Source organism: Lolium perenne, chromosome 3 (assembly GCF_019359855.2).
Source record: "Lolium perenne isolate Kyuss_39 chromosome 3, Kyuss_2.0, whole genome shotgun sequence".
Taxonomy (NCBI): domain Eukaryota; kingdom Viridiplantae; phylum Streptophyta; class Magnoliopsida; order Poales; family Poaceae; genus Lolium; species Lolium perenne.
This window is the reverse complement of record NC_067246.2, coordinates 175,003,335-175,075,423: the sequence shown is the minus strand read 5'-3', so window position 1 is coordinate 175,075,423 and position 72,089 is coordinate 175,003,335. Positions and strand designations below refer to the sequence as shown.

The window sequence follows — 72,089 nt, the reverse complement described above, 5'->3', positions numbered from 1 at the left end:
GGGGGAGTCGAGGGACAAAGAGAGGATCGATTCATTGTTTCACGCAACCCTAGTTTTCACATCGTCGAGCACTTTTCGGCTGAAACCTTCGAGATCTACTTGCCCTCTACTTCTGACTAAAACCCTAGTCTACAATCTGTAGGCATTGATAAGTTAAACCCTTGTCAACTGGGCAGGAGCCAATGAAGATTGGATCGCCATGGTTGGCCCCGAATGCAAGTGGAACCTTTTCAATGTCTATACTCATCGCAATATTGACCTTCCATCTTTGAGGAAGGATTTTGAAACCATGGCCAATCCACTTATATTCGTGTATAACGGTTATCTTATTCAATTGCAGAAGACATCTATTTGCCAAGTTCCTACATCTGCTGGGGGCATGAAGATTTCTCCCTTGTCGCAATCTTTGACTTTGCAATTGCCGACCTCCATCGTGAAAATCCTCGTACATGGATAGTTCTTGAAAACCAGTTTGAATACAATGCTAGATACTGCGATGCAATTATACATAACTGACATGTGTTCACTGTTACTGAGCTTTGAAATGTTTATGCATGGGATCCTCATCAATTTGGTAACATTTCATCCCTATTTTTTATATACGTAGCTTATATAGCATGGCAGCTTTATTCTATTCCTGGATGACCCCTAATTATTTGTTGAACTGTTCGCAGCTATACTTCGAGGTATATCTGCATTGTATTCTCGAAGGACACTAGTCAGTTACATCCAGCTTACCCGTGGGAAAGGATTTTCATGCCAGTGGGTGGTGCAACATTTCCCCCAGGATATTTGACAAGAAGAAATTGCATCTACACCACGCCTCGGGCCATTGGCCTTCATTTTAACACATCACATCATGAAATTTTCCGCTTCAGTCTGAATGGCGAACACCAGCAAAACATCTCTTTCTCAAGCAACGTTCCAGCGACCAATTAGCAAACGGGGCTTTAGTTCATCCCAAACTATACCAACGCGCTGGAATGGAACGAAGACAAGCAGAGTTAGGGATATTTATGTAATAGTAGGATCATACTAGCTAGCATAGTTGGTCTTGACTCCTATTTAACTATTTAATGCGAATGTACTTACGTGATAAATTAATGTTATTTGCATGCACCCAGGTGATTCTTGTAGTTTGATCAAATACGTTCTATACACATTGATTTGTGCTTGCAACTTTTTTATTATATTATTTAGCAATCTTTATTATAGTACAAAATTCTTCACCTCATGGTTCACACAAAGTATAAACATAGATCAGCCATCTAAACATCGAAGACATTCTAGTGTATGATACTTACATATACACATCAATATGCTATCAAAAAATCTTAATCTGAATTGTACTGACTATACAAACTTGTGCATCATTCTCTAACCGGTTGCACCCAAAAACTAAATCGTGGTACATCATAGTTGACTGTATGTAGGACCACATATGGATCCAATGCGAAGCCATGGGTATCACCTGCATGAAAGAACCAGATTTCACATGGTTGGAGGTACTCCATATGGCCTTTAAAATCATTCCTTGTCCTTCATATGGCCCTTAAAATCGTACAGTTTGATTTGTGGTTTTTAATTTTTTATTAACACAGCTCAATCAATTTCCCAACAATTGATTAATAATATTATTAGGGAGTGTGATGTTGAAAGCCATAAGAACAATTTGCCAAACAATCTTTGCTAGCGGACAATAAATGTGTATCCATCAGAAATATTAGTACTAGTACTATCAAAACTAATCAGCATGCGTGACTGTTTCTTTGGTCAAAATAACTACTGCACCATCTTAAAAGTAAATGGCATGACCATTTATTTGATTTGATAGCGTGCAGCTAGATGGCGCACATTACTATCTCTACTTCCTTGGGTCGCCCAAATCTGGAGTACTAAAAGTAAATCCTGGTCATTCATTTGACAAGACAACACAGATGCGTCTAAATTTCTCCGCCCATATTATTATAGTAATTTACGAAATCTGGAGTAGTATATTGTAGTCTAATCCACTTGTTTGCGCACATGTGTACAGTGCGTCGCCTCGTTGCCTTCCAAGAGATGTTGCATTCCTTGCCAAAAAAGAGGGAGATGTTGCATTTATAACTACCTCACCGGTCGCCACTAGTACAAACCATCACTCCCTCGATCTCCACCTCTACCTCTTCCCTAGTAGCTCCACCTCCATATCGGCGACCAAAATAGTGTGGCTTCGACTTCCTCTTCGATGGCGGAGGTGACAGCAGCGTGAGGCACCTTCTCCTCAGTGCATCCCTCATCCTCATCACACTGCAGCAATGGTTGTATGTGAAATCACCATACCCTTATGTATGGTAGAGATGATGATGCGGACAAAATTTTATTGGCGGTTTCTCATCCTTGTTTGAATGATTGGTGTAGATTCACATCTAGGGAAGGGTGTCAAGCGGGGTGGGTAGCGGGCTAGCTAGTTTTAGTGCGAGTGCTTTAAATCTGCTCTAATCTCAACCACTATTTGCTCTAATTTTCTGCTTTGTGGGATGATTCGCGGACGCCGCTTGCAACCCTAATCTAGGGTATTGATCCTAGTTTAGTAGACTACTAGGATTTACATGCCAATTTGTTTTTAGAATAGATCTGGATATTTGTCAATATTACTACGTACTTCCTCCATTCGTATTTAATTGACTCTAGTTGAAAGCATCGATAGTTCATTTTATTCTCTCCCTCGCGTCTACTAATTAAAATCGGACGGAGTGAGTATTAGGAATCCATGTGCATCCGTACTACCAGTAAGGTATTGCGTTGTTGCAGAGGCTCAGTGTAATCGATATCTTTTGATATTAATATATTCCCTTTATCGGAAAATAAATTAGGAGTCCATGTTCAAACTTGCTAGTTTGATCGATGTTTGATGACGATTTGTGAGGCCATGTAGGGGCCTAGTTTGTTTTGCTTGGTGGTCAGTAGGCTGATGATTGTTTTTTGCTTGGTCGATCTGTGGCTGTTCCATGGCCACCGCTGATTATGCATTACTAGAATAAAAAAAATTGCTTGTCTGGTGATTGGAAGTGCATGCGCTCTTCTGAAGAGCACCATCGCACGATAATTAGTCTTAATGGAGATGCTGGTCTCGATCAAGAGGGAGAAACATATCTTGATCGTGCATTTCTCACGAGATTACTTGGTGATTGGAAGTACAATCCACAATTTGTTCTGCAAACTTCTCAACATATGCATATATTTAATGAATTGGCTTTATGTGATCAATAGTACTTCTTATTGCAGATGGATGGAGGGGAAAGAGCAAAAACACCGATACTTAGTGAAATGACTTCCCATTCTGTGACTTCTGATATCCTAGATGACAAGGTAAATATATAGAACGACGATTCGTAGGTGATGAAAGCAGAATCCACAATTTGCCGTGCAAACTTCTCAACATATGCAGATATTTGATTGATTAGTTTTATGTGATCAATAGTATTACTTATTCTAGAGGGACATAGGGGAAGAAACAAAAAAACGGATGATATGTGAAATGACTTCTAAATCTGTGTGTTCTGATATCCCAGATGACAAGGTAAACATATGGAACGACACTTCTTTTGCCGCTGCCCCCATTAGATGGCTAGATGCTCTAGTCTAATTTCTGTTCATGTACTTATTATTGCAGAAACATAGAGTTGAAGAAAACTCTATATTTTCTGATGACAAAGGTGAAACGGCATGCCAGTCTTTTAAACCTCCAAAGCCACCTTGTTTAGTGTCTATGGAGACTGATGTAGCTGGACCTGGTTCTGATGAGCCTATACCTGGCATCATCGTGCCACATGAAGGAGATTGTGGATTGGGTTTACCCCCTACTGTAGAAACTGGTGGTGTAGCTGGAGCTGCTACTGTAGAGCCTCTAGCTAACGGTGTCGTGCCACGGGAATCCTCTGAACTGGAGCAAGACGGTATACCTATTGTCAAGACCGATGTAACTGGTGCTGATGCTGGAGTTGCTACTGCTGATCCTGCACCCCACATTGTCATGCGACACGAAGAAGTTTGTGAATTGGGTCTACCCACAGTACTGACTGGTGGTGGACCTAGAGATGGTAGGGTAGAGCCTATAGCGAATGGTGTCGTCCACAAGAATCCTCTGAAGTGGATATTGGTGTTTACCTCTGTAGAGACTAGTGGTCTACCTGTAGCTGATATTATAGAGATTTCAGCAAACAGTGTTGTCCCACCAGACTCCCATGAACTGGAGCATGTACCTGATGTGCCTTCTGTAGAACCTGATGCACCTGTAAGTGGTGGTGATGATTCCGCTGAATCTGATCAAGAAGGATCTGCATCTCTAGGACAAGATGTCAGCTGTCATTCACCTGAACCTGAGCTGAAGTCAGCAACGATAGATTATATGGCACGGACTATCCTTCAAGCTCTAAAGATCCGGTTGGGTGGTTCACAGGACCAGCTACTCCAAGCCATTGTCACTACAAAAGACTAGCCAGCATGCTTCGTCATCTCCTGCATACTGTTTAACAAGCTAAAGCACTGCAACTAGCGCATTGTTCAATCCCATCAGAATGGAGAGAGGAGTTATGTTTATGTCAAGATGATTCATGCTTATTTGGTAAGGTTCCATGATAAGATGTATGGGTGGGGTGAGGCAAGAGCCACATTTTGTAGCATTAACACAATCTTCATTCTTGAGCCAGACCCCATATATGCTTACCCAGTGGTGCAGCTGTCCTGACTTGATATATGTTTTATGATTTGTATGCTGCTGTCGTGGAACTGTGATGTGGAGCTACCTTTCTTATAGTTTCTAGGCTTTTGGTTTCAACATGTATTATGGAGCTTACTTTATGACTTTCGCATGCATTTGGTTGTTGCCCTGTAATGTTTGTGGTTGGTTGTCTAATCTACTTGGCACAATCATATTGCAAAGACAACTGTTCTTTTTCTTTTTAATTGTTATTATGACTTATGTGTTATAACCAGGCAAGAATATGCAAGTTTGGTTCTCTGACTGATATATATGTATATAAAACTTGTGTTCACATAATAACAATTACACGGGAACAAAGTAGCTTTCTCTGTTGGACAAACACCAAACCACAAAAGGGTAACAACACAATATCCAAACTAGGTACGACACCTATTGAGCATACATGACTTTTGGCGTAAAATCACCTTAACCAACACTAGCAGCATCTTGTTCTTTGGAAGGTGATATGCTTATCAGTCTAATCCCAATACACCACCTACTTCAGGTGGCACGATGATGTCAGGTGCTTGCTCACCAGTACCAACTCCAGCTACATCAGTCTCCATTGAAGGTATGTCAGTGCTGCAGTAGACACTATTAGCAATGCAAGCTGAAGGTGTTCTTATCCTCATATCAGGACCACATGATACGGGTGTCAAGCTTCATGCACTAGCCAACGTAATCAAAAGTCTAAACTGATGGAAAGGGCTAGGCAATCCACTTATACATCTCAACAACGGGCAGCAGTACATCACTAGCATGACCATGTTCCTTTTGGAGCAGCTGCGAGATCTTGCCATTACAAAATAGATAAGATGCAACTGAACATTTTACATCATGATCCTTAAACACAAATCCACCCCTCACACATTATTGGTCCTAGTACTTTTGTTTCTTCGAAGAACCTGCAAAACATAGTCAAGTCTGATTATGTGAATATATCTAGTTCAGTTTATATATGTGTGGATACGATGCATATCACTCACTTAAAAAACATTCCACGCAATATCTTAACATCAACCTTGGACGTGCCAAGTCAATGTTCTATAGGGTACATCCATCTATACTGCACCGGACCTCTATGTACTGCCTCATCAGGTAGTATTAGAACATCCAAATGCTCCATCATACTATCAAAGAAGCATGGAGGACATATAAGCTCAATCTTGCACACGATTTCTGATGTCTCATTCATAAGACATTCTACCATTCTTCTGTCAAAAAGTAAACTTTACAATAGATTTCCCAAAATATCCTTCGCAACTCTACAAACACACCTTGAAAATAGATGGTCAGAAGCTTTAAGCTATTTCAACGAACAAGTTGAGAACAAATCCATGCCTAGATCTCTGAGCAAACAGATTTTATATAAAACTATAAATGACACATTGTATCAGCAAACATATGGAATACACGAACGAAGGCAACATATTTTTTGCTTCAAACAGATTGACTGCGCGGTTACATATTTGACAGAACAAATGGATGGAACGCAACACATGTCCAACCAATTAGAATAAATAGATCTAGTGGAAAACAATGACTAGTATAAGAAATATGTGGTGACCCTGCATACCACTGCATGTTGTAGTATGCCAGTCGTTGATATAACATTCACGAAGTACCATTCCGCAAATATTACATCCCTCAGAGTAGTACAACAGAACATAGCAGGTCCATAACTCATTCCATTAATATTACAAACATGATACACATATTGTCTCGGAGCTCCTCTTGGGTCCGAAGAGGGATACTCCTGGGTTCGGGGCGAACCCAACTTAGCTTACAATATAAAAGTCTCACTAAATTATACATTTATTCTTCCGAGCAGTTAAATACTAAGAGTTCGGACTGCTCGGCTACTACTACTACTCGAGATGTTTAGGCTTGATCTCCTCCGGAAGCCTCCCTGGATCCGTAGACGATGAGGTAGTCTACGCCTTCGATACCTCCCGAGAGGTCTGGTTCTTCATAGCCGATGATCTCGGCTCCTTCATTATTGTCGTAGTCCTCCTCCAGACGATTCAGACAATCTAAGCAAGGGATTTAAGAGTGGTATGAGTACGAGCGTACTCAACAAGTTCATTATAGATAAGAGGTGTTTAATGCTCTAGCTACGATATTAGACCAGAAAGTCTAATACCAATGCAAGTTTTGATAAACATTTCTTCAAGAGATTGCTTTTATTCCAAAGAGCTATGTCCGTCAGCCTTCACCGGTTTACTAGAACTTCATGGAGCTCCTTTCCGGCCGCGTTCGCAATTCCTTATCCCGGAACAGGGAGTGACAGGTCACAGTTCTTTACACTCTGCAGAGGTGTGTTGCTTTACCCATAAGAGATCTTAACCTTGGTGCCAACCAGGCAGCTTTCCCGTCCACACTTCCTTCGGTGTGAGGCCCGGTATAAGGTCTAGCCAATCATGTTCCTCCGCTACCTCGAACACCCACCCTTTGTTGCATGCCCCGACCCTGGGTCCTCGCCGGTCCCATTATTCCCACTCACGGGTGGACCCCGACCACGACAACAGTTTGGGACTCGTTAACCAAACTCCTTCGCCGGTAGCTGCAACCCATCATAGACCCCAATACCGTGGGGACTTAAGGCTTCCCCAGCCAACCGCTTGCTCTTCGAGCGACAAGTGTCTACGGACTATGCCGTGGGGACTTAAGGCTTCCCCAGCCAACCGCTTGCCCTGACAGAAACAAGTGTCTACGGTAAAGCGCATCTGTTGATGAACGAGAGGTGGAAACACTTTTGACTACTCCGTCCCACTCCGGATCTTATGGTTAACACGGGTATTACGGCACAAGAATCACTGGCGACATTTGTTGTTTAATCCTAGATGGATATAATCCTTGCAATGGAACCTCCACCATATCAACACAATCCATGGTTCCATTGCCCACCAGATAGTCATATTCATAGTTATGAAAGTAGTGGTTTTGGTTTTTATGCAATAGTGATAACCATAATACTTTGCAAGTAATTTGATAGAAATACTCAAATGATATGAGCAAGTGATGAACTTGCCTGAACACTGCAAAGTTTTGCAGTTGGATGGTGTGGACTGACCCTTGTCCTCTGTCTCTGAAAAATAGCATCATTGTCCGATAAGGGCAATGGTTAAAGAAGCAATTATGCATGATTCCAGTTTTAGGGTTTGTTCCTCCCTTCAGATGTCGTTGTTATTTTATGTAAGAGGTTAATACTAAGAACAACTTGGAGATACTTGATTTAGGGTAAATACAACCTTGAAATATTGTCAAGGTGTTTTTAAAGTCCAATTGCATTAATGGACTTATTTTCATTATTGAAAATAATATGTGTGATTTAAATTATTATTTAAATCATCAAAATAAGATTTATTCTTAATTGTCTTCAAAAATTCTGTTTGGTATTTTATTTAAATAGAGAATTTTATGCTGATCAATTTTCATATTTTTAATTATTTTTTAGAGCTTCTAAGCATTTCTTATTTAATTTCAAAGTTTCTGCAGTTTTATGAATTGTGAAATGCCTAAAATACCCTTGGGCCCCACCTGTCAGGTGGCCCAACGGGTTGAGTCAAACCCGAGCCGCCCCAACCGGCTCGGTCGGACTCAGACACGCTCCTCCTCTCCCCTCTCGCGAAACCCTAACCTCTCTCGCGACGCGGTGGTCGCCTGCGCCGTCGCCGCTTTGTTCCGGCCACCTCCGGCCATCTCCGACGGTGAGATGGGGCGCATCTGCACCGCCTCGTGACGGCGCACCAGATCATCGGCGTCGATCTGGTCCTTTCCGCCCCCTTCGCCGATCCCCATCGTGTTCGTCTGCTCGATGGTGCGGTGCTCATCGGCGCCTCTGGAGTGATGGCGCCGCCGTGGCCTTCGCCGCCGTGGTACGGGGTGCTGTGGCGCTAGACGGAGCCTGGCCTGGCCTGGCCAGGTGCCGCCGTGCTTTTGGCGCGCGCCGCCGTGGCCGCCATGGTTGCGCCAGTCGTCTGCTCGCTCCAGGTACACGCGCCACCTCTCTCTTACCCCCTGTGCTTGTTCTTCTCCCTCTTCTACGAGCTCTGGCCATGGCTTCCCTCCTCGTGGAGGGGCCTGCCGTGCTGTTGCTGCTGCTCTGCTGGCCATGGATGCTGTGCTTTGCTTGCTATGTGCATATTGCTGGCTCTCTGCTCTCTGGCCTTGGCCATGGTCGCCATGGCCATGCCAGAGCTTGCGTTACTGCTGTGTGCAGCTCTTGCTATGCTATCGATTACTTGCTTAATTTCCCCTCTGTAGCTCTGTTCTTGTTACTTAGCTCGCCATATGCTCAAGTGTGTTCATATCTGCTTGCTCATGAGCATCTTGTAATGCTCATGGCTTGCTAAATTACTACTGGTCATGTTACAGTTAAATCAATTTGCTTGCTTAGTGGCTCTGGTTGTTGTGATGGCTTAATTATATGTGTGTGCCATCCCTGCCTAGTTTGATCCAGTGATACATCATGTATTTGATGTGCTTCTGGATACAATTACAATTCATCCATGTGTTTATCTGTGAAGCAATTGTTGGTTAACTGTGGCCATTTAATTATCTGTCCATGCTCTGTTGCTCAGTGATGCCCTAACATACACTGGCATGCTATAGCAAGCTTTGATGATCATGTGATCATCAACAGCTGGTCATTGGATTGCTTACCTGTTGCATGTTCCTTGCTGTTACTTATCTCTGTGTATGTGTGTGGCACAGATCAGTGCTGGTGCTTGCTCAAGCATCAGATGATGCTTGCAGTGATCCTCTGGGTCATGTGCATGGTTCTGGTGACTTGGTTACTTGTATAATTCATTTATCTGTATTACCTTGCTTTGTTTGATGGATAAATGATGTGAACTGTGATACAGTGATGATCATATCAATTGATTGGCTTGGGCTAGAGGGATGCCAACAGTGGTTGGGAACCCTAGCTCCACTTTGAACCCAATCTGGGTGATGATATTTGTGCTTGGCTTGGTGGTTTGGCTATTTTAGGGGTTGAGGTGACCCTGGCAGTAGTCATATGCTGCCCTAGGGTAGCTCCCCTCTTGTTGGCTTGTTGTGGCTCACCAAATGCTTTCTGGGTAATCCATTTATTGGATTGCCAGTAGCCCTTGATGTTGAAATCAAAATAGACAAGGATTTGTCTATGTCTGATGGCCTGACTAGCTGTAGGTGCTAAGTGTGTGTAACTAGGCTAACTTGTGCTTTCATCTCTTGCTGGATTTCTTCAGTTATGCATTGTTTTTCATAGCTGTTGTTCCCATTAGATGATTTACTAGTGGCCTTTCTACCCTTGCTTGCACCATATGGCTTAGTAGCCAGATGATGACACAATTTGGGTATCACACCCTTTTGCTTGTGTGTGATTGGTGCATATGCTTATATATGAACAAAACCATCTTGTTTGTTCATGATGATTTGTATACCTCACTCCAGCTCCTAGAATTTGATGTTGGTGTAGAGGTTTTGCTTCTGGTGGTTTGTTTGGCTTGCCCTGCTCCTCCCTGTGGCTTGATGCTTCCTGGTTATTTGTTGTGGTGGTGAAGATGTGTTGAACAGCAGTAGCTGTTCAAGCTGTTCTTGTGTTCTTGGCTGTTCTTGGTGACTTACCAGAGCAATTCTGTCGATGCAATGGTTAGGGTTTACTGTGGAGACTTTATATGACCTCCACCTCCATCTTTGGTCGACAACAAGGCCTGGCAGCCTGTGGTGACTCACCAGCTGTGTGTGTGTGGTGTGCTGCATGCACACTGCTGTGTGAGCAGCCTAGCTGTGTGTGTGTGTTGATGGTGTGCACTTGGACTGGTTCTTGGTGGTGAGATGATCAGCTCGGCAGAGCTGATCCATATCTGCTCAATTCCAGTTTTCTTCTAACCTGCCAAGTAGCCACTTGGCTTAATTCCTTGTTTGGTTTTTGATGTGTATGTGCAGGGATCAAGAAGATGCTCAAGATGAACTCAAGATCATCTTGATCAAAGAATTCATGAAGTTCACAATGTAGTTTAGGTCATTTAAATAACTTGTAATTTTCCTTTTTCTTTTTCTATTTATTCAATTCTTGTAATGTGTTGTAATTCCATAATTCAATTCTGAATATTGTAAAGACAATGTATTATGTGTGTGATTATCAATAAAGCTCAAGTTTTCCTTATTGAGCTTAATGTAATTGTTGTATTTCTTATATTCTTGCTTAATGATAATTGTTTGTTAAATTATCTCAAATTTGAATTATGTGATGATCATTTGATGTTTGAATTTGAAATTCAAATTCAAATTTGGTTTGAATTCAATCATACAACTTAACTTGTAATTCAATCATGCAACTTAAGATTTCAATGCAATATCACTTCTCTCTTCTCAAAACCCTAATTGAGATAAGTAGGAACAAGTTCATCGCACTCTCGAAACCCTAACCCTGTAAGGTGTCGAGAGAGAAACCTGTCCCCCTCAGATGCAGTTTTGTTTTAAAAGCGCGAAATTTCCCCGTAATTTACAATGCAATGCACATCCCTTTCTAAAATCTACCCCTTGGTGCTTCAAGAGAAGAATGGCGCAGCCAGCGGTGCACGGCTAGCTCGGCTGAAAGAGGTCTGGAGAAGCTTTGTTGCGCGGCCTAGTTGAATCCCAGTGCATCTAGAGAAGAGCACAACGACGAAGGAGACAAGAGCGACTTTTCACATGAATTTATGCAATTTTGGGGAGCTTATTCTGTTTTTTTAGTTCCTCCCCCAGGTCTTTTGTTTCAATTCTGAAAGAGCTACACCCATATTAGTTTTTGTTGTTGTTGACGGGAACACACCCAGATCAGGTGGGCCGGGCAACCCCAGCAAACTGAATTTTTCTAATGAGCCCATTAAAAATAGACATGTAGTGATCATCTTGGCCCACCCTACTTGATGCCAGCTGAAACCTTCCGGATTTAATTTTAGAGCCCATCGTATCAAAGCTTCGTCCACCGTATATGTACATCGAGGCTGAAATATGGACCTATCAAAGGCGACAGGGGATCGAAAGAAATATCCAAGTAGGTAGAAATCAGGTGCCAAAATAATCCAAGAAAGTAAAGGTTTATTATACATAGAGGCTGACATGTAGGACCCATCTGCCAGCAGCATCCTCAACGTTAATAAGGCGGAAGGGGATCGAAAGAAAAAAAACAAATTAGCCAGAAATCAGGGGTAAAAAATAAATCCGAGAAAAGAAACATTTATTGAACATAGATACTGACACGTGGGACCCATCTTGCACAATCAAACACAACTCATCTTCCTATATGATTCAACTAGCCATGACATCTCAATCCTATGTTTTGCATATTTCTATGGTTTTCCCATTCTATGAATCAAAGGAGCCTTAGGGCTTATATTTAGTTTTAGAAAGTCAAACTATGTTAGGTTTGACCAAGTTTTACCAAAAACCTTTAACATGCAAAATACAAAGTTGAGTCAATTCATTTGAATCGGAGGGAGTACATTTGACGTTATGGTACTGTTTGACAGTTGTTTGGCACTATCTTTTTTTTGAACCAAACTTCCCTCTTCACGAAGCTTTTATTTTGGGATAGAGCTTCAGTGACTTGATACATCCATATATCTAGACAAAGTTGAGTCAATTCATTTTAATTGGAGGGAGTACATTTGACGTTATGGTACTGTTTGACAGATGCTTGGCACTGTCTTTTTTCTTGAACCAAACTGCCCCCTTCACGAAACTTTTATTTTGGGATAGAGCTTCAGTGACTTGATGCTTCCAAGTCTCACCGTGACTTGGTGCCACCATCCACCATCCATCTAAGATCCAACGTATGCGATCGACTCAGAATTTAAACTAGATAATTATAATGGTTCAGAAAAATTTGAAAAACTTCCAAAAATCATGCATATTTCGATTTATATTTTGGTGAAGTTTCATTCGATTTGAATCAAAAGTTTGTGAGCAAATATATATTTAGTTTAAACTAGTGCTCGAATACATAAAAAGCTATTTAATCACAAGTTAGTCATCTGAATAAGATGAAATATTCACATATTTAGAACAAGGCATCTACATTTTACTGGAAATTTTTCAAAATTTTCAAAATTGTTTTTTTAGGTTTGAAATAAGAGATAGTTTGAAACGTTGGATCGGAAATAAATGGTAGATGGTGGCACCAAGTCATAATGAGACTTGGAAGCATCAAGTCACTAAAGCTCTGTCCTTTATTTTGACAAACTGCAGAGTCGCTGCCGCCGCCGATGTTGCCGATTTTTTACCCTAAAAATGGGTTGTGCATCTATGGTTGCGTACATCCCACACCGATTCTAGCAAGCAAGCTATTTCTATAAGTAGTATCCATAATCCAAGGCATATAAAAAAAGAACCCATCCCGTTCTCGTGTTCCCGATCACTCTTATCTGAAGATGGAGGAGGTCCCGTTCTTGTGCCCCCTCTACCTGCTGCCCTTCAAACCCCCCATATCCAAGGTTGCTCCCTTCCGATTTCATTCTTAGGTTCACCTGTGAAAAATTTCAATGAAAACTGATGCCACGTACGTTGTTCCGTGCAGTGCAAGGGCGGTCATATGGGTTGGCGGCGCTGCGTCGGCGAGCTTGCACCAAACCTGTGCAAGAAGTGCGAGCAGCCGGCGAAATTTCCGCCGTCGAATCGATCTGGGGCAATGGTCAAGTGCATCCACGTAGGCTGCCAGAGCTTGGTCGCCTCCAGGGAGTCCTACAACCACTATATCGCGTGCCCGCATGGTCCGTGCGGCTGCACAGAGGCCATCAAAACCGGCTGCAGCTTCACCGGCCTACCGCGGGAGCTCCTAGTACACCTCCAAGCATCCCACTCCATCCCAGTGTTTACGTTCCAGTATGTCCTACCCGCCTGGTGTATAGTTCGTGTTCTGGTACAACCGCACGGACACCTGTTCATCGGTAGTGGGGAAGAAGACGGTACTGTGTTCGCCATCACCGTTGGCGCGCTCGACCCGACCACCATTGTGGCATGTGTGTGCATCAGGTCGGTCGCGTGCTTGTTGACAATGTACAAGGCGCAGCTGCTGGTGATTGGTCTGCCGGCGCCGGCTAGGACCAGTGACCTCTCGACGGACACCTTGATGGCGGTAATCGAGTCGACGACCTACCCGACGCCTAGCTCGACCGCGTTGCAGAAGCTCACTTCTTTCCTGGCGGTGCCGCCCTATTACGCGAAGCAGAATGAAGGGCACCGTGTGTTGCCTATCTGCGTTTGCATCAACGAGAAGGTTATACCATTTTTTTAGTCATACTGCAATGTAGTTACTCATGGATTGGAGGGAGTAGTTGATGAGGACATCCCTACTACACAACTACCTCCGTCATTGCAAGATGAAGATGAAGCTGTTGTGAAGCTCAAGTCCAATGAAGTTAGGATTGTACTATTACAAGGGCTCGTGCGAAGCTACTTAAACAACAGGTGAACTTGTTCCTAAACGATACTTTGATTCATGAGAACTTTATACTGCCTAAGTCATGTTACTTATGTATAATCGGGTATGAAGAGGAGACAAGCATCACACGAGGAGGAGAGGAGTAGCTGGACATGAAGATGGTCGTGAAGCTGGACATGGACCTGGACATTGAGCTGGACATGAAGACATCCCATGGACGCGCGAGGGAGGAGCAGGAGGCATGCGCGAGGAGGGAAGAAGAAGTCCAGGCCGGCCCAGCACCCGGTCAGACCGACCGCCACGCCAACGCGCCCGGTCTCTGGCCAGGTCCGACCGGGCGGCACGCCGGATCCGGCCCAGCGCCAACCGGGCAGGGTACTCACTACAACAGAACCCCTCCTACAACAACGCATTTATCTGTATCTAAATGTCTATTTAGGCGTTGCTAGCGCCTCTACCAACGAATAAAGATGCGTTGCGTTTTTGGGTGTTGCAAGGGTACAATGCAACGCATATAGGTCCGTTGGTAACATGGGCGTTGGTAGGTAGCAACAAATAGAAATAGAGCTTAGCAACAGTTTTATACGTTGTTGCCTACCCTACTGGAATTGCCATGCAGCTATATAGTTTATAGATATAATTTGATAACCACAAATCAGTTTTGACACTCTTCCCGTTCTTCTAAATGACACTTGAACTTTAGATTTTACAAGCATACTATTTTGTTACAATTTAAGAAACACATCAATCTTATCTCAAGGATAATTATAAATAAATCATAAAGCTTTATTCAATGAAATTCGAAAACACAATCTGAGTTACATACATCAACCTGATAGAAAATGAACATTGAACACTAATTTATCTAGCTATCCGGACACATTTTTTTAATCAAACAAAACCTAGAAATAAAGTGAAATCATTTGTTTGCCTTCTCCATGCCTCCTCCTCGTTGGATTCTTGATTATGGAAGTTGACCATACAGTAGTCTTTTTAAGTTTACCTCCTGCAGCGGAAAATTAAGTAGGTTAAGTCCTACTTATATAAAATGTGTGTAGGACCTCGTAGAGGATGGGAGTAGATAGATATAAGGTAGAAATTCCCTCGGTCATGGGCCCAGCTGCATATATAAGAGGAATTTGCATGTAGGCAGAGCCAAAAACTTATTTTTTTTGTGTAGGCGCCAATAACTCCCGCTGCGGGATCTAAAAATTTTAACACGCGCGCTTTTCCACCTTTTCCAACTAATGGCGTGTTATGGAACAGATGCAGGGGCAGCGGATATATATGTATCTAAGCTAAAATTTTGCAACGCATATTCAAAGGGTTGTAAATCAAATGTTGTTGTAGAGTAGTTTTTCTTGTAGTGACTGAGCCGAAGTCCCCGCACCCGGTCACCACCCGGTCCCTGGCCCGGTCCAAACTGGACCGGCCGGTCCCAGACCCAGTTGACCGGCCCCCAGACCGGCCGAGTCCGAGTCTGTCTCGACCAGATCTATTCTGGGTCGGTTATTTTCGTACTTTTTCGACCTGGGGTCGTCCTGGACGCCTATATAAGTGCCCAGGATGCCCCCAAAGTTGCTTTAGACCATGTTTAAGATAAACCCTAGTTCTTAGTTGTTTGCTATGCAAAACTATTGAATCCCAACTCTCCAATTCGTTACGATCTGGAGTTTTATGCTACTAAAAGTTTGTGTGATCTGCTGTTCCATTGGGGATTAGAAGATTGCAATCTACCACTTTGTGGTCGGCGGCTACGTGCGCAAGTGTGTGGAGTTGCGAATATCTTGCAGGGTTGAGAGCTGTTGCATTGGCGACAGGAATCAATCGAGAGACTTCGTCGGCGTCATACAAGTTATCCTCCTCGTATCATCGATTTCATCCGCTGCTACCATCCCGTGTTCATCACCACCCATCGCTTACTGAGAAGATCGGGCAACCCCTTATCATCTTGGTATCAGATTTTAGCGTTTCCTCGGTAAGCCATCCACAATCCACCCATAGTTGAGTTGTGAGTGTTTCCTATCTAGAAAAAGCCATAAAAAGTTAGGGTTAGGGTTTGCCATAGCCTTAGATTGCACTAATTTCCAGTTTTAGTTGCTTTTCGTAGTTGTTTTTGCGTATCTTTTTCTTCCATCTAGTTGTTAGGGTTTGTGTTTCCGTTATCAGTGGTGTCAGTTTTTATTACTCCGAGTCCACATATCATACAGTGTGCTTGTTCCCAACCATAGACACTACCTTTCGATATACGTGACTAGGAACTTTCCCAAAAGAGACTAGTTTTACCGCTCGACAGGCTGCTCATTAGGTTCTCGGTGCTTTGCAATTTCTGTTGGCCGTATTATCAAGGAGTTGAGTCATAAAATAAAAAAATAGAAGATAGAAAAGAAGCAAAAAAGAGCTACATAGCTGCGTGTTATACAAAAAGAAAATCCCAAAAGAAAAATGAAGTGCTAGTAGAATCAAGTGAAGGCCTAAGTTTACTTTACTGCACCTGTAGTTGAGCAATCTTGTGCCTGTTTCGTTGAGCTTTGCTAGAGTCTCTCTAGTGCATTGCAGCCTTTCCTACATATAGTTGCTTTGCCACATTTATCTCCTCATGTGAGTATCATTGGTTATCTACGGTCAACGCTAGAGCTTGTTATTGGTGCAAATAGGTAGCCCACCTATAGCCCCACATATATCCTGCTTTGTCGTGTGATTGTTCTTATACCCTTGATATTCGCTTCGCTACATCCGTGCACTAGTCTGTCAATCCAAATTGGTAAGCAATACTAATTCACTTTGGAGCGGTAAGATTTACCTTTCTTATCAGTTTTGAGTGAGTTGTGAGAGTACCACCAAAGATTTTTGTTTAGTGCACTAACCTACTAATCATGTCTTCTTCTGAGAATGTTGATGTGATGCAGAAAAAGGATCCAACTGTACAGTTACTTGGTTGGAGTATGAGGCACTACGTGATCACCTACAACGTGAAATCCGTGTGTCTACTGAAGCATTGGACAAGGACATTCAGGGTGTCCACTTGAAGGTCGATGAGGCTACTACAGCTGTTACCAACATTCAAACATCGATGACGACTCTTCAAGCATCTATACAAACGTTGACTAACGTCGTTGGTGAGATACGTACTATGGTACAACCACAACAACCACCACCTGATGAAGATGGCAGTGTGCAAGGTGACAATACAGAAGCTGCTAATGCTCAAGGACGTGGTATGTGATGTCCCACAAGTATAGGGGATCGTGTGTAGCCTTTTCGATAAGTAAGAGTGTCGAACCCAACGAGGAGCTAAAGGTAGGATAAACATTCTCTCAAGTTCTATCAACCACTGATACAACTCTACGCACACTAAGCGTTTGCAATATCTAGAAAATAAAACTAGAGCGATAACGGGTATGAGAGGTGACTTTGCAGAACAATAAAATACACGGAATAAATGTTAGTGTTGCAGCAATAAAACAAACTAAACTAACAGTACCATGAGTGTGGAAAGGCGGTGGTAATAGTGGTGGCTTTGTCCAAGATCAATTAGTGAAGATCTTGGGTTCAATGTCTTCGATGCAGCTTTCTATGTAGGAGAGGCTAAATATACACATGCTCTCCCTCCGGGATTACAAGTACTATATGATTGGCTTGCTAGCAAACATCCGTAAATACTAACAAGCATTAAGGTTTCCCCAACCATAGCCTTAAGTAAATGGTCCTCTTACTCTCATACATGCAACTATCCGGTTCGCGTCCTTAGGTTTCTGTCAATGGTAACATATCAACATACAACTCTAATGAACAAAAGATAAACAACCAATCAATCAAAGAACAAATAAACTATGGCAACATGACATAGATCATAGGATTATAACTTATAGCATCAAACACCATGTTTACATAGGGCGGTACAGAGGTTTGTGAGAGGATGGACCACTGAATACAATGAGGCGTTGGTGATGGAGATGGCGGTGAAGACGTTGGAGGGCTCAGCGAGGAGCGCCGGGAGGCGGAGGCGTGGGCGGCGGCGGCGGCGCGGGGCACTCCTTCCCCGCCGCCGGCATCATGGGGGAGCGCCGCCCCTTAGCCTTCTTCTTCCTTGAGTTGGTGATGGTGTAGATGAGTGTTTCCCCCTCCTTGGTTGCTGCCAAGGAGGAGGATTTTCGTGACAATGGTTGGGAGCCTCCAAAAATAGGGTTTCCCATCAATATATAGTGTTGGAGATGCAATCTAGGCCATGGGATGGATGCCCCTTTGATCCAAGGGCTCTTGGGCACCTCTAGAACCTTCCTAGGACTCCCCTCTGTCCTTCATGAGCCTCACAACTCGTGGCTGGTCCGAAATATCCAGGTATGGAAAGAGTTTGTGTCAAATACGTCACCAACTTTCGGAATCCCGAGACTGCACGAACCTCCGTAGTAATTCTGCTCTGCCGGATGCATCCGTTGTCCGTTCTGGACGAATAAGATGTCCAAATTGTTCGGTTTAAAATTCTCTACAACTTTGTAGTTTACGACTTTTCCATTGGACGTCGTTTTGATGGAGTTTAGAAGCGATCTTTCAAAAGTGTTCAGCAAGGACAGATTTCGGGAAATTCCAGATTTCACCATCATGAGCTATTTCCTTCCATATTTGCCTATTTCCTGCACAACAAAGTTGAAACCAAGAACTTGTGCACTTTTGCAACTATTAATAGGTTAGTCCTTTAAAACATATAGTAATTGGTGTAAAACAATCATGGAACATCAAAAATTATAGATACGTTTGCGACGTATCAACATCCCCAAGCTTAACTCCTGCTCGTCCTCGAGTAGGTAAGTGATAAAAAGAATAATTTTTGAGGTGACATGCACCTTCAAAGTTCAAAGGATGACTAGATACAAATAATTTAAGACAATTAATAACACATTCATGATTCAATCAATAATAATTTTGGGACCATGCACATAGAACTAAGAATAACAACTATGCTCTCATAAGACGGTGCATATAACTTAGAAGATGAAGACTCAACATAAAAGTAAAAGAATGACCCTTCGCAGAGGGAAGCAGAGATTAAACATGTGCTAGAGATTTTTATTTTGGAAACATAGAGATATAAAATTTTAAGAGAGACAATTGTGTCAACGGTAGCAATAAGTAATATAGGTTATGTATAAAACTTTCTATAAGTTGCAATCCTAATGCATCGAATACTAATAGTGCCCGCACCTTGTCCTAATTAGCTCGGATTTCCATGGATTATCATCGCATTACATATGTTTCAACCAAGTTTCACAAAGGGGTACCTCCATGCCACCTGTACAAAGGTCTAAGGAGAAAGTTCGCATTGGATTTCTTGCTTTTGATTATTCTCAACTTAGACATCCATACCGGGACAACATGGACAACAGACAAATGGACTCCTCTTTAAGCTTAAAGCTTTTGGCAACATAAATTTCTCATAAGAGATTTTTGAGGTTTTAATGTCCATGCTGAAACTTCCACCATGTAAACATGGCTTTGGTTAGCGGCCCAATGTTCTTCTCTAACAATATGCATACTCTAACCTTTTATCATGGTTATCTCCTTTACTTCAGACAAGACGGACATGCATAGTAACTCACATGATATTTATCAAAAATATGATGATGGTGTCCCCATGTCAGCATGGTTGCCACACAACAAGCAGCTTATAAGAACTAAGATACATAAGTGACATATTCCTCACCACAATATTTTTTTAGGCTACTTTCCCATGAGCTATGTATTGCAAAAACAAGGAATTATTTTGAAGGTTTTAAAGGTAGCACATGTAAATTTACTTGGAGTGGCGGTGAAATACCACATATAGGTAGGTATGGTGGACACTTTTGGCATATTTTGGTTTTTGGTGGTTGGATGCACGAGTAGAGATCATTCTCAGTACAGAATGAAGGCTAGCAAAAAGAAACATAGCGACCAACTAAGAGAGCAATAATGATCATAATCATGCATAGCGACAAAACTTATTAATTAAAGCATATGGTGATATTAAAAGTCTAAACTAAATGATCAATTCAACCCAATTGAAACATCAGAGGAGATCTTCCATTTGCATCACTATTAATATGAAAACATTTTTACTCGTATCCAGCACCAATCAACTTATTTGAAACAACTCTCATTTATAATATTCATTAAAGATCAGAGAGCTAATTATATATAACTGAAGCATACTAATAAACTCTGAACAAAATAGGAGTGAAAACCCAGAGCTAAACGCAGTACTAGCAAAAATAAAACGCTCGTTGAACAATAAGAGTGAAAACTAGAGCGTTCATACAATTAAAATGGAGCGTGTCTCTCTCCCAAACAAACATGGTATGATGGTGCCCACTTTATTGAAAATAAAATACACAACAGAAAATAAAGACGCTCCAAGAATAACACATAGTATATGAAGCAATAAAAATATAGTGAACAAAAACAAGACCTGATATTTTTATTGATGAAGAAGGGGATGCCTTGGGCATCCCCAAGCTTTGACGCTTGTACTTCTTGAATATATCTTGGGGTGACATGGGCATCCCCAATCTTGAGCTTTTGTCCATTCTTCATCTCATCTCATCATTCTTCTTTCCTACACTTGAAAACTTCCTTCATACAAAACTCATCACAAATCTCATTAGCAGCGTTAGTGCAATGATAATATTAATCAAATCTACAAAGTTCAGTATGACATATGAAAATCATTTTAATAAGCATTAGCTACTGTAGCACAACTTCAATAAGGTTCTTTGATCAAGAGAACTCAAAAAGATGGGCAAAAAGATGCAAATGCAAAACAGTGCAAGAATCTGTCAAAATAGAACAGTTCGTAAAAATTGATTTTTGAAAAATAGTTACGCTCGGTAACTCAAAAAACTCTGAACTAATAAAAGTTAGATAAATACCTGGGGAAGATGCTCGTAAATTGGCAGCTCAAACTTACGTTCTGGTGATTTTTGGAGATTTTTCTCGTGACGAACCAGAAACAGTAAACAAGATTGCAAATCTCCCAAATACCACTTTCTTACCATTAGAGGCAATTCTTGGCACAAAAACAAAAACAAACATGATAAGGAGAGGTTATTACAGTAATAATGACTTCCAAGACTCAACAAAGCAGTAAATAACAGAAATATAAACATATTGGTTTGTCACCCATAAAGCTCTTTCTTTATAGCCATTTAAGATGGGCATGATTATTTGATGGAGCTCTCAAACCCCCTTTTTTTGTTGTTGTTTTCCAATTATAAGTGAAACTGACAAAGAAACAAGAACCAAATAAAGAACCTAATAAAACTAAATAGGATAAAACCAAAGATAATAAAAGCAACCATATACCGTGGTTACATGTGGATGGGTAATATTGAGTTTGAAGGAGACAACATCATGTTGGTTGATGGATAGGGGGATGCCTTGGGCATCCCCAAGCTTAGATATTTGCATCTTCTTGAATATTCTCTTGGGATCCATCTATACATCCCTAAGCTTGAGCTCTTGCATCCTCTTGCTCATCTCATATCACCATATTGATTGGAACTTAAAAACTACATCCACATAAAGCTTCACAAAACTCATTAGTAGGTTAGTACTCATTAAATAAAATCCACAAGTGTTCAAGTATCCCTAATTTCTATAAAATATATCAAATATTTAGCCACTGTAATACTGAGGTTTCTTATTATTTCAATCGTACGTCGAAAACGAAGGAAACTTTTGAATCCTAAGTACAATATTTAAACAAAGAGAATAGAAATCTGTCAAAACTGAACACTCTGTAAAGATGTTACTCAATGAGATAGTTACGTAGCTCAAATAGAAAAACTCATGATTAATGAAAGACAGATCATAACATCAGGTCTATGCACAAAAAAATTTCAAATCAAAATGCCATACTGAGATTTTTCACGAATTTTTGCAGCACAGCACAGGAAATCTGTCTCAACAGAATCAGTCTGTAAAGATTGAATTATTAGATCTGTCTACGTACCTCAAATCAGAAAAGTCAGAACTAACGAAAATTAGATAGCAAGCACTACTATGCACTCAAGAAATTTCAGATCAAGACCAGGTTCTGGTGATTTTTAAAATTTTCTACAGTGGAGCACAGGAAATCTGTTTTCTAGGCAGCATAGTGACAAACTTGCATAACAAACTAGGGGTTATCTATACATTCTATTTACAGCGGGATATATACACTATATACAAGTTTTTAATGAAAAGCTTCCATGGAAAGAATTGTTTTGGTTGTGCAGGCATGAACACAAGTGTTCAAGGTCGACCCCCACTTCACCATTACTCATCTTTCCAATCACTTTTCTTTTCTGAAAACATTTTTTTATTTTTTATATAAGAAGTACAACTAATTTTTTTGTAATTCGCATTCCCTATCCATACAAGAGATAGAGAACAACTAGGTACAGGAAGTAAAACTACTTAGAGATAAAGCAAACAAGTGCACACGAAAATATTCACCTACGCTATGGCTCCCCGGCAACGGCGCTAGAAAAGGTCTTGATGTCCCACAAGTATAGGGGATCGTGTGTAGCCTTTTTGATAAGTAAGAGTGTCAAACCCAACGAGGAGCTAAAGGTAGGATAAACATTCTCTCAAGTTCTACCAACCACTGATACAACTCTACGCACACTAAGTGTTTGCAATATCTAGAAAATAAAACTAGAGCGATAACGGGTATGAGAGGTGACTTTGCAGAACAATAAAATACACGGAATAAATGTTAGTACTGCAGCAATAAAACAAACTAAACTAACAGTACCATGAGTGTGGAAAGGCGATGGTAATAGTGGTGGCTTTGTCCAAGATCAATTAGTGAAGATCTTGGGTTCAATGTCTTCGATGCAGCTTTCTATGTAGGAGAGACTAAATATACATGCTCTCCCTCCGGGATTACAAGTACTATATGATTGGCTTGCTAGCAAATATCCGTAAATACTAACAAGCATTAAGGTTTCCCCAACCATAGCCTTAAGTAAATGGTCCTCTTACTCCCATACATGCAACTATCCGGTTCGCGTCCTTAGGTTTCTGTCACTCCGGCAGAACTTCCCCCTTCTAGTATACAAGTACTACCAACCCTATGGTGCTTGATCCATGCGCGCACAAATATAATGGGCACCAAGGATGGTAACATATCAACATACAACTCTAATGAACCAAAGAGAAACAACCAATCGATCAAAGAACAAATAAACTATGGCAACATGACATAGATCATAGGACTATAACTTATAGCATCAAACACCATGTTTACATAGGGCGGTACAGAGGTTTGTGAGAGGATGGACCACTGAATACAATGATACGTTGGTGATGGAGATGGCGATGAAGATGTTGGAGGGCTCAGCGAGGAGCGCCGGGAGGCGGAGGCGTGGGCGGCGCCGGCGGCGGCGCGGGGGACTCCTTCCCCGCCGCCGGCATCATGGGGGAGCGCCGCCCCTTAGCCTTCTTCTTCCTTGAGTTGGTGCTAGTGTAGATGAGTGTTTCCCCCTCCTTGGCTGCTGCCAAGGAGGAGGATTTTCGTGACAATGCTTGGGGGCCTCCAAAAATAGGGTTTCCCATCAATATATAGTGTTGGAGATGCAATCTAGACCATGGGATGGATGCCCCTTTGATCCAAGGGCTCTTGGCACCTCTAGAACCTTCCTAGGACTCCCCTCTGTCCTTCATGAGCCTCACAACTCGTGGCTGGGCCGAAATATCCAGGTATGGAAAGAGTTTGTGTCAAATACGTCACCAACTTTCAGAGTCCCGAGACTGCACGAACCTCCGCAGAAATTCTGCTCTGCCGGATGCATCCGTTGTCCGTTCTGGACGAATAAGATGTCCAAATTGTTCGGTTTGAAATTCTCTACAACTTTGTAGTTTACGACTTTTCCATTGGACGTCGTTTTGATGGAGGTTCGAAGCGATCTTTGAAAAGTGTTTAGTAGGGACAGATTCCGGGAAATTCCAGATTTCACCATAATGAGCTATTTCCTTCCATATTTGCCTATTTCCTGCACAACAAAGTTGAAACCAAGAACTTTTGCACTTTTGCAAGTATTAATAGGTTAGTCCCTTAAAACATATAGTAATTGGTGTAAAACAACCATGGAACATCAAAAATTATAGATACGTTTGCGACGTATCAGTATGGGTCGTGGTATAGGCTGTGGCGTTGGTTATCCTCTCCGTGGTCGTGGTTATGTCCCCGTAGGAGCCCAACGTATTCTTCCACAACAACAAGAAGATGGTTTGGGTAAGCCCAAATTCTCAATTCCCAGATTTGAAGGAGGTACTGATGTTGAAGAATATCTCACATGGGAGCTGAAGATTGAGAGATTATGACGTTTACATGACTATAATGAAGATAGGAAGATCAAGCTTGCTTCCTCTGAATTTGATGGCTATGCATTGCGTTGGTGGGATGGATTTGTTTGTGCTCGAGAAGAAGATGGTGAGCAGCCTATTATCACATGGTGTGCTATGAAGGCGGCAATGAGAGCTCGTTTTGTTCCTACCAATTATTTGCGTTCAGTATTTGACAAGTTGACCCAATTGAAGCAAGGTGTTATGACGGTTGAGATGGAGATGCTTATGCAGCGTGCTGATGCGTGTAGTTGACACGTCCGTTGGGAACCCCAAGAGGAAGGTGTGATGCGCACAGCGGCAAGTTTCCCTCAGTAAGAAACCAAGGTTTAATCGAACCAGTAGGAGTCAAGAAGCACATTGAAGGTTGATGGCGGCGGGATGTAGTGCGGCGCAACACCAGAGATTCCGGCGCCAACGTGGAACCTGCACAACACAACCAAAGTACTTTGCCCCAACGAAACAGTGAGGTTGTCAATCTCACCGGCTTGCTGTAACAAAGGATTAGATGTATAGTGTGGAAGATGATTGTTTGCAGAAAACAGTAAAACAGTATTGCAATAGATTGTATTTCAGTAAAGAATAGGACCGGGGTCCACAGTTCACTAGAGGTGTCTCTCCCATAAGATAAACATCATGTTGGGTGAACAAATTACAGTTGGGCAATTGACAAATAAAGAGGGCATGACCATGCACATACATATTATGATGAGTATAGTGAGATTTAATTGGGCATTACGACAAAGTACATAGACCGCTATCCAGCATGCATCTATGCCTAAAAAGTCCACCTTCAGGTTATCATCCGAACCCTCTCCAGTATTAAGTTGCTAACAACAGACAATTGCATTAAGTATTGCGCGTAATGTAATCAGTAACTACATCCTTGAACATAGCACCAATGTTTTATCCCTAGTGGCAACAGCACATCCATAATCTTAGAGATTTCTGTCACTTCCCCAGATTCACGGAGACATGAACCCACTATCGAGCATAAATACTCCATCTTGGAGTTACAAGCATCTACTTGGCCAGAGCATCTACTAGTAACGGAGAGCATGCAAGATCATAAACAACACATAGATATAAATTGATAATCAACATAACAAGTATTCTCTATTCATCGGATCCCAACAAACACAACATATAGAATTACAGATAGATGATCTGGATCATGTTCGGCAGCTCACAAGACCCGACAATTAAGCACAATGGGGAGAAGACAACCATCTAGCTACTGCTATGGACCCATAGTCCAGGGGTAGACTACTCACTCATCACTCCGGAGGCGACCATGGCGGCGTAGAGTCCTCCGGGAGATGATTCCCCTCTCCGGCAGGGTGCCGGAGGCGATCTCCTGAATCCCCCGAGATGGGATGGGCGACGGCGGCGTCTCTGGAAGGTTTTCCGTATCGTGGCTCTCGGTACTGGGGGTTTCGCGACGGAGGCTTTAAGTAGGCGGAAGGGCAGGTCAGGGGGCCACACGAGGGCCCCACACTACAGGTCGGCGCGGCCAAGGGCCAGGCCGCGCCGCCCTAGGGTGTGGCCACCTCGTGGCCCCACTTCGTCTCCTCTTCGGTCTTCTGGAAGCTTCGTGGCAAAATAGGACCCCGGCGTTGATTTCGTCCAATTCCGAGAATATTTCTTTACTAGGATTTCTGAAACCAAAAACAGCAGAAAACAAGAATCGGCACTTCGGCATCTTGTTAATAGGTTAGTTCCAGAAAATGCACGAATATGACATAAAGTGTGCATAAAACATGTAGATATCATCAATAATGTGGCATGGAACACAAGAAATTATCGATACGTCGGAGACGTATCAGCATCCCCAAGCTTAGTTCTGCTCGTCCCGAGCAGGTAAAACGATAACAAAGATAATTTCTGGAGTGACATGCCATCATAACCTTGATCATACTATTTGTAAAGCATATGTAGTGAATGCAGCGATCAAAACAATGTATATGACATGAGTAAACAAGTGAATCATATAGCAAAGACTTTTCATGAATAGCACTTTAAGACAAGCATCAATAAGTCTTGCATAAGAGTTAACTCATAAAGCAATAAATCAAAGTAAAGGTATTGAAGCAACACAAAGGAAGATTAAGTTTCAGCGGTTGCTTTCAACTTGTAACATGTATATCTCATGGATATTGTCAACATAGAGTAATATAATAAGTGCAATATGCAAGTATGTAGGAATCAATGCACAGTTCACACAAGTGTTTGCTTCTTGAGGTGGAGAGAAATAGGTGAACTGACTCAACATAAAAGTAAAAGAATGGTCCTCCATAGAGGAAAAGCATCGATTGCTATATTTGTGCTAGAGCTTTGATTTTGAAAACAAGAAACAATTTTGTCAACGGTAGTAATAAAGCATATGTATCATGTAAATTATATCTTACAAGTTGCAAGCCTCATGCATAGTATACTAATAGTGCCCGCACCTTGTCCTAATTAGCTTGGACTACCGGATCATCGCAATGCACATGTTTTAACCAAGTGTCACAAAGGGGTACCTCTATGCCGCCTGTACAAAGGTCTAAGGAGAAAGCTCGCATTGGATTTCTCGCTATTGATTATTCTCAACTTAGACATCCATACCGGGACAACATAGACAACAGATAATGGACTTCTCTTTTATGCATAAGCATGTAACAACAATTAATAATTTTCTCATATGAGATTGAGGATATATGTCCAAAACTGAAACTTCCACCATGGATCATGGCTTTAGTTAGCGGCCCAATGTTCTTCTCTAACAATATGCATGCTTAACCATAAGGTGGTAGATATCTCTTACTTCAGACAAGACAGACATGCATAGCAACTCACATGATATTCAACAAAGAATAGTTGATGGCGTCCCCAGAAACATGGTTATCGCACAACAAGCAACTTAATAAGAGATAAAGTGCATAAGTACATATTCTATACCACAATAGTTTTTAAGCTATTTGTCCCATGAGCTATATATTGCAAAGGTGAATGATGGAATTTTAAAGGTAGCACTCAAGCAATTTACTTTGGAATGGCGGAGAAATACCATGTAGTAGGTAGGTATGGTGGACACAAATGGCATAGTGGTTGGCTCAAGTATTTTGGATGCATGAGAAGTATTCCCTCTCGATACAAGGTTTAGGCTAGCAAGGTTATTTGAAACAAACACAAGGATGAACGGTGCAGCAAAACTCACATAAAAGACATATTGTAAACATTATAAGACTCTACACCGTCTTCCTTGTTGTTCAAACTCAATACTAGAAATTATCTAGACCTTAGAGAGACCAAATATGCAAACCAAATTTTAGCATGCTCTATGTATTTCTTCATTAATAGGTGCAAAGTATATGATGCAAGAGCTTAAACATGAGCACAACAATTGCCAAGTATCACATTATCCAAGACATTTTAGCAATTACTACATGTATCATTTTCCAATTCCAACCATATAACAATTTAACGAAGAAGAAACTTCGCCATGAATACTATGAGTAAAGCCTAAGGACATACTTGTCCATATGCTACAGCGGAGCGTGTCTCTCTTCCATACAGTGAATGCTAGGATCCATTTTATTCAAACAAAACAAAAAACAAAAACAAACCGACGCTCCAAGAAAAGCACATAAGATGTGATGGAATAAAAATATAGTTTCAGGGGAGGAACCTGATAATGTTGTCGATGAAGAAGGGGATGCCTTGGGCATCCCCAAGCTTAGACGCTTGAGTCTTCTTAGAATATGCAGGGGTGAACCACCGGGGCATCCCCAAGCTTAGAGCTTTCACTCTCCTTGATCATGTTGTATCATCTCCCTCTCTTGATCCTTGAAAACTTCCTCCACACCAAACTTAGAACAACTCATTAGAGGGTTAGTGGACAATAAAAATTAACATGTTCAGAGGTGACACAATCATTCTTAACACTTCTGGACATTGCATAAAGCTACTGGACATTAATGGATCAAAGAAATTCATCCAACATAGCAAAAGAGGCAATGCGAAATAAAAGGCAGAATCTGTCAAAACAGAACAGTTTGTATTGACGAATTTTATCGAGGCACCAGACTTGCTCAAATGAAAATGCTTAAATTGAATGAAAGTTGCGTACATATCTGAGGATCACTCACGTAAATTGGCATAATTTTCTGAGTTACCTACAGAGAATTTTTCCCAGATTCGTGACAGCAAAGAAATCTGTTTCTGCGCAGTAATCCAAATCTAGTATGAACTTTACTATCAACGACTTTACTTGGCACAACAAAACACTAAACTAAGATAAGGAGAGGTTGCTACAGTAGTAAACAACTTCCAAGACACAAAATAAAAACAAAATACTGTAGTAAAAATCATGGGTTGTCTCCCATAAGCGCTTTTCTTTAACGCCTTTCAGCTAGGCGCAGAAAGTGTGTATCAAGTATTATCGGAGGGTGGTGCATCAACCTTACCTTGGGCTTTACCCTTACCTTTCTTGTTGTTTTTCTTTCTCTTTGATTTAGGAAATGTATGATTCCCCCCCGGTATAGAGGTGAATTCCAGGATGCCTTCTCCCACATCTATGACTGCTCCCAATAGTTTTAGCAGGGATCTTCCGAGTGTGATTTTTCCTGTCCCTACACATTCAATAACAAGATAATCAATGGATATTGTTCTTCCAAGAATGGTTGTATGCACACCTGCGGCTATTCCCTTAGGAATTATAACAGAGTTATCAATGAGAGTTATTTCTTCTCCTCCTTCATCAACTCCCCAAAGTTTCAAAGATTTATAAATGCTCTCAGGTATAAGGCAAAATTCAGACATAATATCACAGTTGGCACGAAGAGTTTGATCACCGATAACAATTTTAACAGTAGGATCCCATAATGAAGGTTTAGAGTTCACTAAAACTTGTTCAAGACGATTACGAACATGGTGATAGTTGTCATCCAAGCGAGATGTACTTATCTCGAGATTGTTTAATCTATTATAAATGCTAATAAGGGCTGAATCAAAGTTATTAGCTGAATCATGTGATGCAACCAACTTCTTTATGGCATTAAAAGCTTGATCCCCATTGCAATGAAGGAAATCTCCTCCCACTAAAGCATCCAAAGCATATCTATAACGAATCATAAGACCAAAATAAAAATTACTAAGGAGCAAACTTAGAGTCATTTGAGGTTCAGTTTTACGATAAGAAGTAAAAATTCTAGACCAAGCATCCTTAAAACTCTCCTCATCCCCTTGTTTAAAAGTGAAGACTAATTCTTCAGGCGAAGAAGTAACAGGTTCAGAGCTAGACATGGTAACAAAAGTAACTAATTTTTTTTTGTATTTTTAATATAGAGTGCAAGACAGTAAATAAAGCAAACTAGATAAAGTAAATGCAAGTAACTAATTTTTTTGTGTTTTTGATATAGCAAACAAGATAGCAAAATAAAGTAAAACTAGCAACTAATTTTTTTTGTATTTTGATTTAGTGCAGCAAACAAAGTAGTAAATAAAACTAAGCAAGACAAAAACAAAGTAAAGAGATTGGGAAGTGGAGACTCCCCTTGCAGCGTGTCTTGATCTCCCCGGCAACGGCGCCAGAAATTTGCTTGATGCGTGTAGTTGACACCTCCGTTGGGAACCCCAAGAGGAAGGTGTGATGCGCACAGCGGCAAGTTTCCCTCAGTAAGAAACCAAGGTTTAATCGAACCAGTAGGAGTCAAGAAGCACGTTGAAGGTTGATGGCGGCGGGATGTAGTGCGGCGCAACACCAGAGATTCCGGCGCCAACGTGGAACCTGCACAACACAACCAAAGTACTTTGCCCCAACGAAACAGTGAGGTTGTCAATCTCACCGGCTTGCTGTAACAAAGGATTAGATGTATAGTGTGGAAGATGATTGTTTGCAGAAAACAGTAAAACAGTATTGCAGTAGATTGTATTTCAGTAAAGAATAGGACCGGGGTCCACAGTTCACTAGAGGTGTCTCTCCCATAAGATAAACAGCATGTTGGGTGAACAAATTACAGTTGGGCAATTGACAAATAAAGAGGGCATGACCATGCACATACATATTATGATGAGTATAGTGAGATTTAATTGGGCATTACGACAAAGTACATAGACCGCTATCCAGCATGCATCTATGCCTAAAAAGTCCACCTTCAGGTTATCATCCGAACCCCTCCGTATTAAGTTGCTAACCACAGACATTTGCATTAAGTTTTGCGCGTAAGGTAATCAGTAACTACATCCTTGAACATAGCACCAATGTTTTATCCCTAGTGGCAACAGCACATCCATAATCTTAGAGATTTATGTCACTTCCCCAGATTCACGGAGACATGAACCCACTATCGAGCATAAATACTCCCTCTTGGAGTTACAAGCATCTACTTGGCCAGAGCATCTACTAGTAACGGAGAGCATGCAAGATCATAAACAACACATAGATATAAATTGATAATCAACATAACAAGTATTCTCTATTCATCGGATCCCAACAAACACAACATATAGAATTACAGATAGATGTTCTTGATCATGTTCGGTAGCTCACAAGACCCGACAATTAAGCACAATGGGGAGAAGACAACCATCTAGCTACTGCTATGGACCCATAGTCCAGGGGTAGACTACTCACTCATCACTCCGGAGGCGACCATGGCGGCGTAGAGTCCTCCGGGAGATGATTCCCCTCTCCGGCAGGGTGCCGGAGGCGATCTCCTGAATCCCCCGAGATGGGATTGGCGGCGGCGGCGTCTCTGGAAGGTTTTCCGTATCGTGGCTCTCGGTACTGGGGGTTTCGCGACGGAGGCTTTAAGTAGGCGGAAGGGCAGGTCAGGGGGCCACACGAGGGCCCCACACTACAGGTCGGCGCGGCCAAGGGCCAGGCCGCGCCGCCCTAGGGTGTGGCCACCTCGTGGCCCCACTTCGTCTCCTCTTCGGTCTTCTGGAAGCTTCGTGGAAAAATAGGACCCTGGGCGTTGATTTCGTCCAATTCCGAGAATATTTCTGTACTAGGATTTCTGAAACCAAAAACAGCAGAAAACAGCAACTGGCACTTCGGCATCTTGTTAATAGGTTAGTTCCAGAAAATGCACGAATATGACATAAAGTGTGCATAAAACATGTAGATATCATCAATAATGTGGCATGGAACACAAGAAATTATCGATACGTCGGAGACGTATCACGTGCTCGTGTCCGTGAGTCTCTTGAGATGACACTACAGCGTTTTCTGAGTGGTCTCAAGTTTAACATCAAAGGCATTGTGCGTCATCACAACTACACTACTATGAATGAGCTACTACATCATGCAAGAGAAGCTGAGTCACAGTTGGCTGAAGAACTGCAAATGAAGGGTCGTGCTACGGGAGCTGGGCGCTACACGCCTAGAACGCCACCCTCCACGGCGCCATCAACGCGCCCTGCGGATGTTTCTACTTCGCCTAGCAAGCCGTTCTCCAATGTGTCCAACACAAAGAAGCCCGTTCCTACATCAAGTGGAACTAGTTCTAATATGTCAGCAACGCGCAACCGCGATATGGCTTGTCATACATGTGGTGGCAAGGGTGACTTCAAGCGAGATTGTCCTAACCACAAAGTTATGATTATTAATGAGGACAATGAGTATGAAACTGGAGATGATGTTGATCCAAATGCTCTAAAAGATGATGATTATGACAGTGATGGTTTTGATGCTTATCCTTCTGAAGCTCAAACTATTGTTGTGTCACATCGTGTTCTTAATGTGCAGTCAAGTGCATCTACACGGCGCTGCAATTTGTTCCAAACAAAGGCACTTGTTGGTCTTGATAAAGCTTGGAAGGTTATTATTGATGGCGTGAGTTGTCGCAATTTAGCAAGCAAAGAGTTATGTGCCAAGCTGAAACTGAAGTATCTACTGCACCCGCATCCATATTATATTCAGTGGTTGAGCAATAATGGTGAGATGAAGGTGAGACACATGGTGCGTGTTGATTTTGAGATTGGACCGTATAAGGATTCCATTGATTTTGATGTGGTTCCTATGACGGTATGTCACCTGCTGTTGGGCCGGCCATGGCTCTATGACCGTTCTGTGCAACACAATGGCCGCGCCAATACATATCACTTGGAGTTCAAGGGCAAGAAAATTAACTTACAGCCTATGTCACCACGGCAAATTGTCAATGAGTCTCGTCAGAAAATTGAAGTAAACTTGGAGGATGCATCTCTAGATAGGCGATAGAATTGTAATGCCGTGAGTGATATAACGAAAAGTGAGAGAGTGAATTCCTTAGTCTCATTAGCCACCAAATAAGACATGAGAGAATTTAGTGAGGATCCTACAACCATGCCTCTTGTGCTCATGTACAGGGGTACGGTTTTGGTTTCCAACAGGGTGCCATATAGAACGAACCCCGAAGAGACGAAGGAGATACAGAAGCAAGTACAAGCGCTACTCGACAAAGGTTATATCCGCATAAGCCTTAGTCCTTGTGCTGTTCCTCTTATTCTAGTTCCTAAGAAACATGGTACTTGGCGCATGTGCGTAGATTGTAGAGCGATAAACAACATTACTATTCGATATCGTCATCCTATTCCCCGTTTAGAGGATATGCTAGATGAATTGAGTGGTGTTGCTGTTTTCTCTAAAATTGATTTGCGTAGTGGTTATCATCAAATTAGGATGAAAGAAGGGGATGAGTGGAAAACAACTTTTAAAACAAAATTTGGTTTATATGAGTGGTTAGTAATGACTTTTGGTTTTACTAATGCACCTAGCACTTTCATGAGACTGATGAACCATGTTTTGCGTGATTTTATTGGCAAATTTGTGGTTGTGTACTATGCTTAATATCGTGGAAGAGGGAGTTTGTACTTTTTTATTCTTCCAATTCTTCCGCTTCAAAGTCAGAATCTACATCTATTAATTCGGATTGATTGCATGTTGATGCTTGCACTTTATATATGTTTTTGTACTCTGTCATTGCACTCTGTGGATAAAGTATGAAATCTTAGCTAAAAGAAAACCATAATAAAGAACTTAAGAAAACGGGAAGAAAACAATGAAAAAGAAGAACAAAATCCATAAAAAGGACAAAGCAGCAAATAATAATAAAAGTAAAACTATACAAATAAAATGTAGAAAAAAATCTTGCGAAGGATTACCTGGTTCCATGTGCAGGAAAAAGGCTAACTTACTAGGCGTGCGTGGTATTTTGGTAGGCATCGCTCGAACACTCCGAGCACATAACGAAGAGAAAATATTGATGCAAAAATGCAAATTAAATACACATGGCCTCCACTGAAAGGAAAAAAAGTCCAACTGGTCTCCTCTATCTCTACTACTTAAAAAGACTCAATTGGTTCCTTATTCTGCCAATAGCCCAATACGTTTGGTCGTTTTCGTCGTCCCTCCGTCCCCAGACGTACAAGGAAAAAAATCAGCGCAATCCAGCATGCATCAGCGCAGACAATCAGCTATCAGCCGAGACATACAAGGAAAAAAATCAGCCTAGACATACAAGGAAACCAATCAGCGCAGACGTACAAGGAAACCAATCAGCCCAGCCGTATCCCTATGAATCAGCTGGGCGGAATAGGAAATCATCTCTCCCCTCACGCTGCCGTCTCTTCTCACTCTTACGCTGCCATCTCTTCTCCGATGCCTTCCGTACGGCAACCACCTCGCCGCCCAGTGGTCTGCCGTCTCTTCTCCGATGTCTGCCTTCTTGGCAAACACTGGTTGCCAACACCGACGCCCCGAGGTCTGCCGCCTCGCCGATGCCCCGTGATAACACTGGTTTCCAACACCGACGCCCCGAGGTCTGCCGGCTCGCCGACGCCCCTTGATCTGCCTCATTGGTCTGCCGCCTCTTCTTTGACGCACAGGTTGGCTCTCCAACCAGTCGAAGACATCGCCTCTTCTTATCCTTCATCTTCATGCTGCATGCAAAAATCAGTTCTGTAAGAGCTGTGGCACTGTCTACATTCATGAGAGCAAACTTGAACATGTAGATTTTAAAAATTAGAAATCAATTGCTACATGCTATTAGTCTGAAAAATAAACATACATTCAAATTCAGTATACAAGGAATCCACTTGTGGCCCAGCAAACATCGCAGACACATCCACTTGTGCCACTACTTGATTGGTGATAACCACAACAACTCCAAACTGCAACTCAACACTTTTAAAAGCACTTGAGCCAACTATCTAGCATGAACTTAGTGTACTTTGAACGAGTAACGAATTAACAATGCCTTGATTTTTTAGAAAATAAAAAGTGTTTCTTGTCTTTGCAAAAAATATGGTTGTAACTAAAATTACTGCTTTTGTGTGTGCAGTCTGAGAATTTATAAATACATCAAGGTTTCGATTCTACTGTTAAGTGTCATCACCTTATAGTATCATGCCGAAATGAAAAGTAAATGCTTGGATGTGAAAAATGTTATAATAATTACTCACGGCTAATGGTGTGTTTTTCTTAGAGCAGTGATAGTCGAGGCTAAGCTGCAATAAATATCTGCCTCTATGCTTTTCACACTGAAAAAATGGGAATGGAATAATACTCATGTTTCAGAGGGGCAACATCAAACATGTATGACGGGCAGAAAACATATTCTTCTTCTATGCAGGGAGGCAGAAAATAGACTGTTGCTCGCTGAACTTGTGCATTGGCATGTAGTATTTGAGAAGGCAGGAAAGCATGTTCAATGTCTGGCGTTGATCCAGTGATTACTTCAGATAAAGTTTCAATTGTCATACCTGGTGTTTGGTTATCATTGAGTGAGTGGTTATCATTTAGCATTTGCCTGGGGGTGCAAATTTCATAAGCCATCATTAGATCTTGACATTCAATAACAAGTGAAAGCAACAATTTCTTAGTGGTTAAAGCACATTATTTTACCTGCTCAGTCATTTCATATGAGCCATCATGAAATTGTTTACGAGACAATGCTCCCAGTGATGTAAAAAATGACTGAACCTGCCAAACAAATAGTTAAGTGTTAGAAGGCAACAACTGAATATCACTTTTCAACAATTTTGCACAGATGCACAAATATTTTGGTGGTGCAAATTTTATAGACTCTCACATCAGAGCTCAATAACTTTTCCCATGTCTGATATCTCATGTTTTTAAAAGGCACATGCATGTTTTTAAAATTCAGAGTACTCTAAAATACTTAGAGAAAGTTTGGTCGTAATTGGTCGTCGTCGTCCTTCGTTGCCCACCCGCCTGGGCCAAGCGTTAACATGGGCCAAATGTAATCTCGCCAGGAAATATAAATCACGCTAGGTATGCAATCTCGTCAGGTATGTAATCTCGGCAGGAAAATCTCGCCAGGAAATCTCGCCAGGAAATATAAATCACGCATGAATGGAATCTAAATAGGAAATAAATCAAGAACGACCGATGAATTAGGAAATCTCGCATGGAAATAAACCAAGAACGACCCATGAATCAGGAAACACCCATGACGCATGGTATGAATCAGGAAACACCCATGACGCATGGTATGTAATCCTTCCCAGTAATCACGCATGAATCCTTCCCAGTAATCGTGCGCCTGTAATCACCATTAAAGGACGCAGGTTAAAATTAGGATTCACGCCAGGAAATAAATCACGCCAGGTTAAAGGAATGAACCATCTTACCATAGCTCCAGGCTAAGGTCATCTTCATCTCAGTCGAGTTCATCCATCTTCAGTCGCCATGCTCAGTCAATACCTGCTCAGTCGCCACGCCTCCAAGAGGGTAATGGCACCAAGGTAAGTTCCAGCATCATGTTTTACTCATGTTCTTAGCATCACGTTTTACTCATGTTTCTCCGTTTATAATGCAGTCATGTTACATTCTGCAATGTGGAACAATTGCATATCTACAACAGATCCTGGGAGGCAACTGCGAAACTTATTTCTGGTCGAATAAAAAACAATAGAGGAGGTGATCTAATCTACCATGCTATCCTCGTCGACGAAAATGTAAGTATTCCAACAATTATGATATGTGTAAGAGGTGAATAATGAGTTGGCACCAAATTTAGGGAACTACCCGTCAACTCCAAATACCTAGCCCTTTATTTCCATTGAATTACTTCAAACATGATTTGTTGGTGTATGAACATAGGGCACTCAGTTCACCTATAACTCCATGGATACCTTAATGTCTCATGTCTCCAGTAGCTTTAGGTGAACTTGAGCATCACAGTGAATTAATTAATCTAGAGCAGCTCAAGTCTCTCTCTGATTCAGGGGCAGCCTAGCTTAGCATGTGATATATAATTCAGTTAAAGTGTTATAGTGCAAAACAAAATCATGTGTTATATAATTCAGTTAAGCTTCTGTGTTATGACTACTTCCAAGTGTTATGACTACAAATAGCTAATCCTTGCCACGACAAAACTTTTCTAGGCAAGCACACATCAGATGTGAGAAACATCAGAAAGTGCAAGCATGCCAAATGCAACCTGCTCAACATACTTAAACTGAAATTTCTATACAGCACCATGCTATTTGTTTTTGAGAACCCTTGAGCTGGTTATTAGTGCATATTCAGGAATTTTATAAAATCTGCAAGCATGCCAAATAGCACGAATAAAAAACAATAGAGAATTACTCACCTTGTCAATCCTTGATGGCAGACTCGATTTCTGCGGGTGCTAGATTTGCGCCAGGCCGTAGTGGCGAGTTGCTGGAGGCAAGCACACCGGAATAGGTAGGCGCGAGATGGCCGTGGTCAGCACACCAACTCTCACCGCTGACCAAATGCAATTAGCGTAATGCAAACAATAAAGCTCACAGCTAGGAAACAAAATGAAGACAAACAATAAACTGAGCCAAACTAAATCAGGGTTTCTTACCAGAGAACAAAGAAATCAATGCACTTCCTTGTCATGAACCAACCAGCTAATATGGACCAACCAGCTAACATGGAGTATGTATCATGCATTCCTGCAAGCATGCAAGCATGCAAGCAATGATATTAAATGTAAGATTACTATTTGGCGTAGTACCATGCAACAGAGTAGTCTTCATTAACTATACTGAACTCTCGTCCAGTGATCCTAAATTCGAGTCTATCAAACATATAGAGAAAAGGCACATCTTAGAAAATTAAATTACCAATTAATTCACAAAATTTTAATGCTTAATTGCTTATGAGTTGAACAACAAATTTTTTGAGGATCGTCAATACCCACTAATCCAACACAAAATTCGAGTTTCTTGGCCTATTTGTGGAAACCAACAATGCATATACGGCAGGATATCATCAACTAAAATAAACACAAGTTGAAACCCTCAAGTTTCCTGAACACCCCAACCCAATCAAGTAAAACAAACGCATAAGAACTAATAATACAATATCTAAAAAAAATTTGCCAAACGAGCACATCAACAGATATTCAGAGCACTTAGCATGACCGCTTGTGAAAAAACTAACCAAACAATGTTCAGAAGATATAATTGTCTTAAGTGTACTGAGAAGGCAGCAATGAATAATCAGAGCACTAGAAGCATGTCAAAATATGAAAAGACACAATCCAAAATTCCAAACTGTACTAACAAGCGATTGTGCTTTACCAATGAAGAGGCTGCAGAGCTATGAAGCAAAACTGTTAATGGATTCAATAACTAAACCTTCAGACACTTCCCAATCCATAAAACCTGCAAAATAAGAAGTCATCCAAAATTTATAGTGCTTTGAAAGTGAAATTTAGCTTTACAAAATATCTTAGGATAGTGGACATATTACAACACTTGATGGTAAAAGGAAATACTGTCTTATAATAGTGAACAGATTTCAACAAAATCCCATATATTACTGGACAGTTAAATTATGTAAAGCAATAATATTGCTCGTGCAATTGCAGACATATAGCTACTCCGTGCAATTTAGCTACTGTTCACTATTATAAGCACCACCATTTTTTATCGTCTCTCATCCGAAAATATGCCTCTGTTCACTATTATAAGATGCTTTGAAAGTGAAATTTAGCTTTACAATATCTTCGGATAGTGGACGTATTACAACACTTGATGGTAAAAGGAAATATCAGACTGCTTAGTTGGTTACATGAATAAGCAAGCATGCAACTGCTGACGACCAGTGACAGGTAAGACATGAAATTGAAGTTCATCATCACATACCATAATACTATAATTAACCACGCAGGAACAAAATCTGATACTAAGTTGCACAGATCAATAGGAAAGCAAGCAATCACATGATTAACAGGAAAGCAATCTTCTACTAGATCTTTGAAGCCATGGAATCAATCATACTCAGACCCACGGACCTGAACACAATGCACGCGCATACACCATGGCTGGATGGGAAATTTCGCCGGAGGGAACTGTTCGTACTTGCTCACGCCCGCGGCCGCCCCTGGCTAGAGCTTGCCCAGCCGCGCCATGGCCGAGCTCGCCTTCGCCGCCCCTCGAGGAGCTCGCCCGCGCCGCCCCATCGCGGAGCTCGTCGGCGCCAGCATCTCGCCGTGGTCGCCCGCGCCGGCTATGGCGTACCTCGCCCGTGCCGCCCCTGGAGGATCTCTCCCGCGCCGCCCCTAGCTGGCTCGCCCGCTCCGTGCCATGGCCGAGCTCGCCCTCGCAGCCCCTCGAGGAGCTTGCCCGCGATGCCCCGTCGCGGAGCTCGTCTGGCACCTGGCCGTGGTCACCCACTCCAGAGCTTGCCCTCGCCGTCCCTGGTGGTTGGAGGAAACGCGGTGGGGGAATGGGGAATTGAGTGGGAGAGGGAGAGACCGGAGTGGGAGAGAGAGAGAGTGGTTTTTTTTTACAAAGCATTTCATGTTACAAAGCGGAGGAGGCACCACTTCCGTGCGAGAGATTTTTTTAGGGTTGTTTTTATTTTACAAAGCGGAGGAGGCACCACTTACTTGCGAATTTACAAAGTATTTTCTATTATATTATACCCCTACACTACCGTGATTCCCTTTATTTATTCGGAACGCGAACTACTTTTTTTTAGATGAACGTGAACTACTTCTCGCATGAGAAAACAAAATGAAGACTTAAATTAATCCTTACTCCCCTAAACTTTAATGACAGCGAGGAGCGTATCCGCCTCGGAACGTTTGACACCACGCACGAGGCGGCGCGGGCCTACGACGCCGTCGCCTGGCGCCTCGGCCGCCCGCGCCAGCAAATGAACTTCAATGACATTTGGACGCGCGAGCAGGAGGAGATGCTCGCGCCGCCATCGCCGGCCGTCACGACCGAGCAGCAGCGGCGCGCTCGCGAGCTCGAGCAGCGCCTGCACGTCGCGGAGCAGGCCGAGCGCCTCCGCCTCGAGTAGGCGCGCGCGTTCCCGGAGGACGTCACCGCCATGGAAGCTTTCTACGCTCAGAAGAAAGAGGAGAAGGCGAAAGCGGCGACAAAGAAGAAGGCCGACCGCGAGAAGCGCCGCGCTGAGTCGGCGGCGAGGAAGGCCGAGAGGGCGGAGAAGGCGGCGCGGATGGCGAGGAGGGCGGAGGAGAAGAAGAGAGGCACCGGACCGTCCACGAACATGCCCACCTCCTCCTCCTCCTTCGAGTGGACGACCACTCCGGTCTCCGGCACGACTCCAACTAGCGGATCGTCGGACCACGACTGGGAGGACTCGGAGTAGATTAGTTTAGTTTAATTTAAATAAAATGTGGGTGTTTGTCGAACTTCTAATATATTTCGTAATTTTCAGTTAAAATTTCGTACTTTATTTGATTCATTTTGAACGATATACAATCAAACTAGCCGGTCGCGTGGCCGCGCGCGCTGTATTTTGCCGCATCCGCCGGAGGGCCAATTTTACCGCCCGTGCACGCGCTGCATTTTGGTGCGTCCGGCGGAGCAAAGTTCGGCCAAACGCGCGCCAACCATTTACAGCGCGGCGGAAGAGAGGTTTAGCACGCCGATTTTTTGAGCGTTTGCTCTTACCCCAAGCAGAAATTTCAAACCCACTTCAACAGTAAAACAAAATGTCAAATGGTTATCCATGCATAGGAAAACCAAACCTCCATAGCAAATGAGGTATTTGACGTATGCCAAATCAAAAAACCCGCAATGCTTCACCATGCTCATCCTTAGATAAAAACAACATATTTTTCTGAAGCTCAAACTGCATTAAATTGAGACCAACACACTGAATAAATTTGCAAGTGACTAAATTTAGTTTTAAGATAACAATTTGTTTACACAAAATATCAAATGAACAACAAGCAACAGGCAACACAGTGCCTCCCTTATTTATGCAGCTTGCAACAATACGCAGTATATCCCCTTCGTTGTACTCTAACAGTGATATTCTGCAATACAAAAATATAATTAAACAAACTCAACACCAAAAACATGAAAATTGTAAGTACGGGCATTGTTGTGACTATGTATTAAGTTCTTCTATGATACATTTCAACCAACATTCGGTCCTTTTTTTTTATTGTCTACACTTTGCTACTCTATGTACCCACCTATAAATCTATTTTCAAAATTTCATATATGATATTTAGATTATATATGTATATTGAGAAATATAATTTGAGGACCCGTAGCAACGCACGGGCATTTGTACTAGTATAAAAAAACGTTCGGTCTACCATAAACCATAATATATGTTACTCCCTCAAGTTGTCGTAGCATTTTTCAAGAATAAGCGAGTCTATGCATTGAAACGAGTCTAGATAAATGTGTATCTGAACCAAATCTGACCAAAGCTGCTGCAACGAGGGAGTAGTTGTTTCCACAAACCTTGATCCACATCCAAGCATTCAGTTAGTGGAGCGAGAATTAACTAATATGAGAATTACCAATTCCACAACTTATTATAAACTAGCACAAAACCCATGCGTTGCAACGGTGTCGCATAAAATTAAATTATCTCATTTCATAAGTTTTCATGCGTCGATCAAATCGAAATACCATGTAGCTTTTGATTGTCCATTTTTATATCATGTAATAGTGAAAATCACGTAATATCAATTTGAAACATATAATAGTGTGCTCCCTGAGTCGACCAAATTCAAATAGTGGGTATCCCTTAATTTTGTACGTCATTTTTTAGTTCTATGGCAAACTGACAACACACAAACATTCTGTAATTTTCACTATAATTTTGAAAAGGGGAAGTCCTAGGCTTTGCATCAATCGATACGGGCTATTAAAGCATTATTAAAAGCCTTACAAAATAAAAATAAAAGTGCTAAGTCATCAAAACATTACAGCTCATGGATCTGCAATAGCACCTGAATCGATCAAGTCCCTGTGAGCAATGAGAAAGAAAAAAACCAAAGAAACCACGCTTGATCAACTTCACTTATTTTTTGCTCTGCTGCGGTCGCGCTCAAGCCCGCAGGGAATCATCCATCTTGGGTCCTCTTAGTTTTTTCCATGGGCGACCGCTGGCTCTCTCCTCTCTCTTATTGATTCCGCCCCTGTTTCTTCTACAGATCTCTTCCTCTCCTCTCCTCCCCTCCAGGAATCAGTTCGGCGTCCGGCAACGCAAGGCACCTTCGCACAATTTCGATCTTTCTGCACCTCCTTCGTGGTGTCTTTTATTTTCCATGTCTCACCGTCCTCACCCCATGGGGATAATTTCTTTCTAATCAAATCTGAGACGGCTTGTTGATTTCTGAGAAGTCGAAGTATATAAACTGGCCGAACTCGTCTTAATGAAACGAGGTGGGACTATCAAGTACTGGAAAATATGCAGGCGTGTGTAACTACTATAGCGAGGGGCTTGCAGCTCATTGATACACACCAGGCCCACCAACACAGCTACCTGGCCTAGCGCTAGCGCAACCTGGGGCGGACGACAAAGCCCAGTGCGAGCGATCAGTTCATTGTAAAAGCCCAGCGCGTGGCGAGCAGGAAGGAGCGGGAGAACAACGAACAGGAGGAAGCCAACGACGAAGGCCCATCAACATAGAATGACAAAGGCGTCGGCTTGACGGAACACACAAGCGACGGGCAAAGGAAGCCAAAGCGGCCGACCTTGGTTTCTTTTTTTTCGTACGTCTGAACCGTTTTATTACTGTGCGGTGGCAATCTTTCAAATTAAGTTTGAAAAACAGGGGTAAGTAAAAAACGGACGAAAATTTTGGGGAGAAACCTTACTTCCTTTATTAGTAGGTATAGATTACCCGTTTGTACCATATTCTGAATGAAATTTGATATTCAACTACACCTTTTGGAAGAATAAAATAGAAACAATTAATACCATATACTACGAATGGAAGGTGCTAGAAGCGAGCACGCAATCCAGGGGCATTTCCATCCATTTGTTTTCTCCAAACAGCTTTGCCTTTGCGGTTGCGTCCCGGAACTGATACGGTGGAAGAATATATTCCCCTCCCATTCCCTTGTCCTCCCCAGCCACCGACGCAAGGCCCAAAACCCCAACCCTAGCGAGGATTCCAAGGGGCAGCGGCGGCGACCGGAGGGGAGATGGTGTTCTACGCGCTGCTCGTGGGGGCGGAGCTCGACGGCCTCACCAACCTGCAGCCCGCCGGCGGCTGCGACGACCCCACCTACCCTTACTACTTCAAGGTTCGGTCGCTGATTCCGCGCCCTCTTTGATCTCCCCCTCTCCTCTCCTCTCCTCCCCGTCTCTCTGATTCGGATGATTCTGATGAGGGTTGTTTATCTGTGTCGGGCCGATCGTAGCTGCTTTGCGAGGGCTGCAAGGAAACCAGCACCAAGGCCACCTGCGTATCCCTCGACGAGGTCGTCGAACTGCCCAACGGCAAGGGCACCGCCAATCTCGTCCAGAAGGTACCACCGTGCGCCATCGCATGCCTCCCGTCGACTCATATTTGGCCTTAGCTTTATGTTTGTGGCACGTACTGTGTGGTTGATGAGACTGGAAGTGCGTGTTTGTTCGTTGGTAGGATCGATCGTCTTATTCATGTGTTGTGTGTACCCTTCGCAGAACTAATAGGGTTGAGATTTCCCTGTGGGATTTGGTATTGCGTTTCCCCAGACTCGATTTGGCACAGTGTTGTCTGCCTACACCGGTTAACGTCAGGTGTCCTGGTTTGTTTGTTTGTTTATTTATTATTGCTAAAAATGGAGGAGTTTAGATTGTGTAGTGGAGGGTCATATTTGTGTTCAAAGTTAAGAATAGAGGCGTGTTCTTATCTTCTGTGATTTGTTTGCTTGCTATGGAATCTTGTGTAGTGGAGGGTCATGGATGACTTTTGGGAGCACTTTATTCATCGATATTTCAGTTTTTATACAAATATTCTGTTTGCATGTTCATGTGAAAATAGTTTGAATTTTCTTATGAGCTCTTCAATGCCGCATCTAGCATGTAGATATCGCGATTGTGTTTTATCAAAAGGATGCCTGTCTTTTGGATGATACAATTCCAAGGTGAATTGATGTCATGAAGCCATCATATCGGCGTAATTTTAGGAGAACCTTTTACATAGTTTAAGTTTGCAGGAGCTTTAACTCTTTCTTGTAAATCTTGTTTGTAGTCCATAATAGTGCACGTGTTGTCTGGGATTTTGTTATTGCTGGAACTAGTTCTGCTACTCCCTGTGTTCCAGTTATGTGTACTGAACATTGTTGATCTCTTTTTTTTTTTCTTAATGGAAGGTGAGTTTTTAAGCTGGAAGATATTATTTAAGCAGCACAGACACAATATATTTGCTTATTTGACAGTATGAACATCCATATAACTCTCTCTTGCTATTTTTCTAAATGAGTATGGGTTAGACATATTTACTTGATTTCTGGGTGTCAACATATGTTTTTCTTTTTGCTTGTTTAGTGTGAACCTTCATTGAACCTGTTATTTAGAGGACAGACATAGGTATATTCTGTTTGCCTAGAATATTTTGAGGTATAAATCGGTAATTATTGGAAGACTGATGATTCATGTACTTCATTGTATGGGAACTGAGGTCCTTATGCACTTTAAAATGTTTTTTTAGCTTTCCTTTATATATCATGTATGCCCATAGAGTGCAAGGTAATTTTGCCGCTGCCTGCTGCTCATGACGAGATGGGTGCCTCATTTAATGTTTGTTGCCACTATGGTTTCTTTTTTTACATCTGAGCTGTTACCTTACACATTACGTGCTGTTAGTTTGTGATTACTTAATATCCACTCGAAATATTATCAAAATGTGTCATAATAAATGCATAACTAATTTGTGTTTCTGTTTATGCCCCTGATATTTCGTTTATTTGTTTTCTTATGTACATGTTATTTTGTGCATTTGTGTTCAAGACAGAAAGATCATGTTTGTACTGACTAGGAGGCAGCTCTCATGTTTGGCCACAAAAAGAATAACTACAAGCATAGTACCTTCATTAATCTTCTTTGAATGATAGCTGTTCCCATGTGAAAGTAGATCAATAATATTGTCCGCATTCCCCTTCAATGGTTAATTATTTCCTGTGTGCATTCAGTTTTTCTGAATGTGAGTTATTTTTATAATGCTTCTGCAGCTGCATGCAATATGCTTGCTTTAAATGTACTATTTTTGTATGTCCATGGCTGCACCTTGCTAGAGCAGTACTTATCTTGCACTTATCACTATAGCTATTGCAAATCTTATTAGTCTGTTGTTGTTTCCTTGGAAACTTAAGCATTTCTTATTGTGGACTTTGAGGGGCTTCATACAATCCATAATGCTCCTTTTTGAAACGATACTTCTGTTGCAAACCATTTTATGTTTGTGTAATTGAAAACTAATTATTTTATTACCTGATGGAAAAATATATTGCTGGATGACTTTTCAAAGGCTCATTGCCGGTCTTTTCCCTTGATCTTTCTATGGAAGGTGTACACGAGCAAATAACTTGTTACAGTGGATACTTTGTGATATGGCTAGATGTCTTACCTATACAATGTTTTGGTTTTGTTTCAGTGCAAGTTTTGTCCAAGAGAGGGATCAATTGTGATGATTCCTGGGCAGGGAACCCCACTGACTTCCGAGCTGAGCCAGAAAGGAGAGATGGCTTGTCTGATGGTCTTTGAATGCAGAGGCTATGAACCTGTTGAGTTTGCTTTTGGTAATGGCTGGAAGGCTGAATCTGTAAGTATTTATTGATCTTTCACAACATCCACATGTATTAATAGCCTGTATAGTTATACTGTTGTTTTCAGTGTTTTTTGGCGCTGGACTTCTGTTTGCAGACAGCAAGTATACTGAACTAATGTAGTAGGTTTATCGTAACTATTAATTTATCTTGTCCAGACAATTCATATGATAGAATTGCTCTGTATGTTGCATTTTGTGTGCTACAAGCTTGACTAGTTGGTTTCATTGTTATGTAATTGTTGCTGAATTTAAGTTGCTTCTACATTTTTTGTTTGTTTTTGCATCTGTTCCTTAGGAATTAGTATCATATGTTTCCTTGAATACAAAAAAGAATTGATATCACGTACTTCCTCCGTCTATAAAAGGATTTCTTAGATTTGTCTAAATTTAGATGTATCTATACAGTGAAGTGTCTACAATTCTACATACATCCAACTTTAGCTAAATCTAAGACATTTTTTGATGGACAGAGAAAGTATTACATTAGAATGATATTGATATCTCTGCTTGTATTGCATCTCAAAGCACAATTATTCCTTGTATAGTTACTCATTACCACTCTTTTTCCACAAACGCAAAACAACAACCCTTGTTTTTTTTCCTTTGCGTATGTTCTTCTGGGCCCAATATATTTGTTTCTTAATGCCACGTACTCCAGTATATAAGAAATAGTAATTAAGTTCTTCAGTGCTCTAACCGATGTGAAAGGCGCAACTTCTGTTCAAACTCAGAGCTTGCTTGACAGCTACTCAGTACCACTACCTTGTGTATGGCGGATATGTGAATTATAGTTTAGAAGGAGCACAAAAGCATTGGTTGTTAGCTATATTTGACTATATATGTGTCTCGCCCTTGCAGCGGGTTTGTTATGGTGTGTTGGTATTTTAACAGTTTCCATCTTTTGTAAGGTACATGGGACAAAATTCGACATTGATCTTTCTGAAGGAGAGTTTGATGAGTACGACGAGAGCGGAGGGTGCCCTGTCTCTCTATCCAAGCTGCAGTCAACATTCAAAGTGGTAAATAAACACTCACTTCCTAAATTAGCAGACATGGTGCATTTGTCAGTTAAGACCATACTGGAAAGTGTTATCAGTAGATTATTGACATATTTGTACATGATGAATTCACAGGTGAAGAAGCAGGGATTTCATGGGAAGACCAGATATGTCTAGATCCAGCATCTCTTGGGCTCCTCATAATTTGGAGCTCGAGATGTATAAAGCGTATCTACAAAAACGAAACTCGGTCTTGATCTCGTAGTTGAACTAAGTTTGTGCCCGTACCTGACATATTTTTCTGTTGATTCAGTGGGTTTCCCGTGAACTTGGTTAAGCTTGCACCTATTAGGAACCATCGAATATTCTGCCTGTCAGTGGTATTAAAACATGGATCTTCTGCGGCTCTATGATGGTCATAAAATTTGTGGCTGAAGTTTCTGGTCTTACTGTTTTGTTTATTTATTTGAAGCTCTTGTTCTCATGGATCTGAAGTTCAGATTCTGAACTCTGGGAGCATGAGAACATTTGCACTCTTCGAATCTTCGCACTCACTCTAAATCACGCATGCACTTGCATTGTATTTGTAATATTCCAAATTCAGGGCGCTCTTATCTTTCACTAAATAAGCATGTGCATATTTAAACTCTTGCGTACTCATAAATGCAATTCTACTGCCTGTGCGTGAGTGATTGGAATATAAGAAAATAATTTGGCTGAGGCATGGGAGCAGGAGTTGTGGAGAACGGCAGTTGAAAGAGCACACTACATCGGACCAACCATACCGATCGACATGTAACTTCGTTCACTTATTTGCGTCCGCTTGTCAAAGGAACTCGGTGACTCAAGAAATCAGATTGGTCCTTATAAGCTATAATAATACTATAATATCAAGACACGAAACGAAGTTCAACTACTTGATGGAGTAGTCCAATGCGGCAATACGCAATAGTTAAGCAAACGGTTACTGAACGCCAACGGGTGAAGGCAACACAACCAGGCACCATCGTCGTTTCTGGCAGAAAAATAAGGCTGATAAGCCTCGAATGACAACAGCACAGGAAGAGTTCAGACAGCATATAATCTATCTATGCATCAAACCAACATGTAAAGGCCTCTTTGTTTCGGCTGGCTGTGGCTGAGACTGTGCACTCAGTTTTACTCTCCGGCAGTTAACTATCTAGATGTAAACTGGAAAAATGTTTGAAATGTGAGAACATGTAATTTGTTACTGATTTATGTGTGTGATACATTACTGCAATAGAAAACATGTGGATCACTATAAATACAATGAAATACACACATAATACATACAAACAATTCATAAAAAAAACAGTTCATCAAAAAACAATTCATCAAAAAAAAATTCAAAGAAACCATGAACTTTATATTAACGTGGCATTTTAATCACTTGGCAAAAAAGTAAAGAAAAGAGCCCATGTCACAGTTAACATTATTACAAGATAACATCGACTCATGCTTTAACTTTAACTTACAATAAGACAGAGTAATGAAACAGAGTAAACAGAGCAACTAATGCTCTTCCACGGTAACATTACAAATTTCAACGATCCGCCTCAATCCCATCCAAACCGAAGAGGCCCTTACTGGGACTCTTAACTTTGAGTATATAACCCCAAAGTTCAAATCCAAAATACAAACTGCTCATGCATTGCATGTCAATTGCAAACAAGATATGTTTTATCTACAAAGGTGTTAAATCATCTCAACATTTCTTTCATAAACAACACATTTACCATAACAAACATGGTCTTCCTGAAAACCAAACAAAAGTTTACATGAAAATGTGGAACACACTGGAAAATGTGGATGTCTTCCTCAGCTCTGATTGGCACAGAGAACTGCCGTCAGGCGGGTAAGGAATCGCTCAATGCACAAACTTGAAATACAGGACTACTAGGATCGCCAAGACAAGGAGAGTTATGATAAGTCCAATAATCCATTTGTTCCTGTCCATCCTCCTCACCATGGCCCCCATGATCTTTCTGCTCTTGCCAATGTTATCATCCACACTGTGCAACTGCAATGCCAATCAAGAAACAGAATACATGAGCAGCACGAAGAAATGACATATGCTATAAACTGTATAAGAATATGATATAGTCTAGTTAAAATTATTATTTAAGGCTGGATAGGTTAATATAGTGTGCTACGCCGCCATTTTATTGATTTGTTCATTGGACCATCAATTTTGTCCGTGACAGTTGATAATGCTGAAGAGTTAAACTATGACATAGAGTTGAAAAACTATAATATCACTTCAGTTTTTTATCACGACAGTTAAGAGCATCTCCATCAGCCTCCTTATCCCCCTCCAACTCTCCATGTCCTATTTGTTAGCAGAAGGAAAAAAAAGAGCAGCTCCAGCAACCCCGCTTTCCCATCTGGAGAAATCGCTCACCATTTGTTCATTGGACCATCAATTTTGTCCGTGACAGTTGATAATGCTGAAGAGTTAAACTATGACATAGAGTTGAAAAACTATAATATCACTTCAGTTTTTTATCACGACAGTTAAGAGCATCTCCATCAGCCTCTTTATCCCCCTCCAACTCTCCATGTCCTATTTGTTAGCAGAAGGAAAAAAAGAGCAGCTCCAGCAACCACGCTTTCCCATCGGGAGAAATCGCACACCATTTGTGGCCCTTTCCATCCTCCAACAACCGACCAGCAACAACCAGGGGCAGGCCCTCCCTCCTGCCACCGCGGTCGACATTGTGGAGTCCATTCACGAGCAGCTGGAGCATAGGGGTGCCAGGAGAAGATTCTCACAGCGGCGGCACCCTCGGTGCAGGCCCAGCAGAGGTGGCAGGCAGGAGCTCATCACGGCATAGGGACAGGAAACCTGGGAGGGACAAGAAGCAGATCTGGCGCAGAACAGGGCCCGGAGCCAGCGTGGGACAGAGACGATAGAGAGGCACATGGTGGAGGTGGTGGCACAAAGCCTGGGGTAGAAAAAAAGGGAGAAATGCGGAGGACACCGCCACTGTGTTGCGTCCTGAACTGGCAACATCCACCTGCGAGCTGGACAGGCAACCGTTACCTTTGAGCTGGACCAACCGCCACAAGATTTTCTCTTGCAGGTTTATTTCTTCCAGATGGAACGCATGTACTGGAAGGGCAACGTCTTGCTTGATTGATTGCTAGTCACCTTCCGTTCCATGCTGATCTTGAACATTTTTGCTTTGTCTTTTCCTGAGCTATCACGAATAATTATGCATACTCTTCTAAGTAGTTTATGGTTCATCTAATTATGCATACTTATTCATGTGAAGTCAGTGAAACTAAATTAGCTCTGTAACTAGATTCTTTCCGGGTATAGCTCACTGTGTGCTTTTATCCATTGTAATTGGAATCTTTGGACTGCAAAAGAAATGTAAACTTGAACTGAAGTGATCATTCTTCTAAGTTTTGTTAAATTTATATTTTTTACCTACTTGAACTGAAGTGGTTCAATTCATGTGTAAGAATCAAAAAATGAAATATGCCAACCTCTTTCTCAATGGTTTAACTATCAATTTGTGTCTTCAATGGGCATGCGGCCCAGGTGACCAAGATTTAGAAGAACATAGGAGAGTGTAATATGCAGTCTGTTGGAGAGCGACAAGACATGGACATGGAATATTTTGGAGAGGATCTCATATGAAGAAATGGGAGTGGGATTGAGGGATGCTGCTGGAGATGCTGTTAGGTCCACTAAGGATGAAAACATAGGGCTTCTAGAAATACAACGCAAAAAAATCTACGTTTCTTGAGATAAAAGGGACTTATGGATTTTGCTGCAAAGAGATAGCACTCTACATCTAGTAGACTAGCATCAAACAATAACATCAGGACATATTGCAAAAAAAAGAAAGGCACAATTCAAAGCGACTTTGATAAACCACTAAGTCAAAGTGTTCAGGTTAGCTACACATAAAAACGTTCTGCTGAACCATGTCCATTTGAACAAGCCCTTCGGGGCGTATATCAGAACTGAGGAAAATTATGGGTAGGCAAATGCAACAGTTTAACTTCTTTATGCATGAGAATCATCAAGCTCTTGGCTTCCGGATATTTTCTGGAAATTTCTAAAAAAACAAATTTGAATTTTGACTTCACTGAATCACAATTGCCAAAGTGTGCATGATTCTTTGTTTTGGTGCCAAATCACTCACGAATAAGGCAACTTATAAGAATGAAATGAAGGATCATGGGTTCATAAATGACAAGAAATACAAAAAATGAATCAGTAAAACCCAAGCAACATATATACATCAAAGAACTTGTAGTGGTGGTTAACTAGTAAGTAAGGCAGGTTTCGGTTCTACAACTAGTAAATAAAAAGTTCACAGATATGAAGACATACAAATATACACACACACATAAGGCTATAATGGAAAACTGTACTCTGTGTAATATACAACATATTTAAGGTAGATCGGCAACACATAGTTAAGGATTTCAACATGATTTCCTTTTAGCAACCTGCATACATGTTAGATTACATGGAGTGTACATATATTTTGTGACAGACAAAACAAATTATACACAGAAACAAACTAATTGGCTTAAATAGAGAGAATTAACTGCATTGTTACTTACTGTATCATTAGCATGTAAGAGAGATTGGCGCTGCTGATGGAGGTCATGCATGATGGAGACTCCGAGCTCTTCGGTCTCCAACATAGTTCTATGGCTATCTTTAATCCTGTCAGTTGTCTTATTTTGCCTTTCCGTTGTCCTAAGCAATCTTGACCGTTGATCGGCAGATACCTGCAAGGTTCAATAGTTCAATGGGATAGAAAATAACTGATCGAAAATGTTCAAGGACAAGCTGTTGTAACAAAAAAAAAGTGTAATAATGTAAGACTAATGACTAAATATGCACATATGTAAGTTCAATAACCTAGAACTCAGTCAACATATGAATATCACAAGGTGATTCTGATACGCTAGTTGACTGCATTCTACATTCTCAGACTTTTCTGAGAATATCAGATAGAATCGTCTGAGGAGCATATACTGTAAGTCTATAACTTCTGCATATATTAGCAAACACAGAAAAGAGAAAGAGAATGGACAAATACATTCACTAGACATTCATAACAGATGGACTGGAAAAAATGTTATCGAAGAAGATTTGTAAATTGCAAGAAAAAAATGGCATAGATATCCTTTAAAAGAATGACATATACCAATCTATATCATGGTACATATACTAGAAGAACAGCATTGGACATTTTGAACCTAAACATTCTGTCATATGCTCGGCATCTTGCGGCATGCAGGAAAACTACAGAGCAGAGACTGCATTAAGTGATCCACCAGAATAGTTGGGTCATGCCCAATGGTCTAATATTATGGGATTGCAGAAAGAGAAGCCTCCATTTTTTTTACACCGGCGCACTTTGTTTAGCTGTAGATTTATTAATAGGGTGAATTAGTATTCTGATTCTGGGGCTTACAGTTCCAATGAGAATAACGTCAAATTAGCGCTGGCCAAACATGAATCACTGTTTACCGTTCCGGGACATCTGATGAAAAACTAGTATCACCGTGTACCATTCCAAACATACACAAACCCGTAAAATTGGGTTTAGATTCTCCAGGCATCGCAGCATACTCATCTGATCTCCAAATAAGAAGAAGGAACATACCACCAATGTATCTGCCATTCCTGACTCTAGCAACTCCTCCCTCGCCCCTTGTTGGCCATTACCAGTAGTGATTCTCTTGAGAGTTCCCTTGAGGTTGTTAAGATCCGACTTGTACTCCCTGAGTTTCGCGAGGAGGCCGGCCCTGACGCTCGGCTGGAGGTTCCTTGCCTCAAGATCCATCTTCCTTATCTAGAAGAAAGAAATCACATCCAGACATCCTCAACATATATAATTATTACATAAACACTAACCTGTTACCACAGAGTAAGGTTTTAAACAGTAAATATGTTCCGTGATGGGTGCAAAAACAATTGATTCCTTCCTTGATATACCATGAACGAATCGAATTCCTCGGAAAATTTGATTGGACTGAGAGGTGGTTACAGGGAAGAATAGGGTACCAGTGCCTCGGCGCCATCGATGCCGGATTTGATCTCCGACGCCTTCTGCTTCAACTTCTCTGCGTGCATACAAACATCAATCAGAAGAATAGTAGACAATTCGAGTCGAGATCGGGAGATGATTGTTGGGGAAAGCATACCTCCCGATAGGGAAGAGGCGGCGGTGCATTTGCGGGAGAGGGAGGCCGAGATCTCGCAGTACTGGCGCTCGTAGCCGTCGAAGACCTCGCTCATCGTGGATGATTCTGGTCGCCGGCCGGCTGAAGTCTTCCCCGTTCCGATCAGGGCTGTAGAGGAGTCGATAGGAAGGAACGAACGAGAGAAGGGGAAAAATGGGGAGGGAGACGGCTGACGTGTTCACGTTGTTTACGCAAATCACATATGAAAGCGTATTCCAGATGAGCCCATTGATGCCAGCCTGCCAGGTGGGACTTGGACTTGGTTTGGCCTACACCTGGACAAAGCTCGGGCCGGGCCGGGCCGGGCTTCACGCCAGGACTGAAAAAGCCTGGTGGTAAAAAGTTAGGCCCAAACCTGGCCCGACCCAAACAAGCAAAAAGCCTAGCCTAGCCTGATCCTGCTAAATCATGTAACATGTAAGCTTGAGCCCGGCTGGTCTAACGTTCAGGCTCAAAAGCTAGTCGTCAACCTTGCTCAATGTCATTGTTCGAAAAATCGGCTGAGATACCGATTTATCGGTCGATTTATCGTGAATCGAGTGGTAACGGATAAGATTATGGCGTATCGGTTGATTTTCAAAGTGACAGCCAATATTTCGTCCGATTTTTTATGCTGAAATTCGACCTAGAAGTCGATATTTTCGTCCTATAGTTTTTTGAACTATGCATTAGCTCAAAATTTGCATATTTATTGTTTGAAATGCAAGGGATCAAGTTAGTACTTCTGTTAAATGCTCCAATATTATTTTCACATAGCATATTATAGAATATTTAGTGCAAAAAATTAGGATTTACAAGAAAAAAAGGCGATAAATGGCCGGCCGATAAAAACGATTAATTGGCCGATATTAATCTCCATTTTGGGATTGATCGATAAGTTAATGATTAATGATTTCTTGAACATTGCTCAACATGCAAGCCATTTTGGACGGGCTGCCAATGCTTAGCTGTAGTTTAGGGTTGCCAATGCCTAGCTGTAGTTTGGCCGGATAGAGTGTCCATGTTTTGTTTTTGGCTAGTCCCATGTCTAGCCAATTGCTCTTCCATAAGATAAAATATGTGCACATATCCTGTATATCTAGCTATTTAAGGATATTCTTGAAGTAGCCAGCAAAAAAAACCTTGAAGTAGATTTAAAATTCAACTCATCTGCCCTTGCGTGAGTATGAGAAGAGTGTGAGAGGCGAGGACTAAGAAGGCTAGGGCGAGATATGTGGTACACACGTTGGAGGCAGAATTATGATTAATTTGGGTTTACATGATTTGGGGTTGAGAACAGGATAGAGGCAAGGTTTAATGTCACTTACACTACTGCAGAAAAGCTTATAGCCGCCATCTAATTAGTGACAGGCAAATTTTGACTGTCACTAGTAACTATAACAGTGACGGGCACGAATACGACTGTCACTAGTACACAATAGTAGTGATAGCCATGTAAAAGAGACAGTCACTAGTATTTTTTTAAGAGACCGGCTGGAAGGGGAAAAACGCTAGTGACTGGCTTCTATAACTGACGCACTTCGTTCTTTTCACCCGTGCTTTATTCCTGGGCCGGCCCACGCACGCGCCTCATCTCCGTCCGGCTTACCCGCGTGCCTCCTCAGCTGGGCAGGCCACCCACGGAGAGAAAAGACTAGCGGAGAATTAAGCCAAAACTTAGCAAAAATCAGGTCACTACCCGAGCGGCCAAGCGCTCCAAATCCCCAACTGCCTCCGCCACCGTCGCCACCGCCGCCCTGGTCCAGGTCGCTGATCCGCGCGGGTCGCCGGTCGCCTTGCGCCCCTTCCCAAAACGCCGCGCTGGCGGCCCTGAACTCCGTCCCAAGCGCCGCCGCCCACGCCAGCCCCTCCACGCCGCCCTGCATCCCCAACGCCGCCTCCCGAGAAAACCGCCCTGCATCTTCCATTTCCCTGCATATGAAACCTCTGCTCCGCCCTGCATCCCCAACCTTTGCTCCGCCCTGCATCCCAACACCGCGATGCCCTGCATCCCCAACCTCTGCTCCGCCCTGCATCCCAACGCCGCGCCGCCTGTTCACCCGACGAGAGGACGGCGCTGCACGAGGACGCTGCTGCCCGAAGCGAGGACGCCGCCGCCTTGCACCTTCCGTCTGGCTTCGTCCACTGCTCCCCGAAGCCGGACTACACCTGAAGGTATGTGTTACAGAGCAGTAACAAGACTAGGTTGGATCGATTCTAGTTTTTAATCCTCAAGGAACTCATCACCTTGCTCTAGACACAAGATACGATCGCTCTCTGGTGGAGGTAGTGTTTATCTCAGTTCAGTAAAGATCAATTGTAGCTTGGATCTGAAATAGTAATAATGAAGGTGCTGATTGTTGCATCAGGTCTGCACGCATTAGACAATTTTGGTGTTCTATTGTAGTTGTCTGCTATGGAAAGAAAGTATCTTATTAAAGTGGATCATGTAGTTACTTGCTAGATGCAATGTACACACAGATAGTTACAGAAATTTTAGTTCTTGTCTTTTGGTTGTGTACCTATACAGCTGTTGAAGAATATCGTTTGTTCTTTCTTCTCTCTTTCTACCTGTAGATCGATGTGGAGGACAGAGAAGCAAGCCATTCCTAATTAAACATTGGCCAGATAAACTGTAGAAGATGCAATAAATATGATAGTGGTCTCGAATATGCTGAAACTTTTCTACTTGAATGTTCTTCCAGAGGATCCTTGGTTCAGTTGTAGGAGACGTGTAATGTTTAGTTAAGAATATCTTTTTCAGCTGAACCTTGTATTTCGATTCTTAGTAAGAGTATTTGTGCAGTGCCATTCTCTTAATTAACATACATTCTTGTGTATTTTATTCCTCACATATAGAACTATGGAAGAATCTTCGGACAGCTATGACTCACCTGCTGATGATTCCGATTCTCTTCCTACTTCTGAAACTGAAGAAGGTATCGCAGAAGAAAATAAGTCACAAGAACAGCATGGAATTGTTTGCATGCATCTATACCATAAACCCGTGAAAATAATTTCTAAACTGCACCATGCTAATTCGACATTCATCAATTCGCAAAAAGAGAGTAGCAGTCTCTGTACTGATTGTACATTAGTACTACAAACTCTGTTTTAGGAAAGGAACTAAGAGCCACAAAACTAGCTTAAAGTTTGCATTTGATAGGAAACTTTGGTCTGATTTATTGGAGAATGTTCTCACAGTCATGTGGTGTGTTGACCTGCGATTATGTTTACATTTTGCAAGAATTGATGGAAGAGCATCACACGCATGTCCCTTATCTTGGTGCACCTTGTTTTCTTTTCTCTAGACCATTACTTGCTGTCAGTTGCTGATTTTGATATTAAGTGGGCGTCCACAATATTCATCTCTTTGCTGAATACATATTATGTCGATGACCAAGTTCTTAATATATATGATGGACAAGGCCAAGTTCTTAATATGTATGCCCTTAATATATATGATGGACACGGCCAAACAAAGGCTCTTCTTCTTGACATAATCCTCATGTTTGTGCAGGGGTCACTGGGTTCTGATTATTCTCATGGTGAGAAAATGCAAGGCTTTTTACTTGGATTCACTTAAAAACAATGCGGTGAAAAGGGATTATGAAGTGTTGAAAAAGATTCTGGTATATGTAGCTGTCTGCAATCTTTTTACTTTTTTCTGCTTGATGCGCTCCCTCTGTCTTATCACCTCACTGAGTTGACAATTAACCACCATTCCCAAAAACTTTAGTTAATTTTAATTTTCCTGAAAGGACAATGACCATGTATCCGTGTAATAAACAAAAGCATATGGTAGCTTTAAGACATGCTATTACTTGCTTTGAAATAATGCTGAAATTTGGCTAAAAACCAGTGTTCTATAGGAGTCCAGTAAGCTTCATGCACCACCAGGATACTTAAATTGTAGGTGTACATATACAATACACATTGGGTAAGGAAAATCTGCAAAGTTGTCCATGGCTCACGCATACCAAATTTAGAGTGAAGTCTACTTTTGATTTCTTTCTTTTAAAATGATTCATGTAAGATCAGATTCATCAGGTGCATCACATTTAGCACTTAGCAGCAAAACTAGTCATGGCAAGTTCAATCAGATTCAAATGAAGACTGCTGCTGTAAAATCTGGTGCATTGCGATGATTCTTTCTAGATCTTGCTCAACATGTCGTTTCTAACCATTACAGAATCCACCAGCAATGTAATCTTATATTTACTCTATTTACAAAATGTATGTCGCTTTGTTAAATGATCATACCATATAGAGGAAATTAATAGTGAAGTTACTTACTGCAATAGTTTGAACATGTACCTGTATACTCCACTAAATTAAGTACATATTTAGCCAAGACATATAAATATTTGTATGCGACCAAACATAGTGACATGTAATCTGATACCACTTGCTCGTTTCAACAATCTGACACCACTTAGGTTGTTTTGCAACTACAGCTACCAGTCAATCGAAACATTTAGTACTTTTGTTTAACAGCAGGCACATTAAAGGGGCATCCTCTGATCTGATCGAAAAGGTATGCCTTAAGTATTAACTCCTTCTTATTCCAGTACACGGGAGCACAATCAACATGCCGGTATCCAGCCTGTATTGTAAAGGCACACAATTCTTAGATCTGGATAAGATTGTACAACTTAACTTTTCATACTACGTAATGAGCTCCAGTAGCATTTTTCTGATCTTGAATCACACAATTTGTAGCATATGAGCACTTCAATAGGCAACAAGTCAAATTGAATTTAATAGTTGTTTCATCTTTGATGAGAATATTATTAGTTTAGCAGAGATCGAGTTGTCAAAGTTGATGTCCGCAATTTGTTTGATCAACGAATTACCATCATGCAACAATATCCAATCAACAGGCTGCTGCATATTGAGTTGCAATGGTTAAAGCTTGTGATCTTGTTGCTGTATGTTTTCTCTCATCAGTATTGGTGGAAATAACTGACTGTTTCCATTTTGACTTCGTAAAGGTTCTAGCTTATGATCGTGTTGCTGTATATGCGTGGCTTCAGTTTTGGTGTTGGTGAAAGGTTCTTGTTGTCTCCTGAACCTTTGGTTTCTGCAATACCTTTGCCAGAGGTAATCAAAAGCATCACTCCTCGTGCTATTCCTTCATATTGTTTGGTCTTCCTACCTTACAAAGTATAGGAGGAAAATGGCATTGAGACTTTGAATGCCTGCAAATTCTTGTACTAGTTAACATTCAGTTTATCTTTCAGCCGGATGGTACTAACGTGATCTGTCTTTCATCAACAAATTTCAATGAAGACGTGGCAAGCCAGAGTATTTGACGACACCTATAGTTGTACGTGCACACAATTGCTTCTTCGTTCGACCGTGCTAACTAATGGTGTGCCAAAAAGCTGCAGCGGGTGTTTTTGAAGATATGCACAGATCCTTGTAGCTTGTCAATGTTTCGGTGCAAGTTAAAAATCTTAGAAGGATTCAAATTCTATGTAACTAATTTTCAACCTTGGCTTTGGAGTCACGTGTCTGTTATAATACATATGCTCTATAATGTGCTTTCATTGCCTACTAGATGCTATTTTTTACATGCTTGGTAATATTCGTTCAAAATGCAATATTTTTTTACCACCAAAATATATACTAGTGACAGGCACGATAATGCGCCAGCCTTCCATCATACCAGTGACAGGCATATTTCTTTGCCTGTCACTAGATTGTGATACCAGTGACGGGCAACCTGCCTGTCACTAGTGATGCATATTAGTTACAGGCAGCTTGCCTGTCACTGATGAGCAAAAAATGCTTGTCACTGATGAGCGTTTCTGCAGTAGTGTTACATTGACCCTCACATGTTAGATATGTATCCATGGAACAAAATCGAGATTGTGGGTAGTTCATGAAATTCATAGGCAAAACAAACTCGATACCCATCTCAAGCAAGTTGGGTACCCATAGAAACCCGGAAACATGTATAAATTACCATTCTCTAGACCTATGAGGGAATGGGGTTTCAAAATGATATCGATTTGTTTTGTTATTTTCATCCAGGCTCTCGAGCGTTATAATTAATACACATCAACCTTAATTTCGAGGATCCTTAGAAACACCAACTATAGTATAGATAGACGTAGGATGTACACTCACACACATCACACAATGCTTGGTAAACAATGGAGTTGTGGACCTTTAAATTCGCTAATATTCAACAAGAGAACATCGTCTCCTGCTAAAGAAAATTCTACCGTAATAAACGAATGAAACTATAGAGAGACATGAGTGTACAAATGTGCATTTATAAAAATGGAGTAGTACAATGATAAATTGTGTTTAAGTGTTTAACACTTAGAAATCGTTTGGAAGCCAGACTTTCATTTCGTTTGTAGCATTTTGAAATAAATACATGTATTCATTTCATTTACATTGTAATTTTAAAAATGGATACTTGTTTGGTTGCCACAGGAATTGTAAATGATAGCAGAATTCTATATTGAATTTGTAAATGGTTTCCATAGAGAAACGCAAATGACAGGTCTCAACTCGAAATCGTGTTTTTCCATAGCGTCATTTTCTGGATTTTCTAAATAAAATGATGGTCAAATTTTGTGGCAACCAAAACAGTCCACCTATGAAATTTTAAAATAAATTTCAGGATTTCAGACCCAAATGATGGATACCAAACTACTTGTTACTGTATTTATGTACCGACAAGTACGTGATACAATTCGATAGTGTCCCAGCCGACAGGGTGGCGTGTGCCGTGACGTTTCGACCGGGGCCCTGCACGGCTGCACGACTTTGAGACGAAAACGCTCGTGCACTGACCGAGTGACGCCTACGCTGACGTATCATGTCACTTTGATCCTCTGACTGATATATATTGGTGCTAGCAGAGCAGATAACCAAACCCCACACCTGCGCTGCGCTCCACGCCGATTCTCCACCCCACCCAGCCCCAAGGAAGGAGATGAGCTCCGCGGCGGCGGTGGGAGCGGGGAAGGTCGTCTGCGTCACCGGCGCCTCGGGGTACATAGCGTCCTGGCTTGTCAAGCTCCTCCTCGGCCGCGGCTACACCGTCCGCGCCACCGTCCGGGACACCGGTGAGCACGCACGTCCCTGATCGATTCACTCTGCCCGGATCCATGTTTGTTACGCCATGTGTGCAATATAATTGGTTATAGATAGGCCCAGTTGGTCCCCGTGAGGTGAGGGTTCATCAGTTGAGTGAGGGATCGGGTGTTTAATCTCGGTAGATTTCGTGGGGGTGAAATTGGGATCGATTGCCGGATCTGGTTGGCAATTTGACACCTCTATAATCTCAACAAGAAACAGGGCCTTATTGCAAGCAAGAAGCTGTCGACACTCTTCCATACTGAAGTATTACGATTTTGAGGTTACTGTTCAGATTTTCTCTCCGAGAAAGATTTCTTTTGATGGATATCCTCTTGTTCCTCAATCTTCGGAGAATGCGGCGTTGGATTAGTAGAGAAAGTTCTCTGTTCCGAACATTTCCTGCAAGTAGACGACATGTTTTAAATAAATCTTATAAAGCTGGTATGGCCGCTGTGAGCGATAATGCTGAGAGTGTCTCGGTACTGCAGCTGCATACTTAACCTAAAAAGTTAGGTGCCAGGCATTCCGACTTCTGGATAAAACTACAGAATTGTGTTCTCGCTGAAGTGTTTTGCTAGTGTATCGGCTGCTATGCTGTTGCGTAAGCCAATCTTTCATTCTGTTTTGGGTGGTAGGAGTTCAGAATTAAGATGAACTGAAACTTGACTAGTGGCAGTTGGAATGTTTTGCAATGCTTTCTTGATGTAACATGCATGTGCAGTGCTAACTAGCTGTTCTTTTTTTTTCCAGCTGACCCTAAGAAAACATTGCACCTACAGTCCCTGGATGGAGCTAAGGATAGACTGCACTTGTTCAAAGCAAGTTTATTAGAGGAAGGCTCTTTCGATTCTGCCATTGGAGGTTGTGAATGTGTATTCCACACGGCTTCTCCCTTTTATCACAATGTCAAAGATCCCAAGGTTAGTGTCATGGTCATTCTGACACAAATTACAGACTATGTCTGTTTCGGTGTTGATCTCAAGATACAAATCATCACATGTCAAAACATTTTCACTTAAGTGTGTTGCATCAGGGGAGTATTGTTATGTACGTTGTTAGTGTATCACGGGATTAAAGTACTTTGCAATAGGCCATTTTCCTCTGTTTATAGTTATGGTACCTATTCTTAACGATGCACTCATGTATGCTTGAATTACATTTTTTTGTGTGTTTCAGAGCATCCACTAACCACCTTACCACCATCCCCTGTAGTCTGAGCTCACTTAAATGTTAGATCTGGACCGTTCGATCATTGCAACATAGTGCATGCAGCATTTTCCCCCGTAGTCAGCTGATTTGAATTGTTTCCAATGCTTATTTCACTAAGTTATGTATTGTATACACATGTATGTCTTTCAGGCTGAATTACTTGACCCAGCAGTCAATGGAACACTCAATGTTCTGCGTTCCTGCAAGAAAGCTTCTATTAAAAGAGTGATTGTAACGTCATCAATGGCTGCTGTTGGTTACAATGGGAAACCAAAAACTCCTGATGTAGTAGTTGATGAGACATGGTTTTCACTTGCAGAGCTCTGTGAAAAGAATCAGGTAATATGCCTTTATATGCCGATAAACCCGGGTTGTTTTCCATATTTCAGTGGCATATAAATATATCTGGCTCTGATTGCTCTGTATGTGATGTATATCACTCCACCTGCACTCAAATGCCATTGTTTTGTGTACTTGATGACGTACGTACCAATTCTGCAAAGGCTGGGTGCATTCAATACCATCTACTGAAATACTACATTTTTCTTATGAGACAAGAGGGTGATACCATTGCTTGGTTTTTGTGTTCCCGCACAATGATGTAGGTTGAGTCCAACGAAATACATAACGCATAATGAGTACTTTCCATATAGGAAAGTAACTGTCAGTTCATATTTGTGTCATACTACTCCCTCTGTCCAAACGAAGTGTCTCAACTTTTTCTAGATATGGATGTATCTATACACTAAAAACGTGTCTAGATACGACTGCATCTAGACAAAGTTGAGTAAATTATGGATGGAGGGAATACTATACTTGGTTAGTGTCCGAAAAATATATTCCCTCCATCCCAAAATGTAAGGCGCCTAAGGATTAGTCAAAAGTCAAATCTTACTAACTTTGACAAAATATTTAGGAAAAAAATCTACATCTACAATATTGAATAGACACATTACAAAAATATAGTTTATGGTGAATCTTTTGTTATTGATTCAATATTATTATTGTTCATATTTTTGTGTATAAACTTGGTCACACTTAGAAAACTTTGAATTTTGAGTAATCTTTAGATGCCTTACATTTTGGGACGAAGGGAGTAATCTTTAGATGCCGCACATCTTTAGGTCAGCACTTTGCCAGTATGCGATAGATTGTCAGTCTCTCTGTTCCCAACTGAATAATTGCAGAACAGCTCTGCATCAGCATATTGGTTAATCGAGATTTTGCTCACTACTGTTACCATATAACTGACATCTGCACTTGCCATTATAAATACATCCCTACTATTACAATATAGTAGTAACTGACACTTGCACTTGGCATTATAAGTACATCGCTCTTCTATGGGATATGCATTTGATTCTCTGTACTGACTGTAAGCTTAGCTATATTTTCTGCTTTCCAACAGAGTTATTTCAATACTTGTTACCTGACATGAAAAGTAGACATTATAATTGTTTGCATGAAAATCTCTTAAAAAATCTACTTCCACTTCCTTTTGTATGTCCATTTATAAGCCGTACTTAATTGTACATCATTCCTGTTCTCATCTGTTCTCTTCAATGTTCGTCTGCTTCAGCAATGGTATGTGCTATCCAAGACCCTTGCTGAGGAGGCTGCATGGAAGTTCTCAAAAGATAATGGATTTGAAATAGTTACAATAAACCCAGCAATGGTCATCGGTCCCCTGTTGCAGCCTACATTGAATACTAGTGCTGAAGCAATATTGAAGCTAATTAATGGTATGTGGCTTGACGAATTAACTTTTGTGAACTTACTCTATGCAAAGTATGTAAGGTAGAACTCTGTTATGCCTGCATCCATTTTACATTTGTCATTTGTTTGCGAGAATACCCCTATTTTCCATTAACACATCTTCTACAAACAAGCTCAAAATATTCCAAGCAATGTTGAATTCTGTTTCTCTCAAAAAAAAGTTGGTTCTGTTTTGGGAACTGACTTAAATGCTGTAAAATATTGCTATACTGAAATGATTCTATTCTCAATTCTTTATCTGGCTAACAGTTTGTGCATCATAAAGCCACAGATTACATGTACGGTGAGTGTTATGAATCTTGTGAGAAATATAAATAAGATGACTATGTTTAATTGACTTGGATTGTGTTACCAGCATTTGATTGTTTACTTTGTGGTCTGGCCTATGGTATCTTCCTGTGTTTCTCTGGGGCTTTGCTTCCATTTATTTGAACACGTGGAGCTTCATTGCCATGAATATAGTTTAATCTAGCATTGATCTTGGGTGACCTATGGAGAACATGAACAAAATAGATGCTTATGTCTAAAAAGAGTTCAAATTACAGTGGCTTTGCCTAAACAAGTCTACTCTAACAAGATATTTCTGTGTGACTCTTGACAAGAAATGTTTCATATTTTCATGCAGGATCATCTACTACGTACCCTAATTTCAGCTTTGGATGGATAAATGTTAAAGATGTTGCCTTGGCACATATTCTAGCATATGAAGTTCCTTCAGCAAATGGAAGATACTGCATGGTCGAAAGAGTTGCTCACCACTCAGAGCTTGTCAAGCTCATACACAAAATGTATCCCGACATTCCCGTGCCAAACAAGTAAGTTAAAATTCTCTGCAAGCACTTCCGCAAGTGACTCCATTGGAATCGAATCAAGAATAACATAGTTCTGGGTATTATTTCTTCCTTAGTTTATTTTCAGTTGAGGACCGGACATACTCCTTCCATTCCAAAATACAAGGCATAGCAATTTAGTTATAGGTCAACGTATTCTACTCCCTCCATTCACAATTAGTTCACGTTCTAGGTTTAGTCAAAGTCAAGCTTTGTAAAGTTTAACTAAATATTTAGGATAAACTATCAACATCTACGATCTAAAATATATAGTATTATAATCGTCATAAACTATATTTTCATATTATATGCATTTGGTATAATGGTTGTTCATATATTTTCCTATATTTTTAGTCAAACTTGTTAAACTTGATTTTGACTAAAGCTAGAACGCGAAGTAAATAAAAACGGAGGGAGTATGTTTGACCAAGTTTATAGACAAAAAAAATCAGCATCTACAATACCATATCATCACCAATGTTTTCATTTTCTCTTCTATGCAGGTGTGCTGATGACCAGCCATTCGTCCCAATCTACCAAGTCTCAAAGGACAAGGTAAGAAGTTTGGGAATGGAGCTGACTCCCCTGGATACAAGCATCAAGGAGACTATCGAGAGCCTGAAAGAGAAGGGATTTTTTACTTTTGAGTCGAGCCACCTGTGAAGCAGCAAAACTAGTTTCGGCATCACTAGTAGCAGACACCATGTGCTGTGCATATGCATATGACGTTTATGTGGGCGGTTTTATGGGTTGTGCCGTGGCGAACTGAAATAAATGAGACATTGTGATTTGTTGGTCCGTTATGATTCCGTGGATTTGAGTTGATACATTTATAACCGGTACACGTGCACATCCCGTATTCTTTCCTGACGCCACACATGAATCTGAAAACACATACTACCTTCGTCTATAGAAGGATCTAAAAGGATGTTAAAATTTCATTTAAATTTAAATGTATCTAGTCACTTTTTAGTATATAGATATATCCGAATCTGGACAAATCTTATTAATAAGGGCCAATTTCCTTTGTCACGGCAAAATAGTTGGCGGTGGTCCTGATAAGTACAATCGCGTGGTGCACATAATAAGTAGAGAGAAACTAGCCGGTGCCTTACAACGTCGGTTTACATATTGGTGTCTCTTGGAATAGACATGATGTCCCTTTGGGAGGATGCGACCGGTTCCATATACACAGTGAAAGTATAGAGATGGTAATCCTGGGGGGGGGGGGGGGGTGTGAATAGGTTTCTACAGATTTTAATTCTTTCTTTGCAATATTAGCCTTTGCGGAATATAAAGGTGAGCCAATCCTAAATCACCGTCCAATCCAAAGGAATTTACTGACTTTTAAAACGAACTCTTCTTTCCTTGACTTCTCAGATGAAGAATGAAAAATGACGCAAACTAGGTGAAGCAACCTATATGAAGATACAACTATCTCGAGCACGAAGGCTCTCTCAGACAGTTTAAATCACAAGTAAGGAGTTCGGTTAGAGATAACCGATAGCACGCGGAGACGAGGATGTATTCCCGTGTTCCCTTGCTTTGCAACAAGGTACGTCACGTTTGGAGGGGTGGAGGTCCCACGAAGGATTCCCCACGCCACGAAGGCTCACCCTATTCTCCGGAGCCTATCCCACGAAGAATAGCTCACTCACTTGTGGTAGACTTTGAGGTAGCCTCCAAACCTTCACAATCTTGCCCGGAGCAAATCCACAACCCGGATGCTTCCGGACTCCTCTTGCCCACCTAGGGTTTCCAAGGAACCCTAGGAAGCAAGCTTCTTGATGAATACAAGGGGGAATGAGATTTGGCTTGGTAGAACAGTAGATCGGGTCCTCCTCTAGTGATTCCCCGGAGGGATTTGAGTTTGGGTGGAGGAGGAGGGAGATCGGAGGCTTTTGGTGTTTCTAATAATGGAGTAAGAGAGAGAGAGCTCAAGAACAGCTTGTAGTGTGTTGCCTAGCCGTTCAGAGGTAGGAGAAGGCCTATTTATAGTGTTCTTCGAAATATGGCCGTTGGTCACTTGCCACCTCAGCTTTTTCCTCGACAAACCCGGTTGACCGGACCACAGACCGGACAGCCCGGTGGTGAGGCCGGTCGGACCGGACCAGCGACCGGATCCCCTTTGCGTCGTCCTGGAGCTCCTTCGGTTGGCGGCCGGTTGGCGCCCGGTCGACCGGACCGTGCGCCGGACTCGCCGGTCTGTAGGCCGGTTGACCGGTCGGCAACCGGATCTGCTGGCTCTTCGTTTGGAGCCCGGTTGGCGCCCGGTTGACCGGACCGCGCACCGGACTCGCCCCGGTTGGCGCCCGGTTGACCGGCCTGCACGCCGGACTGGCCGGTTGCTGGCCCGGTTGGACCGGGCTGCAGACCGGATTTCTGCTGTAGACCCCTTTTTGATTGTTGTTGAAGTGGGGGGTCTCCTTTAGCCTTCTTGTTCCTTTGATACACCATTTATGCCTCATTGCCTAATACCTGAGATTATCCTTATAAACATATTAGGCCAAATACTTTAGCACGGTGTCATTGTTACCAAAATAATGGATAAGGGTAAAATACCCTTACAATCTCCCCCTTTTTGGTATACGATGACAAACCGCGCTAGAGTCACAAATAGATATTATGATAAGCTCTAAACCTTGATTCCATATAAGATATTACGACAGCTCCCCCATAATGTGTGCACTTGGAGAATTTGCGTTTGAATGCAAAGTGCACCATTTGTGGAACATGAGAAGCTCCCCCAATATCTTTAGGAAACAAGCATGGTATGGAGATGTGCATATCAAGATATATAAGCATAGCACACATAATCATCCTAACATAGAGTAGCACACATAATAGTCGTCCATACACATCCATACACGAATTATTGGAGATAGCAAATGGTTCTTGAAAAACTCAAAGCAAACAAGCACAAGCCATATAAAATCCAAATAAAGCAACTCCCATGGCTTGTGGCGATCAAAGAACCCCGTGGTCCTAGACTCTACTCTCTTCTCCCCCTTTGGCATCGGAACACCAAAAAGGCGAAGAAAAGAGGAGAGATGCTATCGCACCCATCAGTATAACTCATCCCGATCGAGGAGGAGCTCTCGCCAGCATCGCGGGCAGCCGCATCACCCTCATCATCATCACCATCATCATCGGCAGGGGTGGGAGCACGAGCAGTCCTAGGAGGGAGGGCACCATGAGCGTAGACGGAGAAGTCGAAGTTCTGGAGCATCTCATCGGTAAGGAGAGGCATCTCCCACTGAGGAGCTACCACAGGCTCCATCTCAGGTCTAGGAGGGGGAACAGGGTGGTTCCTTGAGGCCATGAACTCAGTCTGGCGCCTCCGTGTCTCCTGGGTCATAGTAAGGGTCTGATGTGCAACATCATTGGTGTTCTTGCACATCTGCCACATGCTGGAGAAGAAGCGAGCGGCCCCATGCTGGGAGCGCCAAGAGTGACTGGAGCTAGCATCATGATCATGGTGGGCCTTGGAACGACGCTCAGTGGAGGGCATCATGGAGGGAACGTCTGGACGAGTGGCCTCCTGAATGGGTATCCTGAATGGGTCCATGATGACTCTTTCACCAAGGACATTGAGAGGAGCGGGGACAATGTAGTTGATGAGCCGCTGAACATACTGAGCATAGTTGGGAGTCATGCGGTCCATAATTGTTCGCTTCAGTTCACAGTAGATAAGATCACAACCATCAATCTTCCTTACCCTGTCAGGATGACAATAGTACATCAGATTTAGGTGATAGTTTCGGACTTCACTGGTGTCGCCAGACTTGCTGATGAGGCTCTCACGGAACATCTTGGCAAGAATAAGATATGAGTAGTACATCCCAGAGATAGTGGGAGGTCCAGGTGTAGGGTTCGCAGGATAGCAGAAGGAGATGTCACCCCTAGTAAGCTTGGACCGTGAATGAATCTTGTACCTTGGAGCACTGTCATCACCACAACCCATGGCTGCACGGAACTGAGAGTAGGAGCAGGAGTATTTCTCCTTGCCAGTCATCCAGGTGATGGTGCGATCCGCATCATCATGGAAGAAGACGGTGCAGTGGAACTGACGGACAAGGAGAGGACAGAAGGTAGGATTCTCTTGGTGATCATCAGGCTTGAGGCACACAAGGTCATACAATCCCATACCCTTCAAGGTTTGAACCACAAAGCGGTACTTTGTGGCATCATGCAAGGCAAGCTCGTCAGGATTGATGGCCTTGGGCGATACAATATCACCATTCTTCATATGCTCATGAGAATCATAGTAACCATCCCATAGGGCTGCTTGTGTCTTGGTCCAGAAGAACTTGTCCCCACGAGTGTAAGTCTGTTGCTCAAAGCGATACGGATTCACCGTCCTCATTTCCTGCCACTCAACACGGTTTGCATTCCCAACATTGAAAGTTGGCACTATCTCATCATCCTCTTGGGCGGCATGCTTATCCTTTTTCTTGCCACCAACAGACTTGGTTCTACCCCCAGCTGAGCTGCCAATGTCAGTACCCTGATGAGCTTGAGGGGGTACGCGACCACTAGAACGGCGGGGAGGATCAGCAGTCCTTCCTCTCTTGGCAACATTGCCACGTGGCTCACCACTCCAACTACCTGTGAATGAGAAAATAGAGCAAGGATAGCAGTGGGGTAAGTGTACATGTCATCAGTAAGAGGGAAGCCAAAAGAGCATAGCATATATCCAAGTGTATTGATAAGTTTGTGCGAAATCACAATCCGGCGCACAGCCGGTCCCACCGGGGTGCAGACCGGATGCGCCGGGTGGCGCTCGGTTGACCGGCCCCCACGCCGGGCCGGCCGGTTGAGCGGCTTCTGGCCGACTGGCCGGGTGACCTGGATTCCGTCGATGTGTGAAGTTTTGCCCAGATTTTCTACCACAAATTCATGCAAAGACTCATAAACTTGAATATAGACTATAGCAATATAGTGGAGTAAGTGCATTGTGTGTGAGACACTCTAAAGGCATGAGGACTTACAAACCCTAACCCTAACCCTAAATTTTCCCAAAACTTGTCCAAAATTTGCAATGTGTGAGGGGGACTAGAGGATAGGGAGAAAGGGAGAGTACATTACCCGAAGACATTGTCCTCCTTGATCAAGAGAACAAGAAGAACACAAGGTAAGGCTTGAAAACCAAGAACACCAAAAATTCCCAAACTAGCTTGAGAGGGCTCAAATCCTTCGGTGAAGATGTCCCAAAGAGCCCGATCTATGTTTTGGTGGAGTTTGGGGGGGGGGGGGGGTTCTTGCGGTGGGAAAGGGCTAGATCTTGGTGGAGGTGAGCAGGGCTAGATCTTGGTGGAGGTGAGCAGGGCGCCGGCCATGGAGGTGTGAAGGTTGGGGAATAATGGGGAAGATGACCCCAAGGGGTATCCCGTCCCCAATTTATATCAGGCCGCGCGGCCGGTCGGGCGCCCAGTCAACCGGACCAGGCACCGGCTGATCCGGCCCAGAGCCCGGTTGGCGCCCGGTCAACCGGACCATCCGGTCAGGAACCCGGTCCAACCGGGCCAGGGATCGGCCAGCCCAGATTTGTCTAATTTTGCCTCGTTTTTGCCCCTATGCTTTGTGTAAATGTGTGTGAGTGCTCAAATGATGACATGTACATATAGATAGATATATGATGATGAGATGAGCATAGACATGGGGTTGGAAACACAAAGTTCTCTAGGCATACCCATTGGAGAGAAAATCCAAACAAGATGTGAATAACAACAATGGGCATGATTCGAAGTATATATCAAGAATCATAAGTCATTTGGAAATGATGTTTGCAATAAGATCATTTGGCCTTATATACTCAAATAAAGTTGTAATGAAGGCTCAATGAGGGGCGGGGGATTACTCCCCCTATGTGAAAGCGCAAATGTCATGAGACCTCGAAGAGACATGCTTGGGTCCATATAATGACATTGGGTCTATTTATGTTGCACACATAGGTATGCATCGTACCAAGACATGGTAGGATGACTATCCCCATATGTGCTATGCCCCTAAGCTAGATAGCAAGATAAATGCAAGAATATAGTGCAAGAAGTTAATCAATCCAAGTTTTTAGGATCAAGAATACCAAGTTCTCCTCTCAAGTTAACAAAGCGGGCTTCATCCAAAGGCTTAGTGAAAATATCCGCCAATTGGTAGGTTGTTCCCACATGAGTGAGATCAATATCCTTATTGGCAACATGATCACGTAGGAAGTGATGGCGAATGTCAATATGTTTGGTGCGACAATGTTGAACCGGGTTGTTGGCGATCTTTATTGCACTTTCATTGTCACAAAGAAGAGGCACCGTACCAAGAGACACACCATAGTATTTCAAGGTTTGCTTCATCCATAACAATTGAGTGCAACAAGATGCCGCGGATATGTATTCGGCTTCGGCGGTGGATAGGGCGGTGGAGTTTTGTTTCTTGGATGACCAACTCACCAATGACCGGCCAATAAATTGGCAAGCCCCGGAGGTAGACTTCCGATCAACCTTATCACCGGCCCAATCGGAATCCGAATAGCCAATGAGTTCAAAGGTTGACCCCTTTGGATACCATAGCCCGAGAGTAGGAGTGAGAACAAGGTATCTTAGAATCCGTTTGACCGCCACTAAATGGCTCTCCTTGGGAGCGGATTGAAAACGAGCACACATCCCTACACTTAGCATTATATCCGGCCTAGAGGCACAAAGGTAGAGCAAGGATCCTATCATGGAGCGGTATACCTTTATGTCCACATCCTTCTCACCGTCACATGAACCAAGTTGCCCCTTTACGGGCATGGGTGTCTTCATTGGACTCGCATTGGTCATGTTGAATTTCTTGAGCATGTCCCTCACATACTTTTCTTGAGAGATGAAGGTGCCTTTTGCAAGTTGCCTCACTTGGAAGCCTAGAAAGAACTTCAACTCTCCCATCATGCACATCTCAAATTTCCTAGTCATCAATAGCTCAAAAGCTTTGTTATGATTGGGGTTAGTTCCACCAAAGATAATATCATCAACATATATTTGACATATAAAGAGGCCACCCCCTTTAACCCGCTTGGTGAAAAGGGTGGAATCGACCGTACCCATGCAAAACCCATCATGTAGTAAGAAATCCCTAAGGAACTCATACCAAGCACGTGGAGCTTGCTTGAGACCGTAGAGTGCCTTATGGAGTAAATACACGTGGTTGGGTCGGCATGGGTCTTCGAAACCCGGGGGTTGAGCCACATATGCGGTTTCTTTTAGGGGACCATTCAAAAATGCACTTTTCACATCCATTTGATATAATTTGAAATTGTGGAAAGATGCAAATGCAAGCAAAAGACGAATAGCTTCAAGACGGGCTACCGGCGCAAAGGTATCCTCAAAATCCATACCTTCTATTTGGGCAAACCCTTGTGCCACTAACCTTGCTTTGTTTCGTATGACAATGCCATTCTCATCTTGCTTGTTCTTGAATACCCATTTGGTCCCAATGACATTGATGCGATGATCCTTGGGTCTCTCAACTAGAGACCATACTTCATTACGAGTGAAACACTCCAATTCTTCTTGCATGGCAATTACCCAATCCGGATCGACCAAGGCTTCATGTACCTTAAGTGGTTCAAAACTAGACACAAAAGCATGATGTTGACAATAAGTGATAAGTAATGCATGGTGTCTACGAGTTACCACTCCTCTTGAGATGCTACCAAGGACTTGATCCACTTTCATGTCACTTGCCCTTGTAGCGGCCTTGATCTTCCGAACGGTTCCTTCATGATCAATGAATTCATCTCTTGCTAGTACTTGATCATGAGGGACCACTTGAGCTTGATCATGAGTTGAGGATGTTTCTTGATCATCATCATGATCTTGCTCCGTGGAATGAGGATCTTCTTCTTGTTCTTCGGATTGTGACTCATCTTGAGTAGAGGATGGTTCTTGAGTTGCACTTGATGGTTCGGCTTGAGTTGAGCTAGGCTCCACTTGTGGCGTGCTTGAAACATCTACTCCATCATCTTGATCATCATTATGAACCTCCATGGGCCGGATGTGTCCAATGCCCATATGCTTGATGGCACTAGATGGATCATCATCATTACCTGCAACACATGGAACAACTTGCTCCACTTGGGAGCCATTATCCTCCAAGAACACCACGTCACAAGATACTTCAATAGTCCCGGTGGACCGGTTGTAGTATCTATAGGCGTGAGAGTTCTCCTCATATCCAACAAATATACCCTCTATGGTTCTAGTTTCAAATTTACCGAGCTTTCCTTTGTTGTTTTTAACAAGACATTTGCATCCAAAAACACGAATGTACATGACGTTAGGCTTGTTACCGGTAAGGAGCTCATATGGGGTTTTGTTGTGGAGGGGACGGAGGAAGAGCCGGTTGGATTAGTGGACGGCCATAGAGATGGCTTCTCCCCAAAAGTTGTGGGGTGAG

At 42.1% G+C, this 72,089-nt stretch overlaps 3 protein-coding genes and 2 long non-coding RNA genes across 8 annotated transcripts; 3 read left to right on the top strand and 2 right to left on the bottom strand.

Annotated features, from left to right (window-relative positions):
* Positions 1–33,827: 33,827 nt before the first annotated feature.
* On the bottom strand, positions 33,828–39,284 carry LOC127342663 (uncharacterized). 4 transcript variants are annotated; one of them, XR_011755590.1, is made up of 9 exons: positions 38,783–39,284; positions 38,067–38,150; positions 37,346–37,436; positions 37,106–37,242; positions 36,141–36,230; positions 35,392–36,052; positions 35,250–35,296; positions 34,950–35,027; positions 33,828–34,427 (listed from the first exon to the last, which is right to left on the bottom strand). It is a non-coding gene; the product is annotated as an uncharacterized lncRNA (long non-coding RNA). The 4 variants fall into 4 exon arrangements; XR_011755589.1 differs by lacking the exon at positions 34,950–35,027 and adding an exon at positions 34,556–34,658; XR_011755588.1 differs by lacking the exon at positions 34,950–35,027 and having other exon boundaries at positions 35,392–35,469; positions 35,918–36,052; positions 38,783–39,279.
* LOC127342664 (uncharacterized) lies at positions 36,120–36,498 on the top strand. The gene is made up of 2 exons (XR_007876825.2): positions 36,120–36,254; positions 36,329–36,498. It is a non-coding gene; the product is annotated as an uncharacterized lncRNA (long non-coding RNA).
* Positions 39,285–42,782: 3,498 nt separating the features above from the next.
* LOC127342662 (uncharacterized) lies at positions 42,783–46,973 on the top strand. Its single transcript, XM_051368651.2, has 5 exons — positions 42,783–43,019; positions 43,137–43,244; positions 45,353–45,520; positions 46,435–46,545; positions 46,660–46,973. Exons 1-5 carry the CDS (start codon positions 42,918–42,920, stop codon positions 46,699–46,701), a joined length of 531 nt encoding a protein of 176 aa, XP_051224611.1. The 5' UTR covers positions 42,783–42,917; the 3' UTR covers positions 46,702–46,973.
* A 1,062-nt stretch (positions 46,974–48,035) lies between these two features.
* On the bottom strand, positions 48,036–52,944 carry LOC127342661 (vesicle transport v-SNARE 13). Its single transcript, XM_051368650.2, has 5 exons — positions 52,726–52,944; positions 52,586–52,644; positions 52,185–52,373; positions 51,130–51,300; positions 48,036–48,565 (listed from the first exon to the last, which is right to left on the bottom strand). Exons 1-5 carry the CDS (start codon positions 52,817–52,819, stop codon positions 48,413–48,415), a joined length of 666 nt encoding a protein of 221 aa, XP_051224610.1. The 5' UTR covers positions 52,820–52,944; the 3' UTR covers positions 48,036–48,412.
* A 6,673-nt stretch (positions 52,945–59,617) lies between these two features.
* Positions 59,618–64,462, top strand: LOC127342660 (phenylacetaldehyde reductase). The gene is made up of 6 exons (XM_051368649.2): positions 59,618–59,831; positions 60,595–60,764; positions 61,204–61,392; positions 62,633–62,795; positions 63,455–63,644; positions 64,163–64,462. Exons 1-6 carry the CDS (start codon positions 59,699–59,701, stop codon positions 64,320–64,322), a joined length of 1,005 nt encoding a protein of 334 aa, XP_051224609.1. The 5' UTR covers positions 59,618–59,698; the 3' UTR covers positions 64,323–64,462.
* The last annotated feature ends 7,627 nt before the right edge of the window (positions 64,463–72,089 follow it).

Excerpts from the sequence above, each read along its gene's own strand:
- LOC127342662 (XM_051368651.2), top strand. The coding sequence starts at position 42,918 with ATGGTGTTCTACGCGCTGCTCGTGGGGGCGGAGCTCGACGGCCTCACC. Across the intron at positions 45,521-46,434 it reads ATGGCTGGAAGGCTGAATCT|GTACATGGGACAAAATTCGA; the intron begins GTAAGTATTTAT and ends ATCTTTTGTAAG. Across the intron at positions 46,546-46,659 it reads TGCAGTCAACATTCAAAGTG|GTGAAGAAGCAGGGATTTCA; the intron begins GTAAATAAACAC and ends ATGAATTCACAG.
- LOC127342660 (XM_051368649.2), top strand. The coding sequence starts at position 59,699 with ATGAGCTCCGCGGCGGCGGTGGGAGCGGGGAAGGTCGTCTGCGTCACC. Across the intron at positions 61,393-62,632 it reads AGCTCTGTGAAAAGAATCAG|CAATGGTATGTGCTATCCAA; the intron begins GTAATATGCCTT and ends CGTCTGCTTCAG. Across the intron at positions 63,645-64,162 it reads GACATTCCCGTGCCAAACAA|GTGTGCTGATGACCAGCCAT; the intron begins GTAAGTTAAAAT and ends TCTTCTATGCAG.
- LOC127342661 (XM_051368650.2), bottom strand. The coding sequence starts at position 52,819 with ATGAGCGAGGTCTTCGACGGCTACGAGCGCCAGTACTGCGAGATCTCG. Across the intron at positions 52,645-52,725 it reads CGCCTCTTCCCTATCGGGAG|AGAAGTTGAAGCAGAAGGCG; the intron begins GTATGCTTTCCC and ends GTATGCACGCAG. Across the intron at positions 52,374-52,585 it reads TCGATGGCGCCGAGGCACTG|ATAAGGAAGATGGATCTTGA; the intron begins GTACCCTATTCT and ends TCTTTCTTCTAG.